This window comes from Sorghum bicolor, chromosome 3 (assembly GCF_000003195.3).
Source record: "Sorghum bicolor cultivar BTx623 chromosome 3, Sorghum_bicolor_NCBIv3, whole genome shotgun sequence".
NCBI lineage: Eukaryota > Viridiplantae > Streptophyta > Magnoliopsida > Poales > Poaceae > Sorghum > Sorghum bicolor.
This window is the reverse complement of record NC_012872.2, coordinates 47254551-47326639: the sequence shown is the minus strand read 5'-3', so window position 1 is coordinate 47326639 and position 72089 is coordinate 47254551. Positions and strand designations below refer to the sequence as shown.

The 72089-nt window shown below is 44.9% G+C and overlaps 1 long non-coding RNA gene across 2 annotated transcripts; it reads left to right on the top strand.

Annotated features, from left to right (window-relative positions):
* LOC110433532 lies at window positions 42881–47497 on the top strand. 2 transcript variants are annotated; one of them, XR_002450984.1, is made up of 4 exons: window positions 42881–43382; window positions 44195–45979; window positions 46975–47068; window positions 47161–47497. It is a non-coding gene; the product is annotated as an uncharacterized LOC110433532 (long non-coding RNA). The 2 variants fall into 2 exon arrangements; XR_002450983.1 differs by having other exon boundaries at window positions 42881–45979.

The following is a 72089-nucleotide window of genomic DNA, read 5'->3' as shown; positions in this document are numbered from 1 at the left end:
ACATCCGGGCGCATCGCTGTTGTCAGGACCAAAGTATTCAAGTTACCACCTTTGCCGATAGTAAGGTCAAATCGGCTGCCACGCCTTAACATTTGAATCGGGTATTAGCCATTTGTGTTTGCAGATCAGCTTTTGCACCAACAACTGTAATGCAATTGAGTGCTCGTGCTACTATTCTGACTATATATATAGCTAGGTGGAGCTCATTGGAATACCAGTTGTTCATGTTACTAGTACTTATAGCTCATTGGAGCTAACTGGAATGATCGTAGGCAAGTGTGTAATATTTGGGTCATGGAATGGCAATGGCGCTTGTTGGAGTTTATTTTGTGGATAAACTACATTGCTACTAGTTCATTTTTCTCTGTACTAATTGTATTCATAAATTTGGTATAGGAGGGAGTCTAAGTTTAAGATCACAACCACTAACATGTTACATCCATACATAGTAATTGTCGACGAAAGATAGTCGGCAGTCTACCTTAGGGTATACCCACGGTAGTAGTTTATCGGTAGACGGTGCGCAAGCTACAAACTTGATGGTGACGCAAGACACGTACAAGGTTTTTATCTAGGTTCGGCCGCCGTATGGGCGTAATACCTACGTCCTGCGTCTGATTGTATTGAATTGTGTTGAGATGAGATGAATTGTCTAGGGGGTCCCTTGCCTCTCCTTATATAGTCCAGAGGGTAGGGTTACAAATCTGGAAACTAATCCTAGTCGGTTACAATTGCCATAGATAGTACTATATCGATTCCTATTCTAACCGACTAGAATCCTGCTTGATCTCCACATCTTGTTTCCTTGCGCGAAAATCCGAGCAGTTGGATCAAGCCTCGAACTGTTTCGTGATGGGCCAAGCCTCCTGGCCCAAGTCTAGCCGTAAGGGTATAGGGGTTTATACCCCCACAGCTAGTCCCCGAGCACCATGTGTTGTGATGTAACACACCGTCTTGAGCTTCTTCGACCAGCACGAAAGTCGCCCGAACAGTTGCAACGGTATTTTGTCCAACTCAAAAAATCAGTTGATCAACTTCGATATCGTCGAAGAAGCAGGTTGTTCGAAGAATGCATGGTGCTCTCAAATAAAAGAGATTTCTTTCCTAGTGAAGTGTGCCCACTTTACTTTTCTGAAAAGTATGGACTTTCAAAAAGCAAGCATGTTCACCGCAAGGTGAAGTGTGCCCACTTAGTCCCCGAGCCTGGTAGTAGGTGACGTAGGCACGTGGTGCCACGCTCAAAAAAGTCTTTATGGAAATTCTAAAATTGAGATGCATCATCAGATGCATCGTACCGATGTAGTCCAGCTTGCTGGAAGGCGAAGTATGAACCTTGTAGCAAGGTCTAAAAAATTATCCAGTCCAATTCATATGCAACTTGATAAAAAAGCAGTCCCCAAGCTGTGGTCTCAGAGTGACCGAAGGGAGTCCCGAGCTCAGCGCAGGGAGTGATTGATGAGTCTACGAGAACAATCGGTAGTCAGCACAGTCCCTGAGCACGGCATAGAGTTTGATCGACCAGTCCCCGAGTATGGTTGGGAACGTAAACATGCTCGGTGGTCGGTATAGTCCCCAAAATTTCAAATGGGAGGGCTGGTCGACCAGTCCCCGAGCATATAATGATCGGTGGTCGGTACAGTCCCCGAGCACAGCGTAGAGACTGATGGACAAGTCCCTGAGCATAGTTACGAGCTCCATCGTGCTCGGTGGTCAGCACAAGCTATCAAGACATCAATAAAGCGGACTAGACGACCAGTCCCCGAGCGTGACATGCTCGGTGGTCGGTGCAGTCAATCGATATGTCAGATAAACAGACTGGTCGACCAGTCCCCAAGCATGTCATGCCCGGTCCTCCACCAGATCCACTTGTCTTTTGGAAAAAGCATCTCGCCGCATTAATGCGCAATGTGACGAGGCATCCTGGTGCATTGTCACGCGGTTGCGTAAAAAGGTGCGCCTGGTAACTATGCAGCCGCCTTTTGCGCGGTCTAAGAAAAGGAAACCATTAATTATGCAGAAAAGCCACCATATTAACCGGCGGTAATTATTGAGAACCAAAACACCGCGGCCGCCACCAGATCTGCCCACTTCCCAAGAATACGAGAAGTGTTAGAGGTGAGGCCGTTGTTATAAAAGCTCAGGGTCATATCCTTGTTTTTCACAAGGCAATCGCATACTATTGCTTAAGCCACCATCTTTCCCCCCACCTTCAAACCTCAAAGCCGAGCTTGAAAGTTTCCAAGAAATGAAATGGTGAAGAGCGATTCCAAGAAGAGAGCCGAGATGATGGCCAAGGAATGGAAGAAGTCCCAGAGCAACACAAGATCCCTCAACGACCTCGTCGGAAAGGGGCTTCTGCACAATCAGGAACTCGGAGGATGGAGGGCGCCAGAGGGGGAGAGCTACCCTGACCCCCGCGCCGGTGAGATTGTTGTCTTCGAGGATTTCTTTAAGAGGGGTTTTGGGATTCCCGTTCATCCTTTTCTCCAAGGTCTTCTTCTCTATTATGAGATCGGGATTTGCAATCTGCACCCGAACTCTATTCTTCTTATCTCCACATTTATCCATCTGTGCGAGGCCTATGTTGGAATAGAGCCGCACTTCGATCTCTTCCACTTTCTTTTTTGCTTGAGGAAGAAAGGAGCAGTTGGAGGCTCCAAGATTGCAGGTGGAGTATACCTCAATCTGCGCGACAGAATGAAGAACCGGTACCTCAACTGCCCATGGAACACTTCTCTCACCGAATGGTACAAGAAGTGGTTCTACATCAAGGAAGAGCCAGGCAGTACCACATTCTGCGATGTGGGCTACATCCCTGAGAAGAGGGTCAGCTGGACAGACCGTCCAGAGCACACTGGGCAAGTGGCGGAGCTAATGAGCCTGATCGACTCGTCCCGTTTAGACGGGCCAGGAGTGTTTGGGAACTTCCTTGTGCGTCGGCTGATGCCTTGCCAGAGGAGGGTACACTCGGCGTATGAGTATACGGGGAGCCAAGACCCGACCAGAATGTGTCCGGATGGTCTGGAGAAGGCAGAGGTCCAGCAGCTGATGAATGAGTTATTCAATTTGTCTGATGATAACTTCGTTCGGAGTGGTGACCGGATGCATGCCTTTAAGCTAGGACGACCAGCTCCTAAGGTAGACGAATACCATTGTTACATTGTTATGTGAGCACTGTAATCTCTTGATTGATAACTTATCGTTTGTTTTATGCAGATTGGAGATATTGACCGGTGTGCAGTGTATGTGTCACTGGCACCTGGTATGGAGAATCCTGCGGGGATGGACCCGCCCGAGGGCGATGCTGCTCGGTGTCCTCAATACACCAGCAGTGAGGAGGAACAGAGCCGCCCTACCCCGAGCACCGAGGATAGGGTGGGGGGAAAGGCCAATGGTAGTGGAGCCATCCCCTATGGAGGCGCTGCCGGCGGAGACCAGCCAAGCTCCGAAGCGTCGTCGGCTCGTGAGGATTGCCGATGACGAGGACGAGGACGAGGACGAGGAGGCTGCACCCTCTTTGGTCCAAAGGCCACGCACTCGTCCAGACGTCGCGCCGATCACCACTGGTTGGGTGACCAGTGACCCTCCTGCCCCACACGCCGAGCCGACGCGACTTGGGGGACAGAGGCAGCAGCGGTGACTGGTAGGACCAGGAGGAGGTTCTTCGCAGCGATGCACAGGCGCTCCGACCTGTGAGTTGTACAATTTCACTTCTGCACTTCCTCCTATATTTTATATTTTTTTTGGCTGTGAATTTTGACATTGGCATAATGTCGTCCTTTGTTAGTGCGGCGTCTGACGTTGATCCTGACAACGTCGCTGGCCAGAGAACGGCCGAGCCAACGGTTATCGTTGAAAATGCCGCCGAGCAGACTACCCAGGGGCAAGTCGAAGAGCAGCCCACGGTTGTGACCGTGGCAGAGGCTGTCGAGGAAGTCCCGGCCCAGGCGAGAGCCGAGAGGAGCACCCCAACAAGGGGTGACGATGCTGCGAGGGCGCCTCCCCCGAGCAGTGTCACGGAGGAGGAAGACAGAGCCCCAACTCCCCCTCCTGCTGAAGAAAGGAGGACCCCAACTCCACCCCGAGCAGAGGCGTCTCCGCGCGAAGGGTTCGCCTGGTCGGGGTAAGGAGCCTTTAATACCTGTTACCCCGGCCGGAGGTAACATAGAGGGCGAGGAAGCCCCGGCGGCCTCTAACGATGAAGTGGAGGAGATCCAAGGGCGTCCTCATGATGGTCGTCAACACGTTTACGTATGGCGCCAACGTGGGGACCATTTTATTGGTCACGAAGAACCCGCCGAGACCGAGGAGTCGGCGAGGGTAGAGCGCGCTGCCAAGCGGCTTGTTGATGAAGTCAAGGTAGGTGGTCTTGTGTTTCTCCAAAGTGTTTATATTTTATTTTTTGTTTGCTTCACGATACATGTAATTCTTGCAGGGCGCAACGAAAACGGCGAAGTACCCAAAAAGGTGCTTCGACCAAATTGAAGGGATCATGGCCAAGAATAAGGCCCTAACTGCGGAGGTGGACCGCCTCCGGTCAGATGCCGAGGAGAAGGCAGCCGAGAGGGTGGCGCAAGAAGCGTGCCTGCTCGATCTCAATCGGCAACTAGTCGACAAGGATCGGGAAAAGAGAGGTAAGTCGTGCGTTCCGAGCAGTTGTATTTAACTGCGTGGTCAATTTTGTTGACCAGAGATTACTTCTGCAGATCTGGAAGAGGAGGTTGAGCGCCTCCGACAAGAAAGGGAGCGGCTCGACCAGGAGGTTGCCGGCGCACTGGAGTCCGGGCGCCATGCTGGCGAGGAGCTGAAAAACAAGAATCGGGAGTTGGCTGGTAAGAGCCGTCTTGCCCTTTTTGACTACACAACTCTGCTTTTCCCGTGTGTATACTCACTCCTGGCTTGGTTATTGACGGTCCTTAAGTATCAAATTTAACTATCAAATAAACAAAGAAAAGGATCCAAATGAAATCAACATCGAGACTTAGGGTTTTATCTGACAGAATTCCACGAGTTTTGGTGTTTATCTATTTCTGCAGGGGGTTATCAGGAAATAAGGAAGAAAGGCCCACACGTCGGGATTACATAGAGATATCAACGTGCCGCGCAATTATCTTACATCTAGAAGACTCCAGAAGCCACGGGAAGGAAGCGGAGACCGAACGGAGCCAGGACCTGGGCGCCCGCCCAAGTCCTTAGGGCGCCCGCCCTGCTACAGTGGCCAATCACGTTCAACCTCGCGGATTATGCTCCACCGACCTAAAGGATCAAGAATAACCGTTCAATCAATGTCGGTTTGATCCGACGGCCCAGGTTCACTTGAGGGGACTATAAAACCAGACCCCCTGGAGGAGGCAACCCCCTTGATCATTATTCATTATTCATAGACAGAGCAAAAGCTAGGGTTTAGAGATGAGAGCTCTCCTCTCTTCTCTAAACTAGAGTAGATCTAGATAGTAGTGAGATGGAGAGCGAAGGAGGATTAGAGGAGAGGCCGGCCTGTCGGTTCTTCCTCCGGTTGTACTTCGCCATGATCAAGCTCTAATCAAGCTTGCTCATGGGATGACTCTGGTAATCTACTTCTAATTCATTATGCAATTACTAATCATGTATGTTCTGGTTCACAACTCTTTTGAGTACTTCTAATCTATAGGACCCTATAGGTTAGAGTTGTAGTATAGGTGTAAGCGTGGTGCTTAGACCTAGATTACTTGTGGATATCCCCTGACTAGCTGGATCGTGTGGTAGGCCGCGTAGGTGACAGTTACGTTGGTCCCCTGTAGTCCACCTCTCGTTAGCAGGACGGGTAGGGTTTATCGGCCTATGGATAAGCATCCTTTGTGGTGTACTCTTATCACGTGGTTCGTCCCAGACATAGACATACCCCTTTGAAGTAGAGAAACATAGTTATCCTCTCTATTCTGCTACCATCGCCCATATACTAGAATTGCTCTACTCTATATTCTCATATTATCACTCACTGTTATCTTACCTTTAATATTGTTCTTATTCGATTCTACCATCTTTCCTATTTACACTTATCTATCTATCTTGGTTGAGTTAGAGCGTAGTTGGTTCTCCCGTTTCCCTGTGGATACGATAAAACCTTTAACCGGGTAAAAGCTTCAACGGTATCCGTGCGCTTGCGGATTATCTGTGTGCGTATAAATACCATAGTACACTCTAGTGCCACGCTGGGGATGACAACCTAGTATTCAAGTGGTGTTAGCAAGTGTCAACAAGCATTTTTGGCGCCGTTGCCGGGGAAACGGTTGCTGAGTTGACTACGAACTAGCTTAATCATTTTCAAAAAAAAAATAATAAAAATAAATATATATTTTTCCTTTTATCCTTTGCCTCATCTCTGCTATTCTTTCTTCTTATCTAATCCTTGATCTCCGGTCTATCATGAATTCAAACATGTCTATCTATGAATTTCATAGACCTACGGGCACACATCTCGAACCACCAAAATCTTCAAAGCCTATCATAGCATCTAGTTTTGAGATAGACCCCGAATACATAGAATTTATTCAAAAACAACCTTTCTCAGGCGAAGGTGAGGAAAACCCATACACACACCTAAGAGAGTTTTATCGAGTCTGTGACCTCCTTCGCATAGAAGGCATGTCCGATGAGACCCTTAAATGGAAGCTCTTTCCGTTCTCTTTAACGGGAAAAGCTAGACATTGGTATAAACTCAAAGTAGGGAGTGTTCATGGAGATTGGAAGGAGTTATATAGTAGTTTTCTTTCTAAATATTTTCCAATCTCCAAAGTGGTGGAACTTCGGCGTGAGATTCTTTCTTTTAGACAACTGGAAGAAGAATCTCTTGGCAAATCATGGGACCGCTTTATTAACCTTACTCTCACTGGCCCAAAACTTTCTATTCCAGAAGAAGTTCTTCTAATTCCCTTTTTTGAGGGCCTTAGTAGGAAAAATAAGCAAACCCTTCATGCGGCCTCTGGAGGATCTTTCCACCACCTATCCGCTAGTGAAGCTTGGAATTTGATTGATTTAATGAGCAGAAAGTCTCCTAGCTTTTATATCCCTGAGAAAGAGAAAGAACCAGTTCCTAGACAAGAAGAAGAAGTTTCGATAGCCAGATCACAACCACTTCAATCCCAAACTTTAGCTATCGATCCTAAACCATCAATACCCCAAAATTCTCCAAGGGAGGAAGGAATTCCGACCTTAAATCTTTTAGATGCTGATGGTTTAGACTTCTGGTTCTATAAGAGACCTTCAAGCAGGGATAATTCAAATCATTGCAATAATGTTTCTCTTAGAGAATGTCCTGGTTCCTATCACGAATAAGTCGAGGATGACATATCAAGTGAAGGAGAGCTAAGCCATATAGACAATTCTACCTACTCCCCTTCCATGTTCACAAGTTCTAAATCCATCCTTGACCTTAGAGATCCCTCTTATCCCTCTTCTTTTCAGTCTCATGATGATCCTAGCAATTCACCAAGACGACCAAACCATAGGAGTCATGAAGACCATAAGGATGGCATGTCAAGTAATGTCATAGAAGGAGAGCTAAGCCATATAGAAAATTCTAACACCTCCCCTATTTTGATCACAAGTTCTAAATGGCTAGAATGTGTAGAATGGATGGATAAGGAAGAAGCCTTAATGGGTTCTGACTTTGGCTCAATTTCAAATGGTGAGTTCTTGACTCGCTTTGAAGATGAGATTCATCCAACTACAGAAGAGGACATAGGTGAGACCAATCCAGGAGAAACTCCGAACATTCAGATTGGAGACGAAGATAACATTAATGAGCATGGAATTTATTTCATAGCCACTTCGTTTACTCCATGCTCATATGCAACATCTTCCCAATCTATTGGTCTCTCCGACATCACCACACTTGAGATCTCCAACCCCCTCTTCCTTTCTATTTATAAAAACTTTAAAAGGGCAGTTGTCGATGCATATGTCTATAATAAATATTGCAGATCTCGTTGAGTTGATCTAGATATATGTTGGCGTCGGAGGGGAAACCACTTTGCCAACGTAAACTGATGGTTTCCCAAGGACAAGCTTAGTGTCTTAAAATAAGCATTGATCAGATCGTAACATGAGCCTTTAATTATTTGTAACATTACCTTGTGTATTATGCATATAAGGATAATTGTAAAAAAAAATATTCCTTCAGGTATTCTTGTCACTAACCTTTCTAGGATTGGAGCAAGAAGATCAGATGAATGACAAGCACAAGGTATGTCCAACCAATCATCTATTCATCCAAACTTGAATTTTGCAAAATTCAAGCTTGGGGAGTACTTTACATAAAAACATCCTTTGCCATGTTGCTATGCTGGTTGTCCCTACCTTTGAGACATGCTCAATTTGTTAAATACTAATCACACTACTTCATCTCCACTTGAGTAGATCTCTATAAACGCTGTCATGCTACCTTGTCTATTTATTAGCAAGTGTTGGTTTGGAAGTACTCGCCATACTTCCATTGGCATTTAAATTAAGCATGGTGCTTAGGTTAAATAGCCTTCCTTAATCTGATTAGACATGGAGTCTAGTTCGGTTATTGAACTAAAAACTGCTTGCGTAGACATTGGTATATTTTTGTCGGACTAACCCCTGCAGAAAAACTTTCAATATCGATTTGGGAAGTCCTGAGATAAACTCACATCAGAGACGAAGAGAGTAACACATGAAGTTTAACAATTTGCACAAGAAGGACATAGCTCATTCATCATAGAGAGATGATCCATGGAGGGTGCCACAAACACGATGCACAACTGCTAAGAAAGGAAAGCTTCCACAAGATGATACCGTACCATCACTCTTCGAGCAAGGTAACATCTTAAGGTACTTGACTATCACTTTTATAAGCTTCTCCTTGGTTCTGGCGTTCATATAAATAAAAGAGACAAACGTGTATGATTTACAACTCTAGATTAACCAACCCAACTGATTCAACATGTTTAGTCCTTTAATCCTTGTTCTTAGTACTACCTCCATGATCCCACACTCCTAATCATATGAGCTAAAATGTTACACATTCAATCATTGAGAGATATAAAGAAAAATACATATACATAGATAGATTATCTTTCCATAAGGTTGAGCGATCTGATCTGACAAATGTTATAAGTGCTACACTCATGAACTTATCATCCATCAACTTGTCTTGCTCACTATGCTTAAGGTTAGAGAAGAACAAATACACTTTTGGTTCTGTTGGTGTTTTCCACCAACAGGGCCTATGCACTTGATCTCTGCCTTGTCTCTATGAGCAGGTACACTACGAGCACAAACACACTGAGCAAGATACTGCTAACACCGCACTTCGAACTGCTGGGCAAACAAAGAACATGGGTGACACCGTATTAAAAGGTGCAGACGTCAAGGTCCGCACCTGAATCAAATGACGCACCTGAAGAATGAACACGATGAGAAGTCTTGACAAGAAGACTTAAAACATTGAACCCTCGCCGAAAGGTAAGATTGGTAGTTATCCATATTTATCCTTTCTGCATTCCCTTTTCCATTTAATTATTTACTTTCCTTAAATAGATTATTAGTTAATCATGCTATCTTGAAAAGAAAATAAAAATGTTAAAAAATACTAAGCCCCATGTGAGTATACGAGTGGCATAAAACCCATAAGTACCTTCACTGTGGTGGCATAAAAATAAAATAAATATTTCTTTTCTACTTTATAAAATAAAAATATAAAAACAGGGAGTAATATTTATTGAGGAAGCTCAACGTGATGAAGGCTAGATATTTATGCTAACACTTAATTAGTTCCACAAGCTTTGTTGTCTATTTGAGCTCCACAGAATTTAAGAATCAAGAAGACTAGCAGACGGAGGACATTCTAATCGCTGTCAGAATGCTGCTGACTTTCAAATACACCTCTTCGACAACGCGTCTGCTGCCTGATTCCTGTCCCGGATCACGTGGATGTATTCGATGCCGTAAAAATTGGATTCCTATTTCCGGATTTCTTTGTAGTAGAGGTCCATCTTCTCGTGAGTTGTGTCCCATTCCTTATTTAACTGGTTGATGACCAGGGCGGAGTCACCGTGGACGTAAAGACGCTTGACTCCCAGTTCGACAGCCAGTCGGATGCCATGCAAGCATGCTTCGTATTTGGCGATGTTGTTAGATGCCAGGAAGAGAATCCTAAGGACATAGCAGAGTTTGTCATTGTTTGGCGATACAAAAAGTATCCCGGCACCAGCGCCATTGATGTTTAGGGAACCGGCGAAGAACATTGACCAGTGGTCGGAGGTATCCGGAGGGGAGGGCTCGTTGAGGTCCGTCCATTCCGCGATGAAGTCCACCAGGGCCTGGGACTTGACGGTAGTGCGACTCTAGAAATCTAGGGAGAATGGGCATAATTCCATTGCCCATTTCACAATTCTGCCATTGGCGTCCTTGTTGCGCAAAATGTCCCCAGAGGGAAACTGGTGGTTATCAGGATGGCATAGATTAACTTTTGTATCTGAGGATACCTGGTCTTGGATTCGTTTAAGACTTCACTTATGAAGTAAACAGGCCTCTGGACTTTGTAGACGTGGCATGGCTCGTCCCGCTCGACCACCATTGCCGTGGAGACAACCCGATCGGTTGCTGCTATGTAAAGGAGCAAGTCCTCGTTAGGTTGAGGTGCTGTGAGGACGGGTGGTGAGGTGAGGAAAGTTTTGAGCTGGGTGAACGCAGCATTAGCTTCCTCTGTCTAGGAGAATTTTTTCGACGCCTTTAGAAGTTTGAAGAAAGGAAGGCCTTTTTCTCCTAGTCTAGAGATAAACCGGCTGAGAGCGGCCATACATCCGGTGAGCTTTTGAATATCCTTGACATTCTTGGGTGGTCGCATATCGAGCACTGCCTTAACCTTTGAAGGATTCGGCCATATGTCGTCGCGGCTGACGATGTTGCTGAGTAGCAGTCCAGAGGGAACCCCAAAGATACACTTTTTGGGGTTAAGATTCCACTTGTATTTATTCAGTGCCTTAAAAGTTCGGTCTAGGTTGTCGATCAGAGTGCTCGCATCCCTTATTTTGACGACAACATCATCTACGTAAGCCTCGACGAGGTCGTCACTGTTGACGGTCCTTAAGTACTAAAATTAATAATCAAATAAACATGAAAAAGGATCAATATGAAACAAACATCTAGAATTAGGGTTTTATCTGACAGAATTCCACGAGTTTTGGTGTTTATCTATTTCTGCAGGGGTTTATCAGAAAATATGGAGAGAAGGCCCACATGTCATGTTTACAACGAGATAATTACGTGCCGCGCAATTTTCCTCAATCTAGAAGGATCCAGAAGCCACGGGAATGAACGGGACGCGATTCGGGCTCGGGAGCTGGGCGGCCGCCCACCCCCCTTGGGCGCCCGCCCTGGCCAGGAAGCCAACCAGGACTCTGCTTCGGGACAACTCTCCACCGACCTAAAGGATCAATCTAAACCATACAATCTATGTCGGTTTGATCCAATGGCTCACGTTCACTTGAGGGGACTATAAAACCAGACCCCCTGGCCCCTGGAGGAGAGAAGGAGAAATCATTATTTAGAGGTAGCCATCAAAGTTAGGGTTTAGAGCTTCTCTCCCACAAAGAATTAGAAATAGCTACTCCCTAATCCTTCAAGTTTAGAGGTTTGATTAGATAGCAATTAGAGAAGTAGAGCACTACGCTCTGGATTCGGATCTTCGGTAATAAAGATTGGTATTATTCATATCTTTCTCTAATTCTATTGTTCTAATTGCATTATGTCTCTAATTATTATGTTCTTAGTTTGCTCTAGTTCTATATTTGATATAGTTCTAATTGATAATGAGTTTATGTATAAGTTGGCAAAGCGCTTAGCTCTTGACGTGAGGGAGTTAAGTGATAGATCACATGTGAGCGTGGTGCTTAGATCTTATTTATACGCAAATGTATCCTATTGGCCGAGTCGTGTGGTAGTTCGCGATAGTGACAGCTTCGTTGATTCTTATATAGTCCACCCTCCGTTGATAGGACAGGCAGAACCGGTATTGTGGAGTAAGTCATGCGATGTTCTGATTTACTTTATCAATGTTCCTTATACATGAATGAAGAGTCTTTTATGCTATATATGATCTTGTAGATAACTAGAGTAGATTATGACTTAGTAGTTAGTAGATAACTTAGAATCCATTCTCTAGCTAATCCGACATCACCTACATATATGAGGAGTAGTCTATTTTCTAATCGCTGTGCTATCTACCCATGAACTTATACTTTATTATCATTATCTTTATGGTTTACCCCCTGCTAAAGTAAGTGACTGTGTGACGAGTTTCTCATTAGTAATCATGTTCTTGCAAGTTTATCTCTAGTCTATGCCTTGATAGATTTTGTCCCTTGATTTAATTCCATCTTCTTTAGATCCCTAGAGCAAAATTATAAATAACGATACCTGGAATACTTATCCTGGTGAAATGCTACAATGAGGTGTTTTATCTGTGCGCTTGCGGATAGAATAGATTATTTTCTAGAGAGCCTTTACATTTATAAATACCTTTGTACACTCTGGCGCCATGCTAGGGATGACAACCTAGTATCTAAGTGGTGTTAGCTAGTGTCAACAAGCATTTCTGGCGCCGTTGTCGGGGAATTATAGGATCTTATAGGAATTATACGAGCCTCAGGAATAAGTCATTAAAGGGAACAAAAGGGTAATATTAAGGAAAGCTAGAAAATCAGTCAAAGTTATTCATATAAAATTTTAGACTAGACTATAGAGAAATAATTGCATAAAACAGCTACTAAGTGAGAAATCATAACAAGGCACCTCTGCTTTGGCAGGTTCACCCTGTTGTTTTTCTATGTTTATATTTTTATACAGGGTATAATAGGATTGACTTTGGGTACATTCAACTCTTCATCATCAGAACCAAAGCAATCAAGAGAAGAAGAAGCTAGATACCAATTGCTGAAGCTATGGCACAAAAGACCTTGCAAGAATTCTCTGCTCCAAGTCTTGACAACATTCCAACTGGTCCAAGATTTGCAGTAGAAGAAGGAATACTCGAGTTTGAGCTCAAGTCAAGCCTCATCAATTTGGTGCAAGCTACACAATTCAGTGGAAAGGCACATGAAGATGCCAGTGCACACTTGCCGAATTTCTTAGAGATTGGGAGCACAATCCACATCAACGGAGTTGACAAAGACGTCATACTGCTTCGCCTTTTTCCATTCTCACTAGAAGGAAAAGCGAGGAAGTGGTTCTACACTCATCAAGATAACATCAACAACTGGACGAACTTGTCAGATGCCTTTCTATCAAAGTTTTTCCCTATAGGCAAAACAACTACATTAAGAGGAAATATTGTCAGTTTCCAACAGCAGAAGACAGAAGCCATTTCAGAAGCATGGGAGCGTTTTCAAGGATACATATCAGATTGTCCTCACCATGGAATGGCTACATGGTTACTTATGCAGACCTTCTACCATGGATTAACCCAGAAGGCTCGTGAGTGCCTAGATGCATCTGCTAAAGGATCATTCTTGGAGCTTACAACTGGAAAAGCAGAGATACTTTTGGATAAGATAGCAGAAAACCAAAGCTGGTTCCAAGATAAATCTCAACAATGTCATCAAACTGAAGAAATACCAGAAGAAGTAAATGCATTATCAGCTAAGATGGAAAATTTGCTCCATTGGATTGACCAGAGGGCCAAGTTCAAAGAAGATCAAAGGGCCATTGAGACAGCATACAAATATCAACCAACTTCAAGTCAACCCAATAGCAAAGGTATGAATTCAGGTAATACTGTCAAGCAACTTTCATTAAAAGAGATAATTGCTCAACAAACCAAAATTAATGATGAAGTTAAACAAAGGCTAGATACAAATGAATCATCTCTAAAAGTTATACATAATAAAATGGATTTTCTACTAACTGCCTTTGATGAGCAAAACACTCTTAATAAAAGGGTAGAGCTTAAATTAATAAAGTTAGCTGCTGCACTGCCTGTTGCTACTAACATTGAGCAGGTAAAGAATATAACTACTAGAGGAGGTAAAGCTACGAGAGATCCCCCATACCCAAAAGAGAAACAAAGAACATCAGCACCAGTGCAACCAGCAGTGATAGAAGAAGAAAGCCCAGTTGAAGCAGAAGATCTGCTCCAACCACCAAGAACCGGAGAAATGAGGAAAGATTTTTACGACACCAACTATTTGCCATTTCCCAGAAGAAACAGAGGACTACAGTCGGATGAGCAGTTTGGTAAGTTTGTAGAGGTCATTCAGAAATTATATGTCAACATACCTCTACTTGATGCCATACAGGTACCTACATATGCAAAGTACATCAGAGATATTCTTAACAAAAAGAGACCACTGCCCACCACTGAGGTTATCAAGCTGACAGAAGAATGTAGTGCGGCCATCCTCAACAAACCACCAAAGAAGAAGGAAGATCCAGGATGCCCCACTATTGATTTCTCGATCGGAAACCAACACTTCAACAATGCACTTTGTGATCTCGGAGCAAGTGTCAGTGTGATGCCAGCATCAGTCTACAAAAAGCTTGATCATGTAACCCTAGAACCAACATCAATGTGCCTACAACTAGCGGATCAATCGGTTCGACACCCGTTGGGCATCGCCGAGAACATTCCAGTCAAGATCAGAGATTTCCTTGTGCCAGTAGACTTCGTAGTACTGGACATGAGTCCTGACTCAAAAGTATCCATCATCCTTGGAAGGCCATTTCTGAGCACTGCCAATGCCCACATTGATGTCGGAAAAGGAGAAATCAAGTTTAACATAAACGGTCAAGAAGAACACTTCACATTCAAACCCAGACCAGAGAGAGACTCTACAGTGAAGGAAGTTCATGAAGAACCACTGGAGACACCATCTCCGGAGGAAGGAAACTCAGAAGATTAAAAGAATTGGAGGTCCAGCTTGGGGGACCTAAAAATCTCAAACCCTCACCGGGAGGTAAATCGGTATTTATCCGCATTATTATTTTTCTCATATTTAATTTCTTGCATAATTAAATCTTGCATTAGTCACATTTATTCATAGCATTATTATAATAATCAAAAAGCCCCAGATAAATAATATTCATGGTGTGTAACAACCCATATTTATTAATTATTGTGGGGGCACAAAAATATTTTCCAATATCATTTTCAATAAGTTTCGATTCTCATAGATTTTCCTGCATTATATTTAATCATATAAATCTTCTAGAAGCATGACCCACACTCTTTGGGTCCCATATGTCATACACTTCATCTCACATACATCCCATCACATAATTTCATCCACCAATATGTTTCCACTCACTTGACATCTTTCCACCGTCCAACCACCACCAACACAACATTATTCTGCGTGAGATCAAAGCAAGGAAGCATGTGGAGGAGGCACACCCAGGATGGGCATCACAAGTGGGCGCCCGCCCACCTACCAAGGGCGCCCGCCCTGTCCCCTGCTCAGCCTATAAAAGGCCACCTCCAGCTCCCCTTCTCTTCACACAAACACTTCAGAAAACCACACAAATCTCAGTTTTCCGAGAAGGAGCTTTTGTAGTGAAGAGAAGAGAATAGAGAGAAAGAGGAGAGTGGAAGGGAAGGTTGGAGTTCTTATGAGAGAGTGATTGTCACCTAGCAAGTAGTGATCTCATTGTCTAAGCGGAAGTAAAAGTTGTTTAGGGGGAGGCTCTACCAAAATGGAAACTTGTCTTGAACAATTAACCCCTTGACTACTGACACTCCGGACAGCTAACCACTAACATTTTATCTCACATTTTCCACCAGTTGTGTTTTTGCCAACTTTTGTTTGCAGGATGTTTAAGAAGGTGAAGAATGCAGGGAAGGCTCTCAAGAACATTGGTACAAGGAGTTCAACCCGACACTCCTCACAGCCATCAGAGATGAGCGTCGATCCAACACCCACACAAGCTCCATCATCTTCATCAGGCCAGCAAGTCAAGGTCCTTCTCAAGATAGGAGACCTTGGACTGAAGACCCGAAGAGAGAAGGAAGTCTATCAGCAATTGAAGAACAAAGATTTCATTCACACTCCTACTATCGATCCAATCCTACTACGAGAAACAGGTATGGACAATGAATTTGACTTAATTTTTCAAATGATGGGTTGGACAAATTTTTGGAATATAACTGAGTTGGGTTCTCGTCTTCTCACCCTCGAATTTCTTTGCACTTTACAATACTATGAGGGGGGAATTGCTTTTCGGATGTTTAAACAGGAAATTATGTTATCTTGGAGAGAGCTGAGCGACCATCTTGGTTTCTCTTCAAGATGCATCCTGAACATTGACTCCGATTTACCCAATTTTGAGAGACACCAGTTTTGGAGAGAAATATCTAGAGATAATTTTTACAGTCAAGCCCGAACCAGTGACATGGAACACCCCACTCTTAGGATGTTTCACAAATGGCTTGGGTACAATCTTTTCTATCGCGATGATATTAGGAAAGTAAGAGTAGGAGATTTACAACTTTTATATGCTGCTATTAGTAAAGTACCCACTTCACCTGTTACACTATTAGTTTCACATTGGCTTAGTATACCTAGTCTTCAGGGACCAGTAGGGTGTACTTCACTTATCACTCGTCTAGCCACTAATCTTCACTTACTAGAAAACTCATCGTTGGACTTCATAGAAGAGTTAAGAATTTATCATGGCTATGACACATTTAGACAAGCTCGGATGTTAAAGAAAGAGGGAAATATAATGTACATGCTGTATGATGATAAAGGCAAGGTTCGGTTACCTAACCCGAACCTTGGCCTCTACTCTGTGCAAAACTTTTTGATTGAGATTGCAGCAACACCAGTGAACCAGAGAACTCCACAGCGAGTGGCATCTGAAAGGATAACCACTCACCGAGAACGCACTTGGTATGGAGCTGACCCTGGACCAGAAAAAGCAGCGCACCTGCATTATTGCGATTACAACCCTCGAGTCCTTCGAGACCCATGGGCTCGTCATGCGCAACCACAAGAGCCAACAGAAGAGACATGGCCGGAGAGCCAAGATCACCAGTGGATAAACCCGCCTTTTCATACGGGCAGGTACTCCACTGATCCATATGGAGCTTCAGGATCCAGACCTCCACCCCAATTTGATGCAGGACGATACTCCGACGCCTCCTACGCCTTCACGAATGACTATTATCAAGAGGCCGGTGCTTTCTTCACTCGTACCGACAACACCCTCCTCGACATCTAGAACACGCAAGCAGAACATGGAAGACTCCTGGAAGAGCAACAAAAATGGAACCAGGACCATGCCGCTGCAGTAGAAGAGCTGAGACAAGATACAACAACAATAAATGACAACATCGCAACCATGATGCGGTTCTGGAACATCGGGTAAGACCGACGGCAACATCCAGCTTGGGGGAGTTCCTCCCTAAATTTATCAAGTAAGTTTCTATTTGCTCTTCTTATTTATTCTTTTTTTATTCTAGTATTTAATTTATCTTAAAGGAAAAACTTAGAAAACCAAATAAATATTTTCTTGCTTTAATTTACTGCACTTTATAAACATGAAAACAAAATAAAAAGAGTGTGTAGATAAGTGTGTTTTATTTTTCTACTAAGTTTAATCTCTAGAAAAAATAAAAAGACCAAAAATATGCATGATGGAAATGATGAACAGTTGCTCTGTTTGCTTACTTACAAGTACCTAGCTTTTATATTAGAATTCTTCCAGGAATTACTAAAACTGAAATTACTATCTTTGGGAAGCATAACACTAAAGTCTAGGTAAGAGAAAGGCATGATATAAAGTTGAGCTACTGTTTATCTTGTTCCTACTACACTAAGTTCTAGAGATTTATTTTAAAAACTTACAAATCATATGATGAGTTCCTAGCATAACAAAACTACCTACCACAGCCATACTTGCTATAACATCTTTTACTATATTCACATTGAGTTTGATCGAGCTGTGTAGACCCTTACATCTACCACAGCATTCATCATCAATCATTAAAATTGCTAAAAATATATTATCACTCACTGTCCCAAATATTGTTATTCTCTCTCTCTAAAAAGATTCAATGCAGAAGAGGCATGGGTTATGCAAAAATATACGAGGAAATAAAAAAGGGGCAAGTGCCCGGAACCTCGAAAAAGAAAGAAAAAGAGTGAGACGAGAGGTAAAAATGGACAAGTGTCCGAAGTAGAATTAGGGGTACAAAGATGCCCACTTGAGCGGAAAAAATGGACAAGTGTCTGACAGTAGAATTAGGGGTATCCACTACCCACCTGAAAAAAAAAGAAGAAAAAGAGATAGCCCATGTTCTCCCAAGGCAAAGATCAAAGAGAAGGAGAGATAGCAATATAAGGAGCAATGAGAACTAAGTTTTATTATCACTTATGCATTTTCACTATCATTTACTCCATCACACATGCACATCTTGATTTAATTATATGCTAAGTTCCTTTGGATCCATGGCTCGATTAGACAACATATGTATGAGCTGTTTATCACTCCTATGAGCTCCACTTAAATAATCCATTAGCTATAGGCAAGTGATATCATGGTAAGGATCCACAAATACCACATATAGAGAGACCTGAGAGAATCATTGCTGGAAACTCTGAGTTTTATTTTGAAAACCTATGAAAAACTCTGGAACAAAGGTGAAGTATAAACAGGAGGGATAGTGCTTGACTTAACTATTTTGTCTTTCGATTACTTAAGACTTAAGTGCAGGTTCTAAACTCCATAACACTTCACTTTAATCTGGAAGAATTTTTATGTAAAAGCATGTGTGCCTATCAGGAAAGAAAACATCGAAGCAACTCCTGATCCATCTGAGTTTAGCTATTTGCTCAGGGACGAGCAAAGGGTAAGCTTGGGGGAGTTTGTTGACGGTCCTTAAGTACTAAAATTAATAATCAAATAAACATGAAAAAGGATCAATATGAAACAAACATCTAGAATTAGGGTTTTATCTGACAGAATTCCACGAGTTTTGGTGTTTATCTATTTCTGCAGGGGTTTATCAGAAAATATGGAGAGAAGGCCCACATGTCATGTTTACAACGAGATAATTACGTGCCGCGCAATTTTCCTCAATCTAGAAGGATCCAGAAGCCACGGGAACGAACGGGACGCGATTCGGGCTCGGGAGCTGGGCGGCCGCCCACCCCCCTTGGGCGCCCGCCCTAGCCAGGAAGCCAACTAGGACTCTGCTTCGGGACAACTCTCCACCGACCTAAAGGATCAATCTAAACCATACAATCTATGTCGGTTTGATCCAATGGCTCACGTTCACTTGAGGGGACTATAAAACCAGACCCCCTGGCCCCTGGAGGAGAGGAGGAGAAATCATTATTCAGAGGTAGCCATCAAAGTTAGGGTTTAGAGCTTCTCTCCCACAGAGAATTAGAAATAGCTACTCCCTAATCCTTCAAGTTTAGAGGTTTGATTAGATAGCAATTAGAGAAGTAGAGCACTACGCTCTGGATTCGGATCTTCGGTAATAAAGATTGGTATTATTCATATCTTTCTCTAATTCTATTGTTCTAATTGCATTATGTCTCTAATTATTATGTTCTTAGTTTGCTCTAGTTCTATATTTGATATAGTTCTAATTGATAATGAGTTTATGTATAAGTTTGCAAAGCGCTTAGCTCTTGACGCGAGGGAGTTAAGTGATAGATCACATGTGAGCGTGGTGCTTAGATGTTATTTATCTGCAAATGTATCCTATTGGCCGAGTCGTGTGGTAGTTCGCGATAGTGACAGCTTTGTTGATTCTTATATAGTCCACCCTCCGTTGATAGGACAGGCAGAACCGGTATTGTGGAGTAAGTCATGCGATGTTCTGATTTACTTTATCAATGTTCCTTATACATGAATGAAGAGTCTTTTATGCTATATATGATCTTGTAGATAACTAGAGTAGATTATGACTTAGTAGTTAGTAGATAACTTAGAATCCATTCTCTAGCTAATCCGACATCACCTACATATATGAGGAGTAGTCTATTTTCTAATCGCTGTGCTATCTACCCATGAACTTATACTTTATTATCATTATCTTTATGGTTTACCCCCTGCTAAAGTAAGTGACTGTGTGACGAGTTTCTCATTAGTAATCATGTTCTTGCAAGTTTATATCTAGTCTATGCCTTGATAGATTTTGTCCCTTGATTTAATTCCATCTTCTTTAGATCCCTAGAGCAAAATTATAAATAACGATACCTGGAATACTTATCCTGGTGAAATGCTACAATGAGGTGTTTTATCTGTGCGCTTGCGGATAGAATAGATTATTTTCTAGAGAGCCTTTACATTTATAAATACCTTTGTACACTCTGGCGCCATGCTAGGGATGACAACCTAGTATCTAAGTGGTGTTAGCTAGTGTCAACAGTCACGAATCTCGTCGTGGAGGCATTGCTGAATGTCTCGTTGATAAGTGGCTCTAGTATTTTTGAGTCCGAAGGACATGGTGGTGTAGCAATATGCACCGAAAGGAGTAATAAAGGATGTTTTGATCTGGTCGTCTTCCTTTAGTGTAATTTGGTGGTAACCAGAGTAGCAGTCTAGAAAAGAGAGGAGTTCGCATCCGACTGTTGAGTCGACCACCTCGTCGATACGAGGGAGATCGAAAGGATCTTTAGGACAGTGTTTATTGAGATCAGTGTAATCAACGCACATTCTCCATTCATTATTCTTTTTCCTTACAAGAACCGGATTGGCGAGCCAATCGGGATGATACACTACTTTAATGAATCCGGCTGCTAGAAGCCGCGTTATTTCTGTCCTAATAGCCTCCTTTTTGTCGAGAGCGAACCGTCGTAGTTTCTGCTAGATAGGTCTTGCGGTCTTCGAGACGTTTAAGGAGTGCTCGATCAGGTTTCGTGGGACGCCGGGCATGTCTACAGGTTTCCATGAGAAAACGCTTACGTTGTCCCTTAGAAACCTAATGAGCGCGTCTTCCTATTTAGCATCCAGGTTGGCCCTGATGAGAGCCGTCTTCTCGGGGCTGCCATCGACCAGCTGTACCTCCTTGTGCTCTTTGGACTTTGAGTTTTTCCTCAGAGTCTCCTGTTCGGGTAGTCGAAGCTGGTCGGGTGGAACCTGCGTAGCTTGGGCTATGGTTTCTGCCATGCGGATTGAGAGATCGATTGCCTCAGTGATCTTGAAGCTTTCCTCCTCGCAGGTGTATGCGGTGTAGACATTGCCTCTGATGGTTAGGACGCCCTTCTCTATTGGCATCTTGAGGACTAGGTATGAGTAGTGCATAACTGCCATGAACTTTGTCAGCGATGGTCAGCCTAGGATTGCGTGATAGGTGCCGTCGAAGTCGGCGACCATGAAGTTGACGAACTCTGTGTGGAAGTGGTCCGGCGTTCCAAACTAGACGGGCAGTGTGATCTGCCCGAGGGGTACTGAACTTTGGCCTGGTAGGACGTCCCAGAACTGAGCATCATACGGCTTTAGTTGCGTCGGGGTTAGCCTAAGGGTAGGCACGCTGTTGCGGAAAAGGATGTCAATGGAGCTGTCCCCGTCGACGAGCACGCGCTCAAATCTGACGTTGCTGATGCAAGGGTCCAGGATCAGAGGAAAATGTCCTGGTTCCGGGATGGCGGCCCATTGGTCCTTCCTGTTGAAGGAGATGTCCCTGTGCGACCAGGGTGGAAATTTTGGGTCAGCGACTAGGCCATCTGCGCTGTCCACATTGAGGCAGGCTCTCCTCAGGAGCTTTGTCTCTTGTTTACACTCGATGGAAACTTTGCCTCTAAAGATGGAGTGCACCACGTCGGTGGGACTAACATACTGGTGTCGTGGGTCCCTAGCCTGGTCGTCGTCGTCTTCGTGACCATGTCTGTCCTGTTTTCCGTTTTTCTTGGCGGAATCCCCTTGAGCAGCCCGCTGCGTGTAGATGCTTTTGAGGACACGGCATTCTTCCATTGTGTGATTGGACTTGGGATGGAGTTGGCATGGTCCTTTCAGCGTCTTGTTGTAGTCTTCCTGGTAGTCTCACCGTCCATTGGGGCGCTTGACTGTGTTCACCTCGTGGTCGTTGTCACGAGGTCGCTTGCCTCTGAAATCGTCGCGGTTGTCGCGTTGCCTGTCCAAACCTTATCGGTGGTCGCGGTTGTCACCGCGGCGAGGGTTCCGGTTGTCGAAGCGTCCGCGACTGTCGTCTCATCGGGGAGGCTGGTCGGCGCCGGGAACCGTGGTCGGCCTTTTGCGCAGTAGCTTATTCCTTAGTGCTTCATGGAAGCGTAGGCCCTTGATGAAGGCCGATATAGCCTCACCGTGAGAGATCTTTGGAATCTTGAGACACATATCCAAGAAGCGTCGGATGTAATCGCGCAGAGGTTCATTCTTTCTGTCCCTTATCCTCTCGAGATCGTATTTGTTTCCAGGCTGCTCGCAGGTAGCGATGAAATTGTCAATGAACGCCTGACGGAGTTCCTCCCAAGAATCAAAGGAGTCCTCGGGTAGGCCGAGGAGCCATTGATGACTAGCCTGGTCGAGAACTACTGGGAAGTAGTTTGCCAAGACATGCTCGTCTCCCGCTGCTGACCGGACTGCGATCTCGTAAAGGGTGATCCAATTTTCAGGGTTTTCCTTGCCGTCATATTTTTTAAGCTTCTCGAGCTTAAAGTTCTGGGGCCATACGACTTGGCGAAGTTGTGAGGAAAACTGCCTTAGGCCTGGGGGGGCATGTGCTGCATCGTACTCGATGCGTCGTAGGTTTTCGTGTACCGCTCTTTCCGTAGCGCGTCTGTTGATGCGGTCGCGGGCGTCCTTAGGAGGGATGTTGTATCGTAGATCCCTGTCCTGGATCACTTCCTAACCATGCCCGCGCCTCTCCTCGTGGTAACCGCCGATGTCCTGACCATGGTTGTCGCGTGCCGCGTCCTTCCTATGACCGTTGGGGGAGCGGCTATGATGGCGCCTACTGGGTCATGGTGAAGTCCGGCTGCGATGAGTCTGGTCGGAGGAAACCTCCGCGTAGGAGACGGCTTGGACTCTTTTGAGCAAAGTGGTTGTCTGCCCCATTGCGGCGATCAGGTGCGCTCGTATGCTGGATCGGATACCCTGATATTCTGGGGTGTCGGGGAGCCGGTCCAGGTTCGCCATGGCGACAGCCACGTTAGCGCTTGGCGTCTTATAGACTGGCTGGTTTCTGACCATGTCGAAAGCATCGATGAGGTTTTGTGGCGCAAGTTGCCGTTCCTCGTCCGCTCGCCGTTGAGCACGATCGGCATTGCGCTGCTCGCGGAGTTGCTCCTGCTCGTCGGTTTCGCCATCGACAACTGGTTCGTCGTTGCTGACGTTAAAGATCAGATCTCCCCGCCGGGGTGGGGAGACTGGAAAACAAGAAAAACCCGAAGGGTATGGTGGTAGATCCAGGTCGTAGTCTTCGTCCTCGTAGTGTACAACATCGGTAGGGACGGACCCTGTGTTGGAGTTCGTACTGGTAGCCTTATCGTCGGGTAGGACGCGGATGGATACCATGTTGATGTAATGGCGACCTGCTCGGCTACTCGGGCGCGACGAAAAACCCGCCTTGCTGAATAGAGATCGTGTATGCCGTGAATACTGGTCGACTGCGTTGTTCAGACCATAAGTGCAATTCTGGTCTGGGGAAACTGTCTTGAGCTTAACAGATCGTCCCGTGGGGGTCGACGTTATTGTTAGGGACGTCTCCATCTGTTCGTGCGTGGTGACACGAGTTGGCCGGTAGGAGTCGAAAAAGTTTGTTGATGCCGCCTGATCAGATTTGCGCGAGATCGAATCCACCAGATTGGAGGCTTCAAGGAGCCTGAGGTCGGCGTGATCGAGGGCTTGGAGAAGATCCGAGTTGTCGACCCTCTTTGCCCTATAGTGGGGGAGTGGAGGTCGGGTGCTCGGAGTCGGCGTGATCGGAGTCGACGCCTCTGCTGTCCCAGATTGGATCTGGGTTTCTTCCGAAGTTGTGGTCGCGAGGCCGCCGCCATGAGTCGTCCACGTGACCTGGCCGACGGTGAACGTGAGGCCTTCAGCCACGGCCGCGGAAGCTGAAACGATGACCATCTTGTTCGTCGAGAGAGCTGTACGCACACCCCCTACCTGGCGTGCCACTGTCGACAAAAGCTAGTCGGCAGTCTACCTTGGGGTATACCCACGGTAGTAGTTTATCGGTAGACGGTGCGCAAGCTACGAACTTGATGGTGACGCAAGACACGGACAAAGTTTTTATCCAGCTTCGGCCGCCGTATGGACGTAATACCAACGTTCTGCGTCTGATTGTATTGAATTGTGTTGAGACGAGATTAATTGTCTAGGGGGGTCCCTTGCCTCTCCTTATATAGTCCAGAGGGCAGAGTTACAAATCTAGAAACTAATCCTAGTCGGTTACAATTGCCATAGATAGTACGATATCGATTCCTATTCTAACCGACTAGAATCCTGCTTGATCTCCACGTCTTGTTTCCTTGCGCGAAACTCCAAGCAGTTGGATCAAGCCTCGAACTGTTTCGTGATGGGCCAAGCCTCCTGGCCCAAGTCTAGCCGTAAGGGTATAGGGGTTTATACCCGCACAGTAATGATTTGTGCTATCTCTGACTCATCATGCATGTACTTGTTATTGCATACATGCTTCATATAACAAAGGCTTTTAATTTCTCGATGTGCCGCTGGAATGCCTAGCACATCATACATGCTTCATATAACAAAGGCTTTTAATTTCTCGATGTGCCGCTGGAATGCCTAGCACAGTTGTAATTGTAATATCATCTCTATGAAGCTTCATCTTATATATGCCTACCTATCTTTGTAGTAGGAATTTGAAGTGTTCTCTAGTGAAATAAACATGATGGACGTTACATAGAAGATCACCATGTTTGTTGTCCAGTGGATCATCAACACAAAAGGCGAGTTTTATTGCCCAAAGAAACCATTTTAATTAGATGATTTAGAGTAATTAGACGATTTAATTTTGGAGGAGTGATTACGAGTTTTGAGCTGTGCAAGTTGAGATACATTATATGTTTTCGTGTTGTGTGTGATGGACATATGTGAAACTCTAGGATACGTTTTCCTGTTTTGTGTGATGAGAGAAGCTCATCTAATGTACATGAGCTAGTGTGAAGAACAATTTTATATTTATATATATGTATATATCATTTATATGTGATTTGTATATATATATATTTGTGACCTGAGACCTGAGATTTGTGGGCTATAGAGGGTCTGTGATAAGCCTAGACGCATCTATGGTAAGCAAACTAATACAAACTCAACCGGATAACACGGGTCTGTAATAAGCTCCTCACTACAAATGGATTACAAAAACGTTTGTGGCTGTATAATTCCTACAGACGCATGTCTTGTACGCGCGTTGCTACTAGGATCATTAACACAAACGCAATTATGGAGAGCTGTCTATAATAGTATCATAAATAGCAGACATACGTAGACTGCGCGTATCTGTAGTATTAGTAGCATCCAAACTACCGATGATTGCAGACAGCACGCGTCTATAATATAGTTCTTTACGCAGACATGTGCACCATCGATGTCTGTAGTAGTATCGTAACTACAGGCGTTTGCGGACAACACGCATCTGTAATATCTTCTTTCGCATAGACGTTTGTACTCCTAGCGTCCTTGGATACTTATTGCAGACGTTTACAGACAGCATGCGTCTGTAATTGTGTTGTTCACACATACGGTTGTAGCGTCGACGTCTTCAGTAAGAATCTAAGCATACACATAGCGCTGAGCACAGGCGCCAGTAATGCTGTTGTTGACACAGACGGTTGCACACTACATGGGACTATAGTACTGTTGTGCCAACAGACACGTGTCTGATTTAATCATAGTCGTATGTAGTTATGCGCGTCTGTAGTTGTATTTATTATTATAGACACTTGTTCTGCATGTTAATAATAAACCTTATTATGGACGCCATATTGCTGGTGCACGCTGGAGCGTCAAGGATACACCTGAACGCTCATTTGTGAAGTGCTTTTTTCACATAGCACCTGTCCAAGTTGAGTTGAGTCCCTTCTAGTCACAATTTAGCGACTATTGCCTCCATCCTAGAATATAGTGTATTATTTGTCCTAAAAGTCATAGAATGCATTGTATTATATGAAATAAAATGAGAGTACATGCGTCTTTTTTATGTTCAGTCTCTTAGTTTGTCATGAAAGTCCTCGAATGCACTGTAGGACAGCAGGAGTAGTTGGCCGGAGTGCATTTAGTCCCAATTAGTCATAGTATTTGGCTAAAAACTGACTAAATCAGCCGATTAGGTGACTAAACAGTAGGAGAGCCTAACCAAACAGGTCTTTAATTTTGCTAGCCAGGCTAGACAAGAAAGTGAACCAAACACGCCCTGTCTTCATTTGGATGTGCTAGAGTGAAACACCCTAAAAATTGTTTTCTTGGAAATAGAGCTAAAATGATTTATTCATGAATTTTTGTGCTCATGAAACATAGGAAAATAATATTCTTCATCAAAATAAAATTTATCATAGGGTGTAGCAACATTTTTGTGCACTCATGCTTCTGCATTTTATTTATTGTGATGAGTGGTTTGACTAAAGTTCAAAAGTATTTCAACACTGAATATAAAATGGATTTGAAATGGATTTTTGAATAAAAGAAAAACAAAATGGAAAAAAAGAAGAAGAAAGATCTCTCCCTCTCTCTATTCTGGCCCGAAGGCCCACTCCACCTCCCACAGCACGACCTCCTACTCCAAGCAGCTCGGCCCGCCAGCGCACCCCTCCCTCCCCCTTTCTTTTCCCACCGTGGCCCAGCTCTCCTCTCTCGGGCCCAAGTTCCCCCTCTTCCCTTCCCCCTCGGCCCACACGCGCAACCGGCCCAGAGCCGATGGCCTGTTCACCAGCAGCCAGCCAGCCCGCGCTCTCCCTCTTTCCTTTCCCCTTTTATTCTCTCACTGTCGCATGGCCCCACATGTAAGCAGTATCTTCTTCCTCCCTGGACCGTGCTCGGGTGGGCCTCCAAGCCGACGGAGGCTCTGCCTCAAATCCCGATTTCCACGGGATTTTCCCTGTGAGAAGATCTCCCCTGCCACTATAAGGTTCCCCACCCTTCCCTCCGTGTTTCGTTTCCTTGCTTGGTCATCGTGAGAACGCCCTAATCCTGCTTTGGATCTCGCCGGCGCCCAGCTTGCCATCGCCCTGGAGCCTTCTAACCGCTGCAGTGTTAGCGAAATTAAGATCGTGCCGAGCTTTGCGTCGAGGTAACAAAGTTTCTGAGCCCCTTTCCTTACTCTCTATCGCACTCCAATGCTCTTCCAACATTGCCGAACTTGTGCAGGGCTCCATTGCCGCCATCTTGCGTGGCCCGCATTCTCTGTGCCTCCCCCGGTCGCGTTTAGGGCCCTGATGAGCTCATCAACTCCCCCTCTATCTCCCCATGCCCTCAGTTTCATTTTTGGTGGACTGCAGTGCTTAGTTCACAAACTCCGGCAAGGAATTGTTGATTCCTGCCATGGCGCCGCCGCCCAGGCCGCCGACGGTGTGCTGGCCACTCCCTCTCCCATCTGCGATTTAATCTGAGCCACTCAATCACGATCCCAAGGTCCAGATTCAACCGTACCCCTTCGCCTGGATATTTTGTTAAAGAGCCCTGACATTTTCTATTTTGGAACCCGCGGTCCAAAGCGTATATCGAGGAATGTGTTTTTCTGTTTTGAAAGCGTAAACCATCACGGCTTAACTCAGAATACGTTTTCAGTAATTACAAGTTTGCCACTGAATTTAGATTGCTCAAAAAATGCTCAATTTAATTCCGATTTGCCCCGTTCAAATTGTGTTGGTTTCGTATTTAAAAGATCTACATGCTAGTAAACTTGGTTCACCAGTTTGAAACTTTTTAATTTTGTGACCCTAATTAATTAATTACTTTTCTAAAGAAAATTTTAGAAAATTTATATCTTCTCTGTTTTAGTTCCGATTTTCGTGATCTTTACGTCTATGAAATCGTAGTGATGCGTAGAATCCTTTTATAAACTTTTCATACTGTTTTTTATGATTGGTGTACTATTCTAATTATAGCCTTGTTTGCTTCGTGTATGTTGATTCTGATTGTTTGTGTGTTGATGATCGATGATCGGATTTAGACAGTAAACAATTCGTGGTGAACAAGAGTACTTCAATGGTCAAGATCAGAGCCTTGGACAACTAGTAACACCAGCAAGATCAACAAGAGCATTTGGATTAAGGCAAGTATAGTATTTGGATTTTATTTCTGTGACCATGATCCTGTAGCTTGATTAATGTTAAGTAATAAATGATAAAAATAACTTTTTAGCAACTTGATGATTTATCTGTACGTGATCATCCGGGATAACAGTGCAACCATGAGGGCTATAATGGTTCTGGCTTTAGTTAAGTATGAGTAATTTTTCTAGCTCGTTAGCGGTTACCCGTGTGGCGCAATTGAGGAATAGTAGACCATTGATTCCTGCGGGTGGATCACATAGACTGACTAATGAAACCAAGCGGCCCTAACTTGTTAGACGAACCTTTGAAAGACTTCATAGTGATCCCTGCCGACCTTACTTGGTAGGGGGTTAAGAGACTAGCTACCTCGGGCGAAAGAATAAATCATGACTCATGGGTAAAGATGTACAACCTTTGCAGAGTGTTAAAAACTAATATACTAGCCGAGCTCACGGTCAGGAGCGGCTTGGACATCTATTTAAGGGTCATGATTTCTGTGTGTTAAATATGCTCATTGTTTATTGTTTAATGCTTTATATTATTTGTGTCACATTGATCATGAGATTGTGGGATCGCTATAATCTAGTTGCTATACTTGTGGAGTTCGATATGGACTCACTCTTGTTATTTCCCCCATATTTCACGAGGAGTGTTAGGCTTGTGATCAACCAGTCAGTTGGATCCTGTAGAAAGGAGTTAATATCCGAAGTTTGGAGTTGTCTATCCGCTGTTTGCTATCAAAATTTATCTCTTTTATACTAAGTACGTTATATATTTATGCATTGTCTTTTGATATACCCTCTATTTGTAGCTATATGTGAGATTTGTCCTTTTAGAGCATCTCCAACAGTTGGCCATTTGGGTTATGCATTCTAGGAATTTGCCAAAAACCATAAAAATTGCTCTCCAACAGTTGGCCATTTGACTTATGCATTTTGCCAAACTTGGCATTTGATGGACTAAACTAGGCATTTTTGCATAGGCTCTTTGGTTTGGCAAATTTAGAATCGCATCCTTCCCCCTCCCGGCCGCGACTCTTTTTTTTTCCCCGCACACGCGCGACTATTTCCTTTTCTTCGCGTCCTTTTCATCACGCTGCCTCCCGTCGCGCCTCCCATCGCGGCCTCCCATCGTCGCGGGGCGATGCACTTTGCTAGACCACGGGGCGATGCGCCTTCGGCCGAGACGAAGGTACGACGAGACGACGGTACGACGAGACGACGGGGCGATGCGCCTTCGACCGAGACGACGGGGCGAGACGATGGATCGAGACGACGGGGCGAGACGACGGAGCGCCGCCGCGATGTACACCGGCGATCGATGGCAATCTCCGATGAAATCCTCGATGGAATTGGCGGCAGAATTTCCCGCGCGCGTGAAGGATAGGAATCGCGGCAAGAGCGCGAAAAAAAAGGAATATCCCGGTGGGTCCACAATTTAGGAGAATGGAAACTCAAAAAATGGCCAACTGTTGGAGATCTCCTCTTTTTCCCTTTGGCAAATGGTTCTTAGACTTGGCATTTTCCAACAAATGGCAAAGTACAAATGGCCAACTGTTGGAGATGCTCTTAAGACTCACATATGGTACATATCTGATTTTATCCGGTTAAAATCGGGTATTACATGATCGTCCGCAACAAACTGAATCAAGGGGAGAAGGGACCTGCGAAGAAGTTGCTAGTGCGTGATCAATCTGCTCGATGATACAGGGATACCAAATCACGAGAAGAGAGAACAAAGACGGCTCAGAAATGGAAACCGCCACCATCAGGACAACAGAAGATAAACACTGATGGCGCCTTTGTCCAACAGACACTGAGCGGAGGTTTGGGCTTCATTGTCGAAGATCACCAGGATGTTGTCATGGCGGGAGCTGGAAGGTTAACTGCCTGACTGGCTGCACAGATATGGCCTTCTTTTCGTATATAGGTTGCCACGTCCTTGTCGCTCGTACGTAGGTCATCGCGTATAAAAAGTATGTATACGTGTACGGTATGGTCTAGCAAGTAAGTAGAAATCAATAAGGAACTCCTGCCATACATATATAGCTCAACCCTTTCTACCGTATCCACTTCTCTGTGCAAAACCACCACCTCTCATTCCTGGTACGTGCTAGTACAATTTAATTAGCATCAAGGAGCATCAACGTCAAGGAATATGATTAAGGGATCAAGCTAAAAAAATTGATGAACTTTGGCGTCTACTCTGCCGCATCATTCAGCTGCAGATTGCAGCCCTCTTCAGCTGGATTTTGGACTAATGTGAGCTCCAAATGTAGTCCCGGCTGTACTATAAGCAATATGGACTCGCTGGGTACTTACACATGTGGCTGGACGGTCCCAGATTTATGAAGGAATAAATGAACTTATTCACGACAGGCTCGTGGCCATGTCTGGATCCTCTTGCGGTAAAGTTTAGGTCAGGCAAAGACAAGCCATTGAAACGAAGGGACTAAAGTTTAGCACTTGAACTGTTTGGATATGAACAAAGCTTAATAGTGGCGGTAGTAAACATTTTTATAGGCGTTTTTGTAACCACCGGCGCTAGAGGTAAGTAGAAATAAATCTTTGCACTAGTGGAAATCTATTTTCACATGCGGTTTGCTAAGACAACCTCTGGTAGAAAATAAATTTCTATAGGCGGTTCTCTTAGCCAATCGCTAGAGGAAACATTTTTCTAGAAAATATGTCGGATTTTAAAAATAGAAAAAAAAATTAATCCCAAGGAAGACCAAGGCTAATCGCCCGCCCGTCTTGTGAAAAATCTTACGCTACGCGGCCGATGGGATTTGAATCCGAGACATTGCCCTTTCGCATAGCCTCCTCTACTGCTCCACCTATCACTCAATTGTGTCTATATTAGAGTTTAGTTCCCCATATAATATCCGGAGCATTCATTGATTGTTTGAAGCCCTAAACGGATTCAAATGGAAAAGTTGTCAACTACAAAGTTTCATAACTTTTTAAGATCTACAACTATTATATTAATAGTTTCTCTATCCAAGGTCATTTACAAAATTTGAATTTCAAATTTAAGAAATTCAAACGTAGTTTTCGACGACAAGATGATTTCAAATAAAAAATTATCAACTACAAAGTTTCACAACTTTTTGAGATCTACAACTTTTATTTTTACGGTTTTTCCAAACGAGGTCATTCGAAAAGCTCAAAAAAATCCAATTTCAACTTATTTATACAAGCGATTTTTACTGGCGGTTCCTTAGGAAAACCGCCTATAGAAATACATGATTTCTACAGACAGTTTTCTTAGGAAAACCGCTACTGAAAATTAATTTTCACAGGCAGTTTATGAGTCGGGCAAGCTAATTTATTTCCACAAACGTTCTTTAATTGAAAGCATCTGTAAAAATTATGCTCCACCGCCAGCATAGAGCTTTTTATACTAGTGACTGAAAGATAAAAGAGAGAGGAGAGAGAAAGAGAGTAAAATCAGATGTTAGCACTTTTAGCCGTTTAGCCTATTTTTGAAGGGTTAATGGGCTAATAGAGACCTAAAGATTAGTCTCTCCTTTTAGCCCTCTTGTTTGAATCCTCGAGATATAAAAGTTGTCTAAAAGGGAAAAGGCTTTATGGCCTGTTTTGTTTTCTCTTTGCTAAATTTTAGCCAACTAAACTTTAGTTACTTTAATAGATAAACTTCAAACATACTCACTAAAATTAAGTTAAAATAGTTTAGTCCCACTAGTCATCTAAAAATAACTAAAATAATTTTAGCTGACTAAAATTTAGTAAGGGAAATCAAACAGACCCTTAGCCCTTTGAATCTAAACAGGAACTAAGTGTTGTGGCCGACGTTACGGCGGTAAAGAAACTGCATGTGTCAAAGCTCTCCTCTCAGCGACAGACCTTTTTTTTTTGAGATATCGAGAATTCAGCTGGAGGTTGATTCATCGGTGCTAGAACAGGCACTTCGTTCGTCGTCCATGGACTTTGCGACCTCCAGTATGGTGACTAGGGATGTACGCGAGCTACTTAGCGACTGTTTTGTTTGTAGCCATATAATTAATTTGTAAAAAGTTTTGTGGCTTACGATGCTGTCAAGCACACGGTTTCAATGCAATAAAGGCCCTAGAGCCAAAGCTGTTAGATTGATCTCAGACCCAGCCCAACGGCTGGAGCCTTTTTCCCTCTGGATCGCGTTCTGATCGGAGGCGCCCAACCGATCCATGGTTGGTGGGCTCCCGACGCGCTGCGCTATAAAAACAAGAGTGGGCGCCGCAGGCACACTAATCTAAGTTTGTCGTGCACACAACCCCACTCAACAAACCCTAGGCCATCCGATCGGCTTGCGCAGTGGCGTCGGGAAGTACCACTGCGCCACTCTCCTACTCCTACCCCGCCGTCGTCGGTCAGTGCCGGTGGAGGCCCGAAGGACGACGGGATCTATTCCGCCACCGCGTCAACACTCTCAACATGGACGCCACCGGATCCGCTCTCGCCGGGAATGCTGATGGTCGAACCCTAACCTCTCTTTCTACTCAGTTGTAATAGATCTAGTGTATGTACATATATGTGTCACTGTCTATATTGTTTTTGGATCCCGAATCCCTGTTCATTCTATTGCTAGTAGATCCTGTAGATCTATCAATGGTATCAGTCGATCTAGTAATAGATCGGGGTTTTCGGGATTTATCCAGCAAGCACAGCAAGTAGAAGGAAGGGTTTTTCGAAATCTTAATCCTAACTCAGTCAAAACCGAGACTACCCTAACCCTAACGCCCAGATCCAGACGCAAAATAATGTACAAGCACAGATCGGGGAAGGGGAAACCTAACCCTAGCAAGAACGAGAACACCTATTTTCATCGGCAAATCCAGATCGAGAAAAAAAAACAAGTATGGGCGAGAAAGAACCCCGCATGGGGGCCAAGCGCAGGGCACCGTCGCGACTCCCATTGACGGCGGCGCGCTCACCCACCACGGGGAGCGCGCGCTTCGGCGATAGGGCCCGCGGGGCGCCACCTCCTCCGGCCGCCAAGGCCCGTGCAGTGCGGCTCCACTGCTGCTCGGCGCGGTGCGGCCTGGAGAAGAAGCAAGGTGACGGCGGCTCCCTGTGCGCGGCACGGCGCAAGACGGAGCAAGAGCGCCGGCGACGGCTCCCTGCCGACCGGCGCGCTGAGAGAGAAGGCATAGAGAGGAGAGAGAGAGAGCGACGGCGCTAGAGAAGCAAAGAAATGGGGCTAGGGTTACAGGAGAGGCAGCCGGCCTGGGGTTTTGTTCACCCGAGATCGAAGGAGGACCGTCGGATGTGATCCAACGGCCACGGTTCCTTTTGGACCAGAATGAGCCCAGGCAGGTTTCGGCGCTGGGCCGAATGCGCGCCGCTGGCCCAGGTTGCGGCCTCTTCTGCGCCGCGCCGACGCAAGCCTCGGTCGTTGGCTGGTTTTCCCTGCTGGGCCGAATGAAGCAAGAAAAAAAAACTCAGAAGCAGCTGTGCGCTGCTGGGCCAGCGCCAGCGCCCGAGCTGGGCCGCGAGCGACCGTGGGCCAAATCGTTGGCCGCGGCCTGTTTAAGCATAGTGTTTTTTTTATATATTCCATTTGATTTTCAGAAGCATTTAAATATTTGTTTTGCTCAGTTTTAAATTCTATTTAATTTGCACCAACGTGTATATTATTTAGAAAGCACAGTCAGCAAGTTATGGTTCTGAAAATAGCAAGTAAATTAACGTTTTCCGCTGCGCAAGTTAATTTTCGTTCTCATATTAAATTGAACCAATGGGATATTTAATTTGAGAAGCGAGTCATAAAGCCTAGAATTTTTTGTGATATTGTTATTTTTTGACCAACGTTAATAATAGCAATATTGCAAATTCCAAGTTCTAATTTTATGCATTTATTCTATTCTGCCCAACGGTGATTAGAATTTATGTAGAGAGTTAATTTTTGTATATCTTGATTTTGACCAACGTTAAATTAAGATATGCAATTATTTTTCCTAGATTTAATGTTGATGTTCTCACTATTTTCTCATATTTAATTTCAGACCAAGTACTCAATGCGATGCACTTCATAAGTGCAATTCCAAAGCTGACGGGGCAGAACTATGTTTTGTTGCGCGAGGAACTTGATGCAGCTCTAGCACTTGCTGAGATAGATTTGGCTCTTCAGGAGCCAAAGCCAACTGAGCCAGAGGAGCCCGAAAAGGCTCAGAATGAGACCGATGAAGCTTTTGCTAATCGGAAGCGAGACTGCTCCCATCACAGCAAAGTATGATCTTGAGAAGTACAAGTGGAAAAAGTCAAACTGCAAGTGCAAGATTGTCATCAAGAAAACCATCACAGAGGGCCTAAGAGGTGCCATCCCAGAATGTGAGACAGCAAAAGAATACCTTGAGAAAGTGAAGAATCAGTTTACTAGTTCTACTAAAGCTCATGCTTCCACCCTGATCTAGAAACTCACTGACATGAGGTTCACAGGAGGGAGTGTGAGAGAGCACATTCTGAGCATGAGCACCATGGCAGCCAAGTTAGAGAAGCTAAAGATGCCCCTCGCAGATGGTTTCATCATTCACCTAGCTCTAAACTCACTTCCCAAAGAGTATGAGACTTTTGTTGTTAACTACAACACACAGCCAGAGGAGTGGGATTTAGAGAAGGTGATTGCTATGTGTGTGCAAGAGGAAGAAAGGCTCAAGAATGCAAATGGTGGTTCTGTGAACTTTGTGAAAGGAAAGAATAAGAAGCCATTCTACAACAAGAAAGCTCCAGATGCCTCCACCTCCCAGAACAAGGGAGGAAGCTCTTCACAGCCTAAAGCATAGCCAAAGCAAGACAACCAGCACAGGCAGGAGGACCCGGATCGCTGTAGATGGTGTAATGAGACAGGGCATTGGAAGCATGAATGCCCTAAGTTCATGAAACATTGCCTAGTGAAAGGTGAGGACATTATAACTTTTGTTGATGAATCCTTATATCTAAGTTATGCTAGATCCACATGGTGGATTGACTTAGGTGCAACTGTTCATGTTGCAAACTCTTTGCAGGGATTCAGTGGAGGGAGAACCCTTCAAAGAGGAGAAAGACAGATTAAGGTGGCCACTGGTGTTGCAGCTGAAGTTCAAGCTATAGGAAATTTATCTCTAGATTTAGCTAGTGGCTTCACACTTGAGTTGCATGATGTTCTTTATGTTCCCTCTTTAGCTAGAAATTTATTTTCAGTTTCATGTTTATCAGACTATGGTTTTGATTGCCATTTCAACAAGAATGATTGTAAGCTACAGTTAAATAATAAATGTGTGGGTCTTGCCTTCCGACAAGACAAACTTTATTTATTATCTATGTCTGAGAATGTGAATGCTGAATGTAATAATGCTGAGAATGCAATACCCGCAAATGCTAGCAAGAAAAGAAAGAGAATTGATTCCTCATCGAAATTATGGCACTGTCGCTTAGGCCACATTTCGAGGAGGAGAATAGAACGCTTAGTCAAAGAATCAATCCTCCCACCACTAGAACTCTCAGAGTTAGAGCAATGCGTCGATTGCATTAAAGGCAAGTTAGTAAAGAACATAAAGAAAGGCGCTAAGCGAAGCACAGGGGTACTAGAATTGATCCACACAGACATCTGTGGACCTTTTCCAGTTACATCTGTGGATGGTTTTGATTCCTTCATCACATTCACAGATGACTACTCTCGTTTTGGATATATCTATCCGATCAAAGAACGTTCAGAAGCTTTAGACAAGTTTAAGATATTCACGGCTGAGGTTGAAAACCAACTAGACAGAAAAATCAAAGTAGTAAGATCTGACCGTGGGGGGGAGTACTACGGTCGACATACCCCTTATGGACAAGTTCCTGGACCTTTTGCGAGGTTCTTACAGGAAAATGGCATAGTAGCCCAGTATTCAATGCCAGGGGACCCACAGCAGAATGGAGTAGCAGAAAGGCGTAACCGTACTCTAATGGATATGGTGCGCAACATGATGAGCTATTCCACTCTGCCACTGAGTTTGTGGATGGAGGCCTTAAAAACTGCCATTCATATTCTCAACAGAGTTCCAAGCAAGTCAGTACTTAAAACACCGTATGAGTTGTGGACCGGCAGGAAACCCTCAGTCAACCATCTGCGTGTCTGGGGGAGCCCTGCTGAAGCAAAAGTATTTAACCCAAACATAGGAAAGCTAGACCCCAAAATAGTAAGTTGTCATTTTATTGGCTATCCAGAAAAGTCAAAAGATTATCGTTTCTACTGCCCTGGTAGACATACCAAGTTTGTGGAAACGAGACACGCTAGTTTTCTAGAAGATCAGATGATCAGGGGGAGCAAGGCAGCGCGAGAAATCACCCTTGAAGAGAAGCGGGTGTTCGTGCCCATTCCCATGGTGCAAGAACCCTACTTTATGCTGCCTGTTGTTGTTGGATCTACACCAGTAGTGACAACACCTGCTGCTTTTTCGCCTCTGGCTAATTCGGAACCTGTCCTTCAGGAGCCGAATGAACCCATAGTTGAAGAACAGCAGCCCCAACAAGAGCAACCTCAAGAAGAAATGCCAGTAGCAGAAACTTCTGGTAGACCTCAAAGAGCGAGAAAGTCTCCTATTCCAGATGACTATATAGTCTATGAATGCGAAGAAGTTCAGATGGAGGATGAACCCACTTCATTTGAAGAAGCCATGAGGAGCACCGAAGCATCTAAGTGGCAAGAAGCCATGGAAGATGAATTAAAGTCTATGAGTACCAATAAAGTTTGGGACCTAGAGGAAATTCCTGAAGGAGCCAAAACAGTAGGCTGCAAATGGGTCTACAAGGTGAAACGTGACTCCAAAGGGAACATAGAAAGGTACAAAGCAAGACTGGTAGCCAAGGGTTTTACTCAGTGAGAAGGGATAGATTATAATGAAACATTCTCTCCCGTCTCGAGCAAGGACTCTTTTAGAATCATAATGGCCCTAGTGGCACATTTTGATCTAGAATTGCATCAAATGGATGTGAAGACAGTTTTCCTCAATGGGGATCTAGAAGAAAGAGTATACATGGCACAACCGAAAGGTTTTGTTGTGACAGGCAAAGAAAGAATGGGCTGTCGCCGGAAGAAATCCATTGATGGATTAAAGCAAGCATCCAGGCAGTGGTATTTAAAGTTTGATAAGACAATCAGAAAGTTTGGGTTTAAAGAGAACATTGAGGACAATTGCATATATGCAAAGTTTAAGAATGGGAAATATATTTTCCTAGTACTGTATGTAGATGACATTCTACTAGCCAGTAGTGATGTCACTCTACTACAGGAAACCAAGAGATTTTTGTCCTCAAATTTTGATATGAAAGATTTAGGTGAAGCTTCTTTTGTCTTGGGCATAAAGATTCACCGAGATAGAAGTCGAGGGGTATTGGGATTGTCCCAAGAGGCATATATAGAGAAAATATTGAAGAAATTCAATATGCATAAGTGCAGACCTTCACCTGCTCCTATTGTAAAAGGGGACAAGTATGGGGAACATCAATGTCCCAAGAGCAAGTTTGAGCGCGATCGCATGCAAGCTGTTCCATACGCTTCAGCTGTCGGAAGCTTACAGTATGCTCAAGTGTGCACACGCCCAGACCTGCTTTTGTGACCGGGCTACTTGGTAGATATCAAAGTAATCCAGGTATGGAACACTGGAATCTAGTAAAGAAAGTCTTAAGATATTTGCAAGGCACGAAAGGGCTCATGTTAACCTATAGAAGATCTGATGACCTACAAATAGTAGGGTATTCAGATTCTGATTACGCGGGAGATGATAGAAAGTCTACCTCAGGGTATATATTCACTCTCGCGCAAGGAGCCATATCATGGAAGAGCTCAAAACAAACAATAGTCACTGCATCGTCCACAATGTATGCTGAGTTTATTGCTTGTTATGAGGCATCAGGATAGGTGAATTGGCTTAAGAAATTTATACCTAGTTTAAAGGTGGTCGACAGCATCGATAAACCACTAAAGTTGTATTGTGACAACGAGCCAGCAGTGTTGTATGCTCACAACAATAAGTCAAGCAATGCCGCCAAGGATAAAATATTATGTTGTCAAGGATATTATGTTGCCAACATTGACATAAAATATTATGTTGTCAAGGATAAAATCCGGGATCACGTCATAATTCTTGAACATATAAGCACAGAAAAGATGCTAGTGGATCCGCTTACGAAAGGCTTACCGCCCAGTGTGTTTAGAGAACATGTAGCCGGCATGGGTTTAAGGGAAAGCCTGTGATTCCTGGATAGTGAGGGGCCCAAGGCGAGAATTCATCTCTAAACAAAAAAGTGTTTGTGGCTGTCTAATCTAGCAGTGATAACTGTTAAGATGAAGCATGCTCAATACACTGATTTGTTATGGGGTGAGTTGACAAAGCGAGAAAGCATAGATGAGATCAAGGGGGAGAATGTTAGATTGATCTCAGGCCCAGCCCAACGGCTGTGGCCTTTTTCCCTCTGGATCGCGCCCTGATCGGGGGCGCCCAACCGATCCATGGTTGGTGGGCCCCCGACGCGCTGCACTATAAAAATAGGAGTTGGGGCCGCAGGTACACTAACCTAAGTTTGCCGTGCACACAACCCCACTCGACAAACCCTAGGCCATCCGATCGGCTTGCGCAGTGGCGTCGGGAAGCACCACTGCGCCACTCTCCTATTCCTACCCCGCCGTCGTCGATCAGTGCCGGTGGAGGCCCGAAGGACGACGGAATCTATTCCGCCACCGCGTCAACACTCTCAACATGGACGCCACCGGATCCGCTCTCGCCGGGAACGCTGATGGTCGAACCCTAACCTCTCTTTCTACTCAGTTGTAATAGATCTAGTGTATGTACATATATGTGTCACTGTCTATATTGTTTTTGTATCCCGAATCCCTGTTCATTCTATTGCTAGTAGATCCTGTAGATCTATCAAAAGCTTCAATTAAAAAAACTTACGTTTTGAGTATAATCACGAGAGAATGGTGCATATAGTATCTGCTCCTTTTTTTTATTCAGGGTTTCAAATCATTTTGTACACCACCACTTTTAGAAAATCTTGAATCTCATTATTAAACCAAGACGACTAATATCAGGTGAGCCAAATATAAAACCTAAGATAATAGATTAAACGGAAGACTGGTCATACTATCATATAAAAAATTTCTTTCAAATATTGTGTCATGTTAGACTATATTTGGTACTCACCATATCAGACTAATTCTCTGCCATTGTCTCTTCCTATAACTGAGTTAGTGATTCCCTAGCATGTAGGCATACAAGTGCTCGACATTCTATTTGTACCGGCCAAGAGTCCCAATACAATACCTATTCCCCACTACTGGAAACACGTGTGAAAGCCCTAGTTTGATTTTGGATAATTGATGAAACTCTAGTACTAACCTCTATACTAAGTGTGTAGACTTAATGAGGTTGGTACATGCCAAGTGATGGAGCAAGAGGTGATCATGGTGATGATGGTGATAACCACAAGATGATCAAGTGCTCAACTTGGAAAAGAAGAAAGAGAAAAAAAACTCTATGGAGTTCAAGGCAAAGGTATTGCTTAGAGTTTTGGTTTTGGTGATCAAGACACTATAGAGGGTGTGATCACATTTAGGATATATAGCCGTACTATAAAGAGGGGAATTCTTTGGCTAAGCCGTTGTTAAGTGCCACTAGGTGTCATTGTTCATGTGCATGCATTTAGAACCTAGTGAGCTAACTTAACTCCTTCAAAGAAAATGATTGTGAAAATGCTAACACACGTGCACATGTTGGTTTACACATTGTGGTGTTGGCACACTTTGAGAAGGAGGTGGAGGTTGAAGGGTAGAGAGGGGTTGGGCGCTTTTTGAGAAAATGAAGTGCATATCTTTTATTGCGCCAGTGGGAAAATTTGGAGAAATCGCGTTCTCGCTGAGAAATACTCACCGGAAGCACCAGACGCTGTGCCTGTGCGTCCGGTGTGCAGGCTGTCTGGCTCAGCGAGGGTTAGGCACCGAACGCAAGTTGGAGTGTCCGGTGTTCTGAGTCCGGTGTCCGCGCATTTTGCAGTGCTCCCTGGGTTTAAGTCCGGTGAGCACCGGACGGTCCGATGCTCAGCGTCCGGTGACCCTGCGCGTTTGCAGACCACCCTGAGTTTAGGACCGGTGTGCACCGGACTAGTCCAGTGGCAACTTGACCGCGTCCGGTGCTCTGCAGGTTACCGCTAGAGATCGATACGCGGTGTTCGTTGGACTGACACGTGGCTGACTTTGGAGCACCGGACGCAGGTGTTGAGCATCCGGTGCCTCCTGCTTGAGCGTGCGGAGACCCCGCGTTTTGCCCAGTGAAAGAGCCAACGACTCTATTTGTTTGAGGGGCTTATAAATAGTTGTTGGCCGGCTTAAGGCTCACTCTTCTTGGCATTCTAACGTACTTGACATCCTTGTGAGCCTAAGCAAACACCTGCCACTCATCTCCTTCATAGATTATTCATCTTTGTGAGATTGGGAGTGATTCTAAGTGCATTTGCTTAAGTGATTGCATCTAGTGGCACTTGGGGATCGTTTTGGCTGCGGTTTTCTTGTTACTCTTGGTGGTTGCCGCCACCTAGACGGCTTGGAGCAGCAGAGGAGCTTTGGCACGAGTTGGTGATTGTTCGTGGCCATCTGTCGGTGATTGTGAGGGGTCTTGTACCTTCCCTGAGGAGAGCCGAAAGGTAACTCTAGTAAAGTGCTCGTATCATTGAGCTACCTCACTTGTGGGTAGGTTCTTCTGGTGTCCTAGTGAGGACGAGGTTCGTGCTACACCTCTTAGCCACCGAACCACCAAGTGTTGGTCGACACAACGGGGACGTAGCGTGCCGGCAAGCACGTAAACCTTGGGAGAAAATTGTGTGTCTCCATTGTGATTGTTCATTGGATTTCTTCCGGTGATTGGACTTCATATTATTGATTGGTTCATCCCCTCTACGTGGCGGTATAAAGATCAAACCATCTCGTTTTACATTGCCGCAAACTATAGTAGCTTACTTGCTTGTATAAAAACTTTAGGTAGCTTTCTAGTGTAAGTAGTGACATAGCTCTTGTGTATCTAGTGATTATGTCAACTAGAATTGTTGGATAGGTGGCTTGCAAACACCCCTTTAGAGCTAGAGCAAAAACATTCGCTTTGTTATTTACTAACCTCTTGCTCTAGTGAGTTTGTAGAATTTTTAAATAGACTATTCACCCCCCTCTAGCCATATTAGGACCTTTCAACGTGCTTTGCTGAGGATCTGAGTCTTTGCCGAGGGCCAAATCTCGGGCACTCGGCAAAGAGTTTCTTTGCTGAGGGCTAGCTCCATGAGCCCTCGGCAAATATTGGCATTCGGCAAAGATCCCCTTGGCAAATTTGGCGTGTTGGGCCACGGCGGTCGAGGCCCGTTAGGCGTTGCCGAAGGCTAGCCGTTAGGCCATCGGCAAAGTTTTTTTTTGAACCAATTTTTCGGCAAAGTTTTTTCGATCAACATTTTTTTTATTTTTTTATATATAGTCTTTGCTGAGGGCCCGAGGCGAGGCCCTCGGCAAAGACCCATTGCCGAGGGCTAGCCTAGGCTCTCGACAAAGATTTTTAATTTTTTTTATTTTTTAAGCCTAATTTTTTTGGGTAATATAATACATTGTTTTAAACTCAATTTTAAAATTTGGGCTAATTTTGACTAATTTTATATATTTTCTTAATTTATTTTGATTCGTTGATTTTTTTTGAATATTTCAAATTTGAACTGCAGGTTAATGGAATAATGCAATGTAACGTTTCAAAAGATGTTATTCATGGTATTTGGTGTATGTTGAGTCCCTATCTACGAACTCACATCAAATTTTGCATATCTTTTTCGTGCAATATGACGAGCCACTTTGTAAAAAAGTGTTTTAAAATTATATAAAATCTATACGAAGTCCAAAAATCACGAAACTTATCGAGGTATCATGTTATCCCATGCGTAGTCCGTGGTAAAAAATTAAGAAGGTTTCGAACAAGTTATGATGTTAGATGTCTAAAATCGAGGCATCTCCATATTTGACTTCAAGTGATCATATGTGGAGATGTCTGGGTTTTAGACATCCGACATCACAATTTGCTTGAAACCTTCTCAATTTTTTATCACAGCCTACACATGGGATAACATGACATCTCAATATTCATGATTTTTAGACTTCGTATGAATTTTATATAATTTAAAAACACTTTTGTGGCAAGTCGCTCGTCATATTACGCAAAGAAGATGCCAAATTTTGATGTGTGTTCATGGATAGGGATTCGACATACACCAAATAACATGAATAATATTTTTTGAAATACTATATTATATTATTCCATACACCTGGAGTTTAAATTTGAAATGTTCGAAAAAATTCAACGAAAGAGAATAAATGAAGGAAATATATAAATAAATGTCAAAATTGGTCCAAACTTTAAAATTGAGTTTCAAATAATGTATTTTGCCACCACAAAAAAAACTAGATTAAAAAACTCAAAAATAAAAATTTAATTTGTCCAGAGTTTATCTTTAACCCTCGGCAAAAAAGACTCTTTGCCGAAAGCCTAACATATAACCCTCGACAAATATTTTTTAAAAAAAAAATAAAAACATTTGTCGAGGCTCTAGATATGGACCCCCAATCGGGCCGGCCAAAAAAAGCCATGTGCAGCCTATTCTTTCTCATTCCTTCTTCCCCCGCGTGCCCAGCCGCCGCTCCTCCGCCGCCGCTCGCCGCGCCCAGCCGCCCGCGCACGCCCAGCTCCCCCGCCGCCGCTTGCCATGCACAGATCGATGCACTGCAACACGCAAGGGGCAACACACACACCCATCCTCTTCTCTCTCCCTCTCTCTGCTTCTTTCCCCTTCTTCTAGATCGATGACCATGGATGCTGAGCTCTCCAAATCCTTGCCCAAAAGCACACGCTACTAGTAAATGGCACACTCACATCCTCCAGCCTCACACGCACACCTTCCAACCTCCTGTCGTCTTTGTCTATCTCCTTCCACTTTCTTTTCCCTTCTACTCATGGAGCTCAAGCAATCCACCCCAGATCGACCATTAGGGTTGGGGATTTCTAAGGATTTAACTCCAAAATCGATCTATTAGGGACTATGACTGCTGTGTACTAATTTTTTTTCTCCCCTTCGATTTTTTTTCTCTAAAATTAGGGATTTAGGATCCGGCACTATTTTCCCCAACCTGATAGTAAGTTCATCTCCCTCTCATTTTCCTGTTCTTTTTTTAAAACCTAATCTGTAGCTCAAAGATACATACTTGAGAGTTCTAGTATAAGTTCTTGTGTTAAATCTTCATCCCACATTTAAGTATTAAGTGAATACTTGTGCTGAGAAAAAAAGAAAGAAAACAGTTCATGTTCTGGCAACAATTAGCTCATATTTTTTTGCATCTTGAATATTTTATCTATCTGTCATGTGTAAGACTAGTGCAACCAATATGTTTATCTCTTTTGGCATGTGCTTTGTGTTATCTGTAGAAAAAAAGGAGAAAACTTTCTCTAGAAGAATGTGCGGTGCAGGTCAAACCTCACCTTAATCTTTGAGATTTCAGCTGTAGGCATAGGCTTGTGCTTCCTCACAAGCAACCCTTCTATCTGCTGATGTAAAGAAATTTTCCAAGGATTAATACATGATCTCTGTATTTTGATATCAATGTGTATCAATTATTTTGCTGATGTAATTAAGAGAACTGATGGCTCACTTATCCAAGGTTAATTATCTACTAAAAACTGGGTCTTTGCAGCCACTCAAATAAACAATGATGCATTATTCATTAGCACAAACCACCAGCCAGTTGCGAGAGATTTTTCCAATAGATTATGTCAGAAATAGCTACATTTCAGTGATTTAGGTCTGTGTATCTTTTGTGAAAATGGAATCATTGCTCTTTCAGTCTTCTAAAAAATTGAGCAGCACTGTAAGAATAGGAAATGTTATAAATAAATCACTGAAATTTTGACACTCCCCAATTTTGATTTATCTTGTTCTTTCTTGCTTCAGGGTTTGGACTACAGCTCCTTTCTTTTTCTCTATGCAATGCCAAATATCTAGAAGCCATTTGTATGTATGCCTATGGTGTTAGGGCCTTCAGCGGTGGACTGGTTGTTGTTTGGCATAACAAGTATAAAACTATCTGTTCCAACTGTGGCATGCGAACTCTCTCAGGTATTCAGTTTGAGAACAACTGTGAAGTTGGTGTTTTCTCCAACTGTGGGTTTTGAGTTTTTGACCCCCACTGTATCTCCAGTAGGACAAAGGTAAAATAAGCCAGAGTCTACCTCAGCTCCACTTTGTTTGTTTGGCTGGGCTATCATTTTCCATTCCCTTCAGTGTTCTGTTAGGGACAAGTGCTTACAGTTTTTTGATCTGTGCATGCAAGCTGTGAAGCACCTGATTACTGGATGGTGAAATTACTTCTTGTCTCTATTTATTGGTCCAATAATTGATATTTTTCCTAGAACACATGGTATTGTTCACCAAGCATATTTAGTCGGTTCTAAACTTTTGATCAAGTTCTCCTGTCCATCTTATCATGTGTCAATGCAGGGGACTGCCTATACAAGGGGAAACTGAAGCTCGTAGGTTGTTGTGGGCAGCGTACACCGCTGTGAGTATGTGCCACACTAATCCATATGTTTGCAAACTTGGGAGGCTACATAAGGGAGCTCAACCATTTCCTGAACATATGGTGTTTCATGACATAGGAGTTAGTAATATCCTTTCCACTTTGAAAACTATTAGTGACCTGTGTGTTATAATATATAGACTTCATGTAAGGATGAATGTTAAATGCAGTTGTAATATTCTTATGGATGTGTTAATGTCAATATAATGGTTGGGCTCAATAACAGAATGTATGTGATGGTTGATCTGATGTCGCTCGGCACTCCCCATGTGCCCTCGCTCTCAGACCCGGCCGAGACTTCTCCACGCGTGCTCACTGTCAGCCCGCCCGGCACCATCCACGCTTCCTCCAATCACCCTCCTGTCTCCCCTCCCCCTCGCGAGATCCCTCTCCCCCGTGCCCCTCGCTGTGCGCACTCGCACGCGAGGGTCGCCCATGCCGCCACCTCCTCTCCCTCGTCGTCACACTCAGCCGAACGGACGAGCCCTCGCGATCCTAGCGCACCGCCATCTGGAGAAGCCAAGCATGAACGTCGTCGCCTCCTCTCCCTCCATGTCGTACCCACACCGCCACCATCGTCGTTGTTGTTGTCGCACTCGCGCCGTTGTCGCGCTCACCGAACGGATGAGCCCTCGTGATCCTAGCACGCCGCCATCGAGAGAAGCCAAGCCCGAACACCGCTGCATCCTCTCCCTTCCCACCGCCTCCTCTCCCTCGCTCAAGACAGAAAGATAACCCAGGCCATCGGATCCAGAGCTGTACGTGCAGCTGGGTGAGCAGGATGACCTGGAAGCGCTCCTCCAGCTGGGTGAGCTGTACGTGCAGCTGGGAGTTGCCATGGCCGGCCTTGTCGGCGTCCTCCGCCGGCTCAGGAATCTCACAGAGTGGTGCTGCTTGAATGCTTTCTATCTGATTTTGTTTGATTTTTTAGCAGGGTGTTGGATTCTTTAGAGATGATTTTCAGGGAGTGCTATTTGGATTTGTGCACAAACTGGGACCGCGAATCGAATCTGCATCCACTTCTTTCATTTTGCTTTTATGAATTTGTGACGGGGCCGGGGGAAGAATTAAGAAGAATGTGTATCCAACGTGAAGGTTGAAGCAGCCGAATGCTCTGCATGCTTTGCTTTTCTGAATTTGGATGGCCATGTTGCAAAAAGGTAATAAATGGGCAAGAATGAGATGCTGATTATTCTGATTTCTGGTAGCCAAATTAGTAGTCCATATCATTGTGCAAATTTTGTTGTTCTGCAAACCTCATTAATATTGGGGCATCTATTCAATTGATTCATAACAACAGTGCACCTGATGAGCACAGTGCAGTGTAGCTCATCGTGCCATTGTCAGCAAAGCCCTCTTGCAATAACCAACAACAAAAATGTCTTGAGGCCTAGCGTGTGCTGGAGCAGGTGGCCGCATCATCTTGCTAGCAGTCAGCTCGTTGAGTCATCGGTATGAAGGAACCTGTGAGGTTGATGACTAGCATGGAGAATCTTGAGAAGTGGGTACATCAACCTGAATACCTGATGCACAGAGGACATCTCTGTCCATTATTGATTTAGGAGTCATCAATATATTTGACTTCAGGCATCTGTTACTGTGACCCAAAAGTATGTTGAATCAAGTCATGCCACAAGACAGAGGTCATGAACAACATGGCACTAGGAAAGAAAACTTAGAGGAGAAGAACCTAGCAGCACAGATTAGAAGCACATTGAAGCAAGTTGTGCCTTGTGCCACTGACCAAAGTCTACAGTCAAGGCAATTTTAGGAATTCCGATAGAAAGCAAATCAAGACAGAAACAATCTGACCATGATCAACTCGTTGAAGAATTGAAATAGTGCGTGGTTGAAAAGTGGTAGATTAGAATTATTTTATTGTTTATTTGATAATTGATTACTTAATCCTTCACAGATGCCATATATATGCCCTTTTGTTTTCTGTCTGTTGATTTAGTCAATGATGCCTACACATAAGTAAATCCATGATAGATTCTATGTAGAATCAATAATGCAATAAAATAACCGAAATTTTTATCTGAACAAAAAGACATACTAGACAACATTGCACTTGCCGTCTTATTTTCTCCATTTTGGTGTTTAATCTTGGGGCGACCATTCAAGTGTCTCATCACAAATTTGATCTTGTGTTCAGACTGCATGTTGCTGCTGCCACACTGCTGATTTGATAGTAGTAAAAAGTTTGAATTTTTGAAGAAGAGGATATTGCAGCAGACAACAATAAAAAGGTAACTTTCTGAAACTTTTAACAGAATTGTAGTTTAAATAAATTATTCTGTTTGGAAAATTGGTTTATTCAGCACTCTGTTATTATCTGCAGCTGGGCGCACTTTGTGCAAACACAACGAGGGGTTGTATTCAACGCTAATGGCAAACGTTTAAGAAAATGAAGCACTTCTTTCTGCTTGCTATAGACATTTAAGGGCATCGTCATCTATGATCATTGCAGCCGTTGGTCCGTCAAGCAAAACATGAGTCCAAAACACGCTCAAAGAGTCAATTTTGAACATGATACTACCTACATTCAAACTTAAAATTATCGTAGCATAGTTTTGTCTTGCAGATATTTGACGCTTATTTTTTTTGGTAATTTTACAACACATGTTTAAACTTGAGTTATTGTGGAATTGTTTTTTTATATTGCATCGCAAAACAAATGATTCTGGTTGTATTATCGTAGAATTATTATTTTTCCCATGGAATTGTTATGTTTACATTGCAACGCAAAATAAATGATTCCGGTTGTATTATCGTGGAATTATTTCTCCCGTTGCAACGCACGGGCATGATCGTAGTATATGTATATATATGAAATGCTTGTGTTGATGGAATGCAAAAAAAGAAAAACAAAAAAAAAATAAATTTCTGTTTCTTTGCCGAGGGCAATGGCTAGGGCCCTTGGCAAAGAATGGGTCTTTGCCGAGGGCCTTTACTATAGCCCTTGGCAAAGCTTTATTGGAAAAAATCTTGCAAAATTTCTTTGCGAGGGTTGTAGGTGGAGGCCCTCGGTAAAGACTTTTTTTTTTTAAAAAAAAAGAAAATTTCTTTGCCGAGGGCTGTGGGTAGAGGCCCTCGGCAAAGACTCCATTCAAGGAAACAGCACCATCATAGTTACTTTTTTTTGCCGAGGGCCCGATAAATGGCCCTCGGCAAAGACTCTCTTTGCTGACTCAAAATTTCCCGAGAGCTTTTTGCCGAGGGCCGCCCTCGGCAAAGCCTTTGCCGAGGGTTTTGCCGAGGGTTTTTGGGCTTTTGCCGAGGGTTTCGGGCCCTCGGCAAAGAGAGCGCGTCCAGTAGTGGGGCCCCAATCTCATCCTCTTTCATGCCAAAGCAACTTGTCATTGAGTGGTACAAAGAACTCAATTATCTATTTACATTATTTTCTGTTGAGTTCATCTTTTCTTAGCTTGCTTCTGTATGTCGAAATATCAGGTCCAATGACCCGGACTATGTTGCTTCCACACAATGGCAGCAACGCCATGTTCATGGAAGCCCTGCGGTCTGACAAGAGGACAAAGCACAGATTCCGCTGATCTGCATGAAAACGTTAGTTCATTCAAAACATCATGTCTAGCTCATTCTTTCACTTCCACTCAACTGCAGCAACACTCCTTGTTCACGGCAGGTACTGTAGCTTTCAGTTCAGGAAAGACGACGAAGGCACAAATTCTGCTACCAATCTGTGTCGAAACCAAAAGGGGCGCGCGAGAACCTGCTTAGCTTCACGTCGTTGAGCTATGGATGTTATTTTATTAGGATCGTTCTAGTATTTCTTTAGTTCACGATCAATGTTTTTAAGACGTCCGATTAATCGCGACTAATCGTCCTAGACAGTTGGAGGTACTCGACCAAGCCTCCGACTTGGCAAGAACGACTAGGAAACTGGTCGTCTGATTAGTCGTCGTCCAGTCGCGATTAATCATCCGTCCAGGTTGTCTGGCGTCCAGTCAGGAGATGGTCTAGGCAGTAGATGGGCTGCATCTCAGAGTTGGGCCTAGCTAGCTGCCTTATATTTTGGCCTAAGCCCATTAGGGTTTATGTTGTCTACCCCTCACTTGTTTGAGACAAACACATTTACTCCTCTCCTCTCCCGTCCAGCAGCAGCAACCACCTCCATTGCTGCCCTCCTCTCCTCTCTTCTGTCTCCCAGCTGCTCCTCTCCTCTCATCCCTTCCGTCTCCCAGCTTCTCCTCCCTCCCTTCCTCCCTTCCAGCTGCCCTCCCTCTCTTCCTTGTGGCTGCTGCTGCAAGAGCTATGCAAGGGAGGAGGACTGCACGACGAAGATGCTCCCTTCAAGCGTGCAACGTGCAGCAGCCAGCAAGACAAGAAAGGGCTCCGCAGCAGCCAAGTAAGTGGCCAGCTGACCTATCTAGACTCTAGAGCCTAGAACATGTATACGTATATGGTATAATGTGTATTGTATATAGCTACATAATATATATACTATATATCAGTCTCCATATGTAGGGAACGACTAGGGGACTCGTCCAGGGTCGATTAGTGGTCCTGGACGACGACTAATCGTCTTGGACGACTTGGACGGTCCCCCAGTGTCGAGGGTATCAACAAGGGGTACCCTCACCAATGCGTATAACGAGACCATCCGTACACACGCGCGGCCATCGACGGCCGCAGCCTCGAAGACGGAAATAGCGTCGAGCGAATCGGTCAGGGCTCGAGCGACAACTGCCGTCGAATACGGAAGCGGGCTCGAGCGAACCGAGAGGCGTCGAGCGCAAGGACACTGTCCGCCGCCTGACGCGTGCACGAGAGCCAGGGCATTTAATGCACCTGACGCTTCCCCACCTAACACACGGGTCACGGGAGGCGTGATAGGAACAGGCTTCTGTCCCATCGTTCTTTTTGCAGCCTTCCCACCGAACGACCCAGGGCGTGTCAGGACGCGGGAAACAAGGATGGAACGTCTAATCGGGACCCCCTCGAGACACCCAAGGTCAGCGCTCCAGATATCGACACCTCGTACGGCGTCCGACCCTCGACTTCACCAGGCTCCTTCCGGGAGACGAGTCGGGCGTCGACTGACCACGCCGTAACCGCTCCGCCGGATTTGCCGCCAAGCCATGTAAGCGTGCATCCGTCGAACCAATCCAAGACGGCGCGCAGAGCAGAATGCAGGGGCACGCGTGATCATCACCAGGCTATTAAGACGGGACGGCTCGAGGTCATGCCGGTACGGAAACCTCGAGTAGGTCAGCGCACCATGCTGCTATCGACTCCAATTCCTACACCTATACATGTACCCTAGGTCCTTCCTTGGAACTATAAAAGGAGGGACTCAGGAATAGAACAGGGGGATCACGACACAAGACCACGCTCATACGTAGTAGAGCTCCACACTTCATACCACGCTTTTATTCGCCCCTGTACAAGCACTTAGGTGCGAGATAATACAAACTCTCTCCCCCCCGCTGGACGTAGGGCCTTCTCTTGCCCGAACCAGGATAAATCTCTGTGTCTTCTTGCATCACCATCCGGGAAAGGGAGCACGCATACAAATTTACTCGTTGGTGTGACCCCCCGGGGGAAAACACCGACAGTTGGCGCGCCAGGTAGGGGTCCTGCGTGTTTTTTCATCGATTTCCCACTCCTTTCCGGATGGCTACTCTTGCCTCGCCATTTCCGCGCTCCACGGTGATTTGGTTTGGGAGTCTCGAGTTCATGTCTACGGGCTCCGGCTACGACATGATCTTGCTCTCAGTCAAAGGACCAGGAGGAGCCCGCGTTACACCAGCACGGTTGAAGGCCCCGAGACGCCCTCACCACCACGCCTCCCCGCCTAAGAAGAGGCGCGGACAGCACCACCGCGGCCCCTCTGCTTCAGCACGACCAACAACTCGTGCGAGGCAGGACGTAGGCCACAAGTCGGCAGCACCGTGTGACGGAGTAACAAGCGCGACGACTCAGCACCGCGCGACGACGGGAGGGGACGCGTCTCGCGCGCTCTCCCCCACCGCTGCTAGGCTACTTCCACACGGGTTGTTCACTCCAAGAGCAGCACTGCCGTTCGGATTGGACAACGCCGCGGCGTCGCTCGCCAGGGCGGTATGCCCAAACGCCCAGACGTACGTAGAAAGACCAATGGTCCTCCCACGTAGCTCTGAAGCGCGGCGGCCGGCGTCCGAGCTGCCGGACCTATCCCGAGTACAAGGCCTCCGTCGTCTAGGCCCCGGACGATACTCGATCACCTCCCTCAGGCAACGATTGCTGGAGGAAGGACGTGGGTATTTCTACGCCGCCGAACCGGACTCCGACTCCGAGACAGATAGCTATGACCCTACGAGGGAATGCTATCACATCGACGGGGCGGTAGAAACTACTGACGAGACACGGGATGCTGCTGCGGGTGGTCGAGCCCCCGCGGCGCGAGAAGACCCCAGGACGCCTGGGAACGAGGGACAGGTCGACCCCCCTCCTCAGGAAGACAGAACCGCGCAGCTCGCGCAGCTGCGGGAGCTCAAGATGAAGCTCGACAAAGACCGCGAGCGCCTCGTCCTGCTCGAGCAAATCCTCGAGCAAGACCTGCCCTACCCGCCGGGCGGAAGTGTCCGCAGACGCGCTCGAGAGGTACATCGACAGATCGTCGGCGACGCGGAGCCAGAGCAACCTGTCAGCCGTTTCCCTCGAGCAGGCCAGAATGTAGTGGCAGCGACGATGCTGCTACGTAACATGCCAGAGCCGTCGAATTCCCAGGCCCGACGCATTCGAGATGAGGTACAGACATTGCTCCAGGTGGCGGCGGTTGAACAAGCCGAAAGTTCGGCATCTCGACGACGAGGAGCTGCCACAGAGAAGCGCGACGAACAGCCTCTAAACGAAGAGGAGGTGTCGGTCCATCAACAACCTCCCCATCGAGGTAGAAAGACCGCTCTCGTCCTCCCCGTCGACAATCAACGTCGACACGACGCGCGGCACGACATCAAAGAAAATCGACACCGCCGGCACGGAGACGCGGAAGAGCGCGGTTATAGCGCGCATCGCGGTGGGAGATACGACAGCGACGAGGACCGGGTGGCCCCCGAGCCACCAGGCCCACGGGTGTTCAGCAGGGCGATCCGCAGCACGCCCCTGCCCAATCCATTTCGACCCCCGACCAGCATCGCGAAGTACAATGGAGAGACCAAACCAGAGTTGTGGCTGGCCGACTTCAGGCTGGCCTGTCAGCTAGGTGGCGCTCGAGGTGATGATCGAGCCATCATCAGACAGCTACCCCTTTTCCTCTCCGACACCGCCCGTCGATGGCTCAAGGAACTCCCTGCCAATCAGATCCACAACTGGGTTGATCTGGTCAGAGTCTTCGAGGGTAACTTCAAAGGGACCTACATACGGCCAGGGAACTCGTGGGACCTCAGCAAGTGCAAGCAGAAGTTAGGAGAAACTGTTCGGGAGTATGCTCGACGCTTCTCGAAGCAGCGCACTGAGCTGCCGCACATCCCTGACCACGACGTCATCTTGGCGTTTGTCTCGGGCACCACCAGTCGAGACTTGGTGCGGGAATTAGGTCGCAATTGACCTCAGACCGTCGACGAGCTGATGGACGTAGTAGCCAACTACGCGGCAGGAGAGGAGGCAGTCGGCGCCTTCTTCAGCTCAGAAGGAAGAAAAGGCAAGCAGCCCGTCGACGAAGATGGGACCCCCAGTCGAGGCCTTAAGAAGAATAAAAAGAAGCAGAAAGTGCGGCAGATCCACCGGGAAGATTCCGATGACAACCTTGTTGCCGCCATGGATCGAAAGAAGCCTCGAGGCCCTCCGGATGGAGGCATCTTTGACAAGATGTTAGAGGAGCCGTGCCCTTACCATAAGGGAGGCGCCAACCACAAGCTCAAGGACTGTCGTATGCTGAGAAAACATTTCGACGGTCTGGGGTTCAAAAAAGATACGCGTGATGACTCCAAGAAAGAGAAGGCTGGCAGCAAGGAGGACAACAAAGATGACGACGGCTTCCCCGCCGTCCACGACTGCTACATGATCTATGGCGGGCCCTCGACTCAATTAACCATGAGGCAGCGCAAAAGGGAGCGTCGCGAAGTCTTTGCGGCAAGAATGGCGGTGCCCCAGTACCTTAGCTGGTCAAGCACTCCTATCACTTTCGACCAAGAGGACCACCCCGACAAGGTAGTCGCCCCAAGCGTCTACCCGCTCGTCGTCGACCCCATCATCGTCAACACCCGACTCTCGAAAGTGCTGATGGATGGTGGCAGCAGCCTCAACATTATCTACCTCGAGACCCTCGACCTCCTCGGCATCGATAGAGGACGCCTCCAGCCAAGCGCCGGCGGTTTCCATGGCGTCGTGCCAGGGAAAAAGGCACTGCCAGTAGGTCGAATTGACCTACCGGTCTGCTTCAGCGCGGCGGCCAACTTCAGGAAGGAGACCCTCACCTTTGAGGTGGTTGGGTTCCGAGGCACGTACCACGCCATCATCGGGCGCCCGGGCTACGCCAAGTTCATGGCTATACCCAACTACACCTACTTGAAGCTGAAGATGCCTGGTCCCAAAGGCGTCATCACTGTCAGTTCCTCCTTCGAGCACGCGTACGAGTGCGACGTCGAGTGCGTCGAGTACGGGGAGGCGGTCGAGAGCTCCACCGAGCTCGTTGCAAAGCTCGAGGCCATGGCCGCTGAGGCTCCAGAGCCTAAGCGTCATGCGGGCAGCTTCGAGGCGGCAGAAGGAACCAAGAAGATCCCGCTCGACCCCAACAACTCCGACGGCAAAGTGCTGACGATCAGCGCCGACCTCGACCCCAAATAGGAAGCCGTGCTCGTCGACTTTCTCCGTGCAAATGCTGATATGTTTGCATGGAGTCCCTCGGACATGCCAGGCATACCGAGGGAAGTCGCCGAGCACTCCTTGGAGATTCGAGCCGGTTCCAAGCCAGTGAAGCAGCGGTTGCGCCGATTCGATGAGGAGAAGCGCAAGATCATTGGCGAGGAAGTCCACAAGCTTTTGACGGCCGGATTCATCAAGGAGGTTCATCATCCTGACTGGTTAGCAAACCCTGTATTAGTTAAGAAAAAGAATGGGAAAATGAGGATGTGTGTCGATTATACTAGTCTGAATAAAGCATGTCCAAAAGTTCCCTTTCCATTGCCACGCATTGATCAGATTGTCGATTCTACCGCGGGATGTGAAACCCTTTCTTTCCTTGATGCATATTCTGGTTACCACCAAATAAAAATGAAGGAGTCCGACCAGCTCGCGACCTCTTTCATCACGCCTTTTGGGATGTATTGCTATGTGACCATGCCATTTGGGCTTCGAAACGCGGGAGCCACGTATCAACGTTGCATGCTCCACGTATTTGGCGAACATATAGGGTCAACAGTCGAGGCCTACGACGACGACATTGTCGTCAAGTCAAAGCGACGAGGAGACCTGATCCTGGACCTCGAGATTGCCTTTAGCTGCCTACGCACCAGCCGGATCAAGCTCAATCCCGAGAAGTGCGTTTTCGGTGTGCCTCGAGGCATGCTCCTAGGATACATCGTTTCGCAGCGCGGCATCGAGGCCAACCCCGAGAAAGTCTCGGCTATCACGAAAATGGGGCCGATCCGAGACATCAAGGGTGTACAGAGAGTCACGGGGTGCCTGGCGGCTCTGAGCCGTTTCATCTCGAGACTAGGAGAAAAGGCATTACCATTATATCGACTCCTAAAGAAGGTCGAGCGCTTTTCTTGGACCCCCGAGGCCGAGGAAGCACTCGAAAGGCTGAAGAAGACGCTGACCTCGGCACCAGTCCTGGTTCCACCTCAACCTGCAGAGCCGCTGCTCCTCTACGTCGCGTCGACGACCCAGGTCGTCAGTGCGGCGGTGGTGGTCGAGAGGCAGGAGGAGGGACATGCGCTACCGGTTCAGAGGCCAGTGTATTTCGTCAGCGAGGTGCTTTCGGAGACCAAAGCACATTATCCCCAAATCCAGAAGCTGATTTATGCCGTAATCCTTGCCCGTCGCAAGCTGCAGCATTACTTCCTTGGCCACCCCATCACGGTGGTCTCGTCTTTTCCTTTAGGCGAAATAATCCAGAGCAAAGAAGCCACGGGAAGAATAGCAAAATGGTCGGTCGAGCTCATGAGTGAGACTCTCACTTATGCGCCTCGCAAGGCCATCAAATCGCAGACCCTGGTAGACTTCATCGCAGAATGGATGGACACCCAGCTCCCCCCGACCCAGGTCCAGGCGGAACTACGGACGATGTATTTCGATGGGTCACTCATGAAAACTGGAGCCGGAGCCGGCCTGCTGTTCATCTCACCCTTGGGCGTCCACATGAGGTACGTAATCAGGATTCATTTTGCCGCATCTAACAATGTCGCAGAATATGAGGCCCTCGTCAACGGTCTCAAGATCGCTATCGAGTTAGGAGTCCGACGCCTCGACGTCCGAGGTGACTCCCAACTCGTCATCGACCAAGTAATGAAAACCTCGAGCTGCCACGACCCAAAAATGGAAGCGTACTGCAAGGAGGTCCGTCGACTCGAGGACAGGTTCCACGGTCTCGAGCTTGTCCATATCGCTCGACGCTACAACGAGGCAGCCGACGAACTCGCCAAGATCGCATCGACCAGAGGCACGGTGCCGCCTGATGCATTCTCAAAGGATCTTCACGAGCCATCCGTCGACCTAGGCACGGGGGCTGGCGTCGACGCCACCACCGCCCAACCAACCAATGCTGTCGATACGCTCTTAATGGTGGAAGAGATGATGGAGATAGAACGACGACCAGGTCGACCATTCGATTGGCGCACACCGTTCCTCGACTGCCTTATCCGCGACGAGTTGCCGGAAGACAGGTCAGAAGCTCGTCGTATCGCTCGACGGGCCAAATCATATGTGATCTATGGCGAAGACAACGAGCTATATCGACGGAGCCCGACGGGGGTCTTACAACGTTGCATCACCGTGGAAGAAGGCCGAAAACTCCTCGATGACCTGCACTCGGGGGCTTGCGGTCACCACGCCGCTCCACGGACCCTTGTAGGGAACGCTTTTCGACAAGGCTTCTACTGGCCAACGGCCGTGGCGGACGCCATCGAGCTCGTACGATCATGTCACGGGTGTCAGTTCTACGCCAAGCAGACGCATCTGCCTGCCCACGCTCTTCAGATGATCCCCATTACCTGGCCGTTTGCGGTGTGGGGGCTCGATTTAGTAGGACCTCTACAAAAGGCGAAAGGAGGATTCACCCATTTGATGGTGGCCATTGACAAGTTCTCCAAATGGATCGAGGCTCGACCCATCACCAACATCCGCTCCGAGCAGGCCGTCCTTTTCTTCACCGACATCATCCATCGGTTTGGGATCCCCAATGTCATCATCACCGACAACGGCACCCAGTTCACCGGTAAAAAGTTCTTGGACTTCTGCGATCGGCATCACATCCGTGTGAACTGGTCTGCAGTAGCCCACCCTCGAACTAACGGCCAAGTCGAGCGTGCCAACGGCATGATTTTGCAAGGACTCAAGCCAAGGATCTACAATCGATTGAAGAAATTCGGCAAAAAATGGGTCGAGGAGCTTTCCTCAGTCCTATGGAGCCTTAGGACAACACCAAGCAGGGCCACAAAATACACCCCGTTCTTCATGGTCTACGGCTCTGAGGCTATCCTCCCCACAGACCTCGAGTATGGGTCACCTCGACTCAAGGCCTACAACGAGCAATCGAACAAAGAGACTCAAGAAAACGCGGTCGACCAACTTGAGGAGGCTAGAGACATGGCCCTCCTCAACTCTGCCAGATATCAGCAAAGGCTTCGACGCTACCACGACAAGCATGTGCGCAAGAGGGACCTCAACGTGGGCGACCTAGTCCTACGACGCCGGCAAAGCAATCAGGGACGCCACAAGCTGACTCCGCCTTGGGAAGGTCCGTACGTGGTAGCCGAGGTCCTGAAGCCGGGAACGTACAAGCTGGCGGACGAAAAGGGGGCAATTCTCACCAACGCATGGAACATCGAACAGCCGGACGCTCCGAATTCCCCGCCGATACAGTGTCGCAACGTCACTTACCTCAAAAGGTGCGCCCAACGGGCAGAAAGACGAACCGGCACGGCAGCTTCCTTACTTCGTAAGCCAAGGTATGCGCTCACGATAGTCTCGAGAGGTCGATGGCTGGCCCGTTGAAAGGGTTCGACAGCCGATCTCGAGCACCAAGAGTCAGGGATCCCCAGCGAGTGGTCGAAGATCGAGGCCCGCCTCGAGGACTCGCTGGCGATGTCCAAGGTAGGGTCGAGACAGTCGAGAGGAATCCCCCCGAAGGGAGGCATCGAGCCGCTGGACTCTATTGAATGAGACCGGTATCCCCGACCACGTCGACCCTGCTTTATGAGGACGCCTCCGGGCTACAGCTGACCCCCTCGAAAGGGGCACAGGTTCTCACTTGGACTACCCGCTAGGAACTCAATCTGGGGTGGAAGACGCTCGCTCTATCGAGAGTACGTCGAAACCTCCACGCAAGGCAAAGCCGAACAGAACCTTCCACCACGGGTGTTGACAGCGTTTCTGCAAATTTGGCAAAAAAACCCTCGAAGGAGTTAAATACTCCCTCGAGGGCTCGGGAGCTACCCCCGCGGGGTCGCTCGCGCGCCCCCGTGGAAGCTCGACCGTAAAAAACGAAAGTCTCCACTCGAGCGCCAGCGCTCGAATGAAGACTCGAGGGCTACTGTCGAGGGTATCAACAAGGGGTACCCTCACCAATGCGTATAACGAGACCATCCGTACACACGCGCGGCCATCGACGGCCGCAGCCTCGAAGACGGAAATAGCGTCGAGCGAATCGGTCAGGGCTCGAGCGACAACTGCCGTCGAATACGGAAGCGGGCTCGAGCGAACCGAGAGGCGTCGAGCGCAAGGACACTGTCCGCCGCCTGACGCGCGCATGAGAGCCAGGGCATTTAATGCACCTGACGCTTCCCCACCTAACACACGGGTCACGGGAGGCGTGATAGGAACAGGCTTCTGTCCCATCGTTCTTTTTGCAGCCTTCCCACCGAACGACCCAGGGCGTGTCAGGACGCGGGAAACAAGGATGGAACGTCTAATCGGGACCCCCTCGAGACACCCAAGGTCAGCGCTCCAGATATCGACACCTCGTACGGCGTCCGACCCTCGACTTCACCAGGCTCCTTCCGGGAGACGAGTCGGGCGTCGACTGACCACGCCGTAACCGCTCCGCCGGATTTGCCGCCGAGCCATGTAAGCGTGCATCCGTCGAACCAATCCAAGACGGCGCGCAGAGCAGAATGCAGGGGCACGCGTGATCATCACCAGGCTATTAAGACGGGACGGCTCGAGGTCATGCCGGTACGGAAACCTCGAGTAGGTCAGCGCACCATGCTGCTATCGACTCCAATTCCTACACCTATACATGTACCCTAGGTCCTTCCTTGGAACTATAAAAGGAGGGACTCAGGAATAGAACAGGGGGATCACGACACAAGACCACGCTCATACGTAGTAGAGCTCCACACTTCATACCACGCTTGTATTCGCCCCTGTACAAGCACTTAGGTGCGAGATAATACAAACTCTCTCCCCCCCGCTGGACGTAGGGCCTTCTCTTGCCCGAACCAGGATAAATCTCTGTGTCTTCTTGCATCCCCATCCGGGAAAGGGAGCACGCATACAAATTTACTCGTTGGTGTGACCCCCCGGGGGAAAACACCGACACCCAGCATCCAGACACGACCAACCGTCTTGAAAACATTGTTCGTGATAAAACATGAGTAGAGAGGCCTAGATCTGAGGGAGAAAGAGAGAGTGAGGTTGAGTTACCGACCATCGGAGGGAGGTGCAGGCGTGGTAGAGTTGGATCCCGAGGCAGCCATGTCGTCAGTGATGGCGCGGAGGTGGCGGAGAAGTGTGATAGGCCCACCAACTAGCGCCGCCACCTCTTTATATTGCATAGTGTGATGGGGGCCCACCAACTATGTAGGATTGGACACCTCTGATCAGGGCGCAGATCAAAGACCCAACAGGGCGTTGGGTCTGTTGGTGGAGAGACCGATCCAATATTCTTCCCCTTTAATCTCAACATATACTTTAATCTTTAAACTTTGAATTAAACACTTTTTACTTTACCCGTTCCATCACAAATAAGTGCATATAGCATGTTTCATCGTCACAGTCAATCACCAATAGATTTTAAAACTACAATACACATCTCTGATCTGAAATTGTTGCTTTCACTTTGGGTTATTGTCCAGAAATCATAGACTTTCCCTTAAACCCATGTTAGCTACATGTTCTGTGAACAGGTTGGGTGGTAAGCCTTTAGTATTGACAAAATATGGTCTGCATAAGTGGATCCTTTAGTATCTTTTCAGTACTTATATGCTCGAGACTTATCATTTGAACCTGGACTTTATCTTTCATAATATAATACTTTATGTTAGTGTGATTGGTGTTGATGGTAGATAAGTATCAATTTTGTATCAACAAGAAAATGCAATAAGGACATAAAACAATCACCAACAATAGAATAGGGTTTCAACTAATAGATTTCCACAGGTTTTGGTGAATGTCTATTTCTACAGGGGGTTATCAGGAAATGACCCATAGAGGCTCACATATCATGATTAGATAGAGAGAAACGAGATATCTATGCCACATATGAAGAAGGATCTAAAAGAGTCGGGAAGCCACTAGAACGAAGGAGAACCCGAGGGGAGGTGGGGCTAGGGCGGCCAAGTAGGGTGGCCCTGGTCCAATGAGAAGCCAAGTCGCGAATCGTGGGCTAAACCGACTTATTAGAAGAGCAAGGATCTTCGTCTATTAAGGTTGGTTTGATTGAAGGGCTAGGAGTCAACCCACCGGCCTATATAAGGAGGGGTAGATCCTAGGGTTTGGGGGCACCACATATCATTCTCATTCATAGAAATCATTCTCTACCCTCATCTCTCTAGAGCTCCAAGTTTAGAAGCATAGCTACATAGAATAAATCTAGTTGGAGGCAAGCATTGCTTGGTTTCTGGATCCGTCACAGAGTTTACTCGGTCTTGTAATCTTTCTCCTAGTTTATTCTAGTTCATCATTTTATACAATATTTCATCTTATTATGAATATGACTTTGCTCTTTTCTATTATATTGGATATGACTTTGCATTACTTGCTTATATTCTTAATATATTGTTCTTAGTTTATTATGATTATATGCTTGGCATAGCTAGTTTAGATTTATATTCAAACATATGTTCGCGCGCTCGCTCATTGATATCATGGGTGGGTGGTCAACATTATGTAGGCGTGGTGCCTATATCGTGTTTGTCTGCGTTTGCACCCTATGTTCCGAGCCATGTGGTAGATCTCGAGGTGACATACCCGTTGAGTCCTCTATAGTCCACCCTCCGAATGTAGTTATTTCTGTAGACACTAATTACGGGGAGATGATTGCTCTATTCCTGATTTTCCTTAGTAATGTCTATATGTGTAGATATAACCTTCTCTTGCTATGATTGCCAAGTATAATTGCACTAATCATGATATGCTTAGACTATATAGTTAGAATAACATAGGAAATATCCTCATAGATCATTCTAATCCATGCTAGTGCTATAGACTGGAGTACTCTAGAGATGCATTTATCATTCTATGTTTGTTTATCATTACTATTCATTACATATATCTTTATTATGTAACTTACCCTTGCATTGAGATAGATAGATAAAACATGGTTGACCTCTTGAGAATACATGCAAGTGATATCTAGCTATCCTTCCCATGGTTAAAATTATAAATACGATACTTGGAACTTTTCTAGTTAAAATACTACAATGGTATATATCTGTGCGTTTGTAGATACCCTAATATATATTTATCATTCTAAGAGACTATTGCATATTTACTACCACCAGTTTATTTCTAGTGTCATGCTGGGGATGAAAACTTGGACACTGAGGATAGAGTCTTTATTCTATTCTTAGTAAGTTACGCTTAGAAATACCAACAAGCATTTCTTGCGCCGTTGCCGGGGAAGGTTATGGTCATTCAAAGGAATTAAAGACATCACATGTAGAGGAACCATCATTATCTCTACTTATGCAGGCTCACCCTTGTCTTTTGTCTATTTATGGATCTTATGCAGGGTGATGTATGAATAGATTTGACCTTCCAGATAATTTCAATGACAATCCTGAAGCATTAATCAAAAGAAATAGAGCTAAGTTGAAGAAAGTATGATCGTCATCGTCATTATCATCATCATCATCTGAGTTCGATGTCTCAACTGATTTGGAAGATCATTCAAGCATTGTTCAAACTTTAACACCAGAGTTTGAAGCGACGACTGAAAGATCACTTCGTGAGTTTTCTGCTCCCACCACTGACAACATTCGCACTGGACCTGTTGTAAATGTTGGAGATCAACCATTTGAGCTCAAGCCGGCACTAATCAACATGGTGCAAGCTAGTTAGTTTTGTGGAAAGACACACGAAGATGCAAGTGCTCATCTTCAGAACTTCCTAAAGATTTGCAGCACATTCACCATCAAAGGAGTTATAAGAGACGCCATACTACTCCGCCTCTTTCCATTTTCACTCTTAGGAAGGGTGAAGCAGTGGTTCTACACTAATAAAGACAAGAATATTATATGGGCGATCTATTCCACCAACTTCCTGGCTAAGTTCTTCCCCGTAGGCAAGACGAATGCTTTGCGTGGGAAAATTACAAGTATTGAGCAACATAATGATGAGACAGTCCCAGAAGACTAGGAGCACTTTCAAGATTACATCCTAGAATGTCCTTATCATGGGATGGAGAATTGGCTCCTTATGCAAACTTTCTATCGTGGGCTCTCCAATAGCACCCGTGAGACCATGGATGCCACTGCTAGAGGAGCATTCTTATCACTTACTATTCCTCAAGCCACTGCTCTTGTGGAAAAGATGGCCTCTAATCAAAGTTGGAGTGAAGAACATACTTAGACCCGCTAGAGAGGTGGAGGTATGCACCAGCTCAAGGAAGTAGACATTTGAGCACCAAGATAGACCTCCTCATGAAGAGGCTCGATGAAGAGCCAGTGAGAAAAATGAAGTCATGCACATCCATGATTCCCGCATGACTTATGAAGAATGCGGAGATACTGGGCATTCAGGCAACCACTACCCAACACTCTAGGAGGATGTGAGCTACCTCAACAACTACTACAATCATCCACAACAAAATCAAGGCTAGAATCAACAGAAACCTAACTACTCAGGTAACTATCAAGGTAATAATTTCAATAACTTCAAACAGCCACCTTTGAGAGGGTTAGTTATAAATCAAGAAAAATTAATGGATAACCTTTCTGAGAAAATAGCATCCAGTGATAGAACTTTAGAAACAATCAATGCTAGGATAGATAATTTTTCTATAGCAATTAAGAATCAACACGGCTTTAATAAAATGGTTGAATCTCAAATATCTCAATTGATAACTGTTGTTCCTCTCGCTAACCAAGGAAAGATTATGGGACAACTAGAAGAATTAGAATCTGCAAATCTTGTCAATATATACAATGCAGGGAGTTATTTTAGAGCTGCATCGGCCGAAGGCTGGAAAGACGAGTCCTTGCCTAAAAATAAAGGTGATCCAGGAAGGCCGGTCATCCCCATCAACATTGGAGACAACCACTTCCCAGAGGCTCTTTGTGACTTCGGCGCAAGCGTCAACATCATGCCCAAGGTACTGTATGAGTAACTTCGTGGAGATCCATTTTGTATACAACTATGTGCTTGCAGCTTGCAGACCAGACACTAGGCTATGCCAAAGGCATCCTTGAAGACGTCTACATCCAAGTGGGCCATTCATACGTCCCTGTAGACTTCGTGGTGATAGAGGCTGGTGGAGCAAGAGGGCACCCATCATTCTAGGGCACCCATTTTTAAGCACCACCAAGGCCATGATGCACGCCGACAATGCGAAGATATGTTTCAGCATCAGGGGGAGAAAAGAAATATTCACATTCAGGAAGCATACACTCAAAGCTCCTGCACATCTCTAGACACCGTACAATCACTAGAACTATGATGGAACCGAGAAGAAAAAGAACAATTGGAGGAACAAGAATAGGCAGCCAAAGGTTGAGACAGTGATGATGGTCAGTGCAATCCACAAAGACCATGACCATCTCCTCGTATCTCCCCATTTGATAAAGAGAGAAGATCTAGGTGCACCAACCATCAAATGCACCATCAATCGATGCTCCTTCCAGAAGGCGGTTTGCGACACTGGCGCAGAATTCAACATCATGGCTAAGGTGACTTATGAATTTCTATATGGAAAAATGTCATTGTATTCCACTTTTATACAGCTACAGATGGTGGACCAGACCTACCGATTCTTAGACGAGATTGCCAAGGATGTACCAGTACAAATCGATGACCACTTCATCCCCGACTTCCTAGTCTTGGACATAGGAGAAGAAGACCATGATCCACCGATCATCATTGAAGGCCGTTCCTCAATACCACTTGAGTGACCATTTACATCGGGATAGGAGAAGTCCACTTCCAATTCCTAGCTGAGAAGGTACGTTGATATTTCATTAACTATACAGTGAGTGAAGAACCCTAGAAGCACAGATCAAGAAGAAGGCGCCGTTCTCAACGTCAAAAGAAACAAATCCTGAAGGACGGATGGACTGACTATGAAGGAGAGATGTCAAGACATGAAGATCGATACCCAGAAGAGAATGTCATAGAAGAAGTGAAAGAAGACATCATTGAAGGCGAAGCTCCCTCATCAAAGTCCACACCTCGCTGACCAAACAGGTATGGGTTCAAAAAGCTATAATTATTTTTTACACACCAGCATAGGAAGAGGTGGAATTGGAGTCACCGGAGAAGCCATCCAAGGTGACTGAAGAAAGCAGAAGAGAAAAGAGTCTGGTCCTGTTTGGAGGACTCAAAAAACACCGAACCCTCGCCAAAAGGTACATTTGGTAATTATCCATATTTCCCTTTTTAGTACTGCATCAATTTCCCTTAGAGCATATTTAATTTCCTTATGGTTATACTCATTTATTTCAACACCCATTTGCATTAGAAAAAGAAAATAAAAATTTATCATGCATAGCTTTCCAAAATATTAAGCCCCATGTGAATAACTTTGTGGCAATCCATAAAGATTACTCACCGTGGTGGCACAGAAATAAATTTACAGTCGGTCTAGTTACATTTTCCTTTTTTGTATTATAAATATGAAAATCATAAAAATATATAAAAATTTAAAAACCAAAAAGAAAAGATCCTAAAGATTACATGCTCAGTCAATTTGTGAAGTTCTAGACATGCAAGGCTTAGAGGTTTATCACTAACACTCAATCAAGTTCCACAAGCTTTGTGGTCTATTTGAGCTCCATAGAGACAAGCTGACAACCAGAGGAGGTATCTTCACTACCAGTCTGCTACAGCAAGAGACTACATCAACATCCAGCTTGGGGGAGGGCATACCCCCATGTATTTAGCTAAGTATTTTTCCACCTTTTAAATTTGAACTTTGAATTTCGACTTTGAGTTTGTTTTGTTTAGATTATAAAAATAAATAAAAAGATGAATAACCATTAAAACCCAAATAAAGATTTCCCTATATATTTTTTGTGTGATCTTAGAGTTTGCTTAATAAATAAAAGGAGACGATACAAGGATTAATTTGCTTAGACCAAACCTTAGATTAGACTTTTCGAGAATACATGCAAGTGATATCTATTTCCTTGGCTATCCTTCCCATGGGTAAAATTATAAATACGATACCTAGAACTTTCCTGGGTGAAATGCTACAATGGTATATGTCTATGCGCTTGTGGATACTCTATTCTATATTCATCATTCGAAGAGAGCATTACATATTTACTACCACCAGTGTATTTCTAGTGTCATGTTGGGGATGACAACCTGGCTACTGAGGATAGAGTCTTTATTCTATTCTTAGTAAGTGATGCTTAGAAATACCAACAATTGGCAACACCACTTTAGTGGTTTATGTCAGTCTATTGTGAGTGTACTGTATTGTTGGATCACTATCGTAGTATAACTTTAGTGGTTTATGTATATTGTCGACCACCTTCAAAACTGGGTATGAACTTTTTTAACCAGTTCACCTGCCCCATCGCCTCATTACATGCTACAAACTCAGTATACATTATGGATGATGTAGTGACAGTTTGTTTAGAGCTTTTCCATGATATTGCTCCTCCTATGAGAGTAAATATATTTCCTAGCATGGACTTTTTGTCATCTCTTGCATAATTAAAATCTGAGTACCCTACTATGTGCATGGAAACTGATCTTCTATACGTTAGCAAAGACCATTTGTGCCTTGTAAATATGTAAGACTTTCTTTTGTAAGCATATGGAATCGCTTTCATTTGATTCAGCTCATATTGGTTCTCAGGGCATTGAAAATCCCCATATCTATCGCTCTTGACTATAGGTGCAGGTGAGGCACTACATTTGTGCATGCTAAATTTCTTTAGAACCTTTTCTAAGTATATCTCTGTGACAGTCCCAATACCCCTTTACTTCTATCTCATTGGATTTCTATGCCCAATACAAATGAAGCTTCACCAAGATCTTTCATATCATATTTTGAGGATAAAAACTTCTTTGTCTCTAGTAGTAGACGGACATCACTACTAGCAAGTAAGATATCATTTACATACCATATTAGCAATATATACTTTCCATTCTTAAACTTTACATAAACACAATTGTCCTCAACATTTTCTTTAAACCCAAAATTTCTTATTGTTTTGTTAAACTTCAAGTACTACTGTCTTGAAGCTTGCTTCAATCCATAAATTGATTTCTTTAGTCGGCATTACATTCATTTTTTACCTTCCATGACAAAACCTTTTGGTTGTGACACGTAAACATTTTCCTCTAGATCCCTATTGAGGAATGTCATCTTTACATCCATCTGATGTAATTGTAAATCATAGTGTGCCACTAATGCCATTTTGCTTTTGAAGGAATCTTTACATGAGACTGGAGAAAATATCTCATTGTAGTCAATCTCTTCTCTTTGTGTGAAACCTTTTGCCACAAGCCATGCTTTAAACCTTTCCACATTTTCTTAGGTCATGTTTTGTCTTATAGACCCATTTACAATGCACTATCTTGGCTCCTTTTGGAATAGGTTCTAAGTCCCACACTTTGTTGGTACTCATTGATTCCATTTCATCTTTCATGGCTTTAAGCCACTTTGATGAGTGCTCGCTTCTCATGGCTTCTTCAAAAAGGTGGAATAATCCTCCATTTGAAACTCTTCATTATTATACACTTCATAATCATTAGGAATGGTTGATCTTCTAACTCTTTGAGTCCTTCTCGGGGCCTCCATGTTTGGCACATCTTCTATTTGAGGCTGTTGTTGCACCTCCTCATATGTGGCATCAGGTTCTATAGGATCCTAAGGGATAGAAACCACATCATCATTCATTGTTGCCATAGGAGAACTAACAATAGGTGTTGTCACTATAGTGTCCCACATGTAGGTTGTTGGCATTCAATAGCGCGATTACTAAAAGTAGACTGAACCCTAATCGTAGCAAAGGGGCTAGGAATGAATGGGACACTACTTACATTGCTTACACTAAGTTGTCATCCCTAACACAATGTAAGAAGTGTGGTTGTATCCATGATCATAACACTAAAGAAAATAATAAATGTATCCGCAAGCGCACAGATAAAATACACCCGTTGTAGCACTTCACCTAGGAAAGTTCCAGGTATTGTTATTTATCATTCTACCACTAGGAAGGCAAGCAGAGGGAATATAATGAGAGCAGTAATTTATTTACATGTGTGATAAGAGTTCCACTAGATCTACTCAAAATAGGAATCAATCGTTTAAATTATAAAGATGATAATAACCAAAATATTCAATCAGGGGTTCCACAGAGCATTCCCTACTTAGACGTGTCTAGAAAGAACTAGAAAATAGAGACTAACTCCTAAAGTTATTCTAATCATAGGTCATTGAGCTACCCTAACTAGTGCAATTATATCTAATAATCATGGTGGGAGTTAACATGTATTCATACTTAAGGGTAATTGCCAGGGTGGGTTAGAAATAGAGTAAGACTTCACCTTGCAAATAGGCTCTACTTGTCCTACATTCAGGGAGTGGACTACAGAGGACTCAACAAAGCTATACAAGTCACCTTCACGATCTACCACATGGCCCAGAACATAGGGTGCATCCACAGATAGATATTTTCTAAGCACCACATATACACAACTTATACCACTCACCCCTAACGTTATAGGATGAACTCTATATGAACATAAGCGTAAACATGAAGCTAATCCAACTATACTAGACATATAATCAAAGTAGGCAATGAACATTACAATTATGAATAGATGATGATAACAAGTCATATCTAGTATTCAACCCTAAACAAGAACTAGAATAAGAACTAGAAAAATAACTAGAACTAGAACAAGAACACGATGAACTAGATAAGTAGATGATGAACTAGATGAACTAGATGAATTAGAAGAACACAATGATGAACTAGAAGAACAAATATAAGAACAATGTTGAATACAAGAGAGAAGTACAAGGTAAATACCTAGTCTTCTCTGACTAGATCTAGAATCCAAGCGTTGCTTGACTCCTCTACTTCCTATTCTAGATTCTAGTTGTGCCCTAGTTGGTGGAGCTCTTGGTTGCCCTAGATTGAATGACTCGTGGACTGAATTTATGACTGATTAATTGTGATGATATGCCTCTAGGGGGGTCTACCCGTTCTTTTATAGTCTAGTGGGATGCGCCATGGCCCTCGGATCAAACCGACCTTGAACAAGGGCTGAGATGCGAACTAGGGTTCGGGTAGGAGCCGCCACATGAAGCTAGAGAGTCCTCCATGTGAGGCCAGGCTAACCGGCCTAGGGGGTGGGGCTGGCTGGCCCCACCTATTAGCCTTCGGCCGTCGTCTTTGTTCCCGTATCTTTCCAAGTCCTCTAGAACCTTCCCATCAATTCTTGCATGATTCTGACGTGATTTGGTTTGGGTCCTTATCCTTATCCTCTCGGACTCTTCTGCTTTCATCCCTGAAATTACAGTATTCACCAAAGCTATGGAAATTGTTATGTTAGTCCCTGTAACTCTTGGTGTGGCGATGGCTCTGGTCTCTTCTAGAAGATTCTTGGTCATAACAACGTAGGACCCTCTCGTCGAGATTCCTAATATAGCAAGTGGTAGGTTGTTGACGGTCCTTAAGTATCAAATTTAATTATCAAATAAACAAAGAAAAAGATCCAAATGAAATCAACATCTAGACTTAGGGTCTTATCTGATAGAATTCCACGAGTTTTGGTGTTTGTCTATTTCTGCAGGGGGTTATCAGGACATATATCCGCTCATTTCCATCTCCAGAACCACCCAAAAATATTCTACTCCTAATCCGAGAGAGAATAGCCAAAAAACATTTCTGTTTTTCCCCTGTGAAATAAATGCTCAAGTTATCTTGGTTACTACCATTTGCTATATTATTTCATGAGATGAGTGCTCTAAAAAAAGAGAGATATGAGGAAATAAAAAGGAGCAAGTGCTCGAAACCTCGAAAGAAAAGAAAAAGTGAGACGAGAGGTAAAAATGGACAAGTGTCTGACAGTAGAATTAGGGGTACCAAATACCCACCTGAGAGAAAAGAAAAAGAAGAGCATCTCATTCTCATCCTCGAGTTTCAAAAGAGCAAGAAAGGTATGTATCCCCTCAAAAGAGCAAAAGTAGAATTAGACTTTCACCATTGTTATCACCATCATCACCATACACCATTCATTCGCCACACATGCACATCTTGATTTGACTTATTGATTTGTTTCTTTGGATCCATGGTTTGACTATACAATAAATGTCTTGTAAGTATGTATACTTTATCTCCCACCTATGAGCTCCAGATATTAAAGCCTTATTAGAGTAGGATGAGAGAGAAGGCAATGTCACTATGCCTTATACCACAAATACCACATACTTTGAGAGAAGGCATACACCATCACTGCCTTGGTAAGGATCCAGAAATACCACAAAAGAAAGATCTGAGAGAGTCATACAAGGAAACTCTGAGTTTTATTTGAAAATCTGCAAAAACTCCAGAGCTATAGCTGATCAAAGATAAGAGACATGGCACTTGACTAGACTGTTCTATCTTTTAACTACTCAAGACAGAAGTGACGGTTACAAGTCCCGTGGTGAAAGGTAAGTAAGTAAGTTTTAAGTCTTGACAGTTTACTCTAACTCAGAGATATGATCTTATTTAAAATCATGTATACCGTCAATTTTTAAAGATATTGCAACAACTTCTGATCCATCACTGAGTTTATCCTTGCTCAGGGACGAGCAAGAGGTAAGCTTGGGGGAGTTTGTTGACGGTCCTTAAGTATCAAATTTAATTATCAAATAAACAAAGAAAAGGATCCAAATGAAATCAACATCTAGACTTAGGGTCTTATCTGACAGAATTCTATGAGTTTTGGTGTTTGTCTATTTCTGCAGGGGGTTATCAGGAAATACGGAAGAAAGGCCCACACGTTGGGATTCCATAGAGATATTAATGTGCCGCGCAATTATCTTACATCTAGAAGACTCCAGAAGCCACGGGAACGAAGCGGAGGCCGAACGGGGCCTGGCCCTGGGTGCCTGCCCAGGAGACCAGGGCGCCCGCCCACCTGCTGAGTCCAATCAGGACTTTCTTTCGAGATCAATCTCCACCGACCTAAAGGATCAAGGATAACCGTTCAATCAATGTCAGTTTGATCCGACGACCCATACGCACTTGGAGGGACTATAAAACCAGACCTCCTGGCCCCTGGAGGAGAGAGCCTCTCAACCCTAATTCATTATTCTCAAGGGAGAAGAAGCCTCTGATCAAGCCTAGAGCCACCACATCAATTATACATCTAGATTAGCATAGCTACATAGGATTAGAACTAGAAGGAGTCAATCTTCGATTGGTTTCCGGATTTGTCAAGAGGATTCTTGGTAATTCTCTAATTGTTCTTCTAATTGTTCATCTTTGTTCTTCAATATTATGAATATGACTTTGTTCTACTTCAATATATTGCTTATGACTTTGCTCTACTTGTTTATATTCACAATTATATTGTTATTAGTTTATCATAGTTATATACTTGGCTTAGTTAGATTGGATCTATATACATGTTTAGGATCGTATAGCGTTTATCCATCGGATCCATGGGTAAATGATAGATATTGTGTAGGCGTGGTGCTTATACCGTATTTATCTGCGATTGTACTCAATATGCCAGATCGTGGGGTGGTTCGTGATAGTGACAGCTTCATTGATTCTTATATAGTCCCCCTCTCGTGTATTGGGCTGGCAGAGCAACATTATTACAGAGGACTGATTGATATGTTTCTCATTTACCTTGATAATATCACTATGCATGGGCGTAGTCTTGTCTCACAATGACTGTTAAGTATGCTTGCACTAACTATGATAATGCTAGACTATATAGTTGAGAATAACTTAGGAAATATTCTTGTAGTTCGTTCTAATTCCATGCTAATGACTTTCTAGAGTATCTAATTGAGGTGCTTATCATATTTATTATGTGGCTAGTTATGCTGATCAGATTAATTATCTTTGTCACTATTCATTAATTTATATATTCTTTATGTGACACTTACCCTGTATGAAAGAGTTAGATAAATGTTCTCAATTATACATGCAATGATAGATGCTCAATCTCATATTCCATTCTATAATTAACATTGATGATTGCTAATCCCTTCCCAGTGGTAAAAATATAAATAACGATACCTGGAATACTTCCCGGTTAAAATGCTACGTCGGTATTAATCTGTGCGCTTGTCGATCAAATTCATTATTTATTTAGATGAGCAACTGCATATTTCAATACCGTGTCTCTCATGTCATGCTGGGGATGACAACTTGGCTTAAGTGATATGAGAGATAGGTTTGGCATTTTTGGCACCGTTATCACAATTAGAAAACTAAGTCTACTTTTGGTAATGATGTTAAGAATACCCAACATAGGTCCGTTTCGATCGTCTCAACGAGCTCTTCGCAATGGTGTGCTCTGTTTCATAATTTGAGATACTCTTATGTGGTGAAATATTGATTATTTGCAAAACAAGTGAGAGCAACACAACTCGTGGAACTTGTTAGGAATAAACCCTACAACTATGCACTAATAATCATTTTCCTATTATGTTGTGCATTAATTGATGGTATAATCTTGACGTTAAGGACTGTCAACATAGGTGCAACAAGAGAAGGTAGTTCAATAATGTCTCTTGAATCATCAGAGTGGGCACACATACTTGCTTCTCCTCAAGATTGATTTCTCGAGCTACCATGTTGTTGACACTTCTAATGGCACTCCCACTAAATTGTCATCCCTAGCATGATGCCAGAAGTGTGGGTATAGAAATGCTCCTCTTATAATATGGGATCTACAAGCGCACAGATAAAATAACATCAGAGCACTTCACCAGGAAATATTTTAGGTATCGTTAATTTATATTTAGCTCAAGGGAATGAACTAAGGACTTAAACTGAAGCTAGATTTGCAAAATATGACTACCTATGAGAAATTGATCACACAGTCACTTACTTTGGCGGGGATAAGCCATAAGGGATAAGCAAATAAATATAATGAATTATAAAACATAAGGGATAAAACACGCAAAGATTAGAGATAGACTACTCATCATAAAGGTAGGTTGACGTCTAATTAGTTTAAGAGATAAAATTCTAGGTAGGTTCTTATCTACTAAGTCATTCATCTACTCTAGCAAACGCACAATCATATATAGCATAAAAGACTCTTCATCTATGTGTTGATGCAAAACTGATCTGCAAACACAAAGGGCTAATACCCGATTCAAACGTTAAGGCGTGCCAGCCGATTTGACCTTGCTATCGGCAAAGGTGATAACTCGAATACTTTAGTCCTGACAACAGCGATGCGCCCGGATGTCACGGCTAAGAGGTACTCACGCGGAACTCGAGAACACGCCGAGCTTAAGTCGACGAATTCTTAAGAACTCGTAATAAAAAGAAAAAAGTATGACGAAGTCGTCGAAAAGTAGATGCTGGAATATGAGTAAAAACGTGTGTTTGATTGATTTCTTGATTGATTATTACAAGGTCCTAGGGTTTATATTTATACCCTGCTCAAAGAGCTACAACCAGGAACGATTAGAATTCGAATTCCAAATTACACGGAATCCGTATACAAAACGATGCAAATAATTAAGGA